At 47.3% G+C, this 69,659-nt stretch overlaps 2 protein-coding genes and 1 long non-coding RNA gene across 3 annotated transcripts; 2 read left to right on the top strand and 1 right to left on the bottom strand.

The window, feature by feature from the left end:
• The first annotated feature begins 5,373 nt into the window (after positions 1-5,373).
• LOC120695167 (protein GOS9-like) lies at positions 5,374-5,896 on the top strand. Its single transcript, XM_039978473.1, has 2 exons — positions 5,374-5,550; positions 5,654-5,896. Exons 1-2 carry the CDS (start codon positions 5,374-5,376, stop codon positions 5,894-5,896), a joined length of 420 nt encoding a protein of 139 aa, XP_039834407.1.
• Positions 5,897-8,238: 2,342 nt separating this feature from the next.
• LOC120695168 (dehydration-responsive element-binding protein 1A-like) lies at positions 8,239-25,459 on the bottom strand. The gene is made up of 2 exons (XM_039978474.1): positions 25,346-25,459; positions 8,239-8,760 (listed from the first exon to the last, which is right to left on the bottom strand). The coding sequence occupies exons 1-2, from the start codon at positions 25,457-25,459 to the stop codon at positions 8,239-8,241; spliced, it is 636 nt and encodes a 211-aa protein (XP_039834408.1).
• Positions 25,460-63,588: 38,129 nt separating this feature from the next.
• On the top strand, positions 63,589-65,163 carry LOC120669808. Its single transcript, XR_005672824.1, has 2 exons — positions 63,589-63,728; positions 64,961-65,163. It is a non-coding gene; the product is annotated as an uncharacterized LOC120669808 (long non-coding RNA).
• Positions 65,164-69,659: the final 4,496 nt, after the last annotated feature.

The following is a 69,659-nucleotide window of genomic DNA, read 5'->3' on the forward strand; positions in this document are numbered from 1 at the left end:
AAATGCCTGAAGAAAATCAACTCAATGGGGTATATGGTCTTCCTCAAAGATGGGCCTCACCATCAACTTATGAAGGTTGAGAAGAAATTCAAGAAGAACAAGCAAAAGAAGCAGAAGAATCCCAAGCATGAATCATTTGCCATATTTGGTGAATGAGTTAGCGGTGGTGAAGAATCAAGTTTAAGTGATGAATCAAACAAGAAATTCACCACTCGCATGGGATCATCATCCAACACTTGCTTTATAGCCAAAGGTATGGATAGCGATGTAAGTGATGATGACTCCGACTCTCCTTCAATTGATGAAATTATTGACCTTGTTCATGAGCACCAAAAAGTCATTAAGAAGCAATCAAAAGAAATTAAAAACCTTAATACTCTCAAAGATCTAAATGCTTCTCTTGCTACAAATTTTGAAGATTTGATGTGCAAATTCAAATTTCTTACCAAGGAGCATGAAGAGCTCAAATTAAAATTTGAGAGCATTAATGATACTAATGACTCTTTGGAAATAAAGCAAACTATCCCTTGTGTAATTTCTATCTCTAGGGTAGATGCTTCAACTTCTTGTATTGATTTAATTGATGATTCTTGCTCTAACCCTTGCAATGAGAAATGCTATGAGAATGTTGTTGTAGAATCATGTGATGATCTCATTATCAAGGAAAATGATGAGCTCAAGCAATAAGTGGAAAGGCTCATGAAGGACTTGTATAGATTGAAGGGCAAAGGCATAGAGAGCAATGTCTAACCTTCTCAAGATAACCGTGAAGACATGGTGAAGAAGCTTGAAAAGGGGTCCACCATGACTTGCTCAAAGTGCCACAAAGAAGGCCACAAGTCCAACAAGTGTCCTCAACCAAGGAAGAAGCTTCCGGATGAGAAGAACAAAAAGAAGCTCACAATCAAGAGTTCTCTCATCTACACCAAGCCTAACCGGAGGAACAAAAGCAATAGCACCTCCTATGTAATAAAAAAGAAGGCAAATGGCAAGGTGGTTGCTCAAAAGGTTGGGAAGAAGGAAAGGAGCTGGAACCACTCCATTTGGGTGCCCAAGGACATCGTCACCAATATGAAGGGGCCTCAAACGGCGTGGGTTCCAAAGGAGACTTAAAGCCAAGAACGGATTCGGGGGATTTGGAGGCTTAGCTTACAAGTTGAAGTGAAGGTTCAAGCCAAAATAAGCTAAGCTCACAACTTGGACATTTGTTGCCTAAGTCCCCCATTAGGTAATGATAGCTGGATTTAAATTCAAGCATCATGTAGCTCCATTGCTCTTGCTAGGATGTTTGCATGTTTTGCATCTCCTAGTGTTATATATGGTAGGTTGCTTGTGTCATGATTCTAACCCATGAGCAATCTACATGGTTTGATAAGTGTGTAGAAAGCTACACAAGGTTATCCTTCATGGTACATGGACTTCATGAGGTATGTGTTTCATATATGTACCATGAACACAATCTATAGGGTAAACTTACCAATTGTGTCAAAATCAATGTGCATACATTTGCTTGGTGATTCAAACACTAAATGCACATATTTAGAGGGAGTTCATCCTATAGGTTGTGATTTTGAGACTAACATATTTGCAAGTTTATCTTTTGTTGTCTCACGATGGAGTTAACACTCTAAGAGAATGTTATTCACGCTCAATGTGAACAAACAACTTAGAGTGATTAGATAAATTATGCTTCATGCATATTGAGCCATGCTCCTTAGAACTTAAATGCTCATATCTAAGTTCTCAGGCTATGTGCTCATACATTTGCTTAACTTTGGTGTACCAAGTGCTCTTTGTTTAAAGACTTTCAATTGATTGCAAGTCACTTTCAATTGGTACATGCAAGGTAAACAAAGTAACCCCCGGAGGTATGCAAGGTTCTAAACTCATTCAATTGGTATAATTGTCAATTTCTTATTTTTTTAGAGCTACCTCCGTGCATGATATGATCTAAGCTTTCTTGTTGAATCTTTTAGTTGTACACTTGATTTTCACATTATCATGTTGTGTACACACTTGTAGAAAGCTTAGCTCATGTCATGCTAGTTTCGTGATTTGGTGATCCATCATAGTAAATTTTCAATTGGTATCTTCATTGATATCATACAATTGTATCATAAGTCATGGAACTAACTCCCTAGGCTACTAATCTTCTGTTGAGCTATATTGTCTTGCAAGACCTTTTAGGTGCAAGACCTTTTAGGTAATTTGATTCCAAAAGGGGAGAAATATGGATCAAAGCAAGGCATGTTTCCAACAAAGGGGGAGAGATGTTCCCAAGAAGGAAAAATATTTTCCAAAGGGGGAAAATGCCGACTGGATCAAGTCAACATATGAGAGAAGAGTAGAAAATAGGGGGAGGAATAAAGGGGGATCATGGTTTTAGGGGGAGGCCAAACCGTCATTGGATGATGATAAGCATCCAAGCAAGTGTAAGTGGTTAAATTTATCAATTCTTGCAAATTTTATGCTTGCTTTGATTGTGTTGTCATCAATCACCAAAAAGGGGAGATTGTAACGAACATGGCACCATTTTATGCCATTTCGAGTGATTTTGGTGATCATATGACAACGCAATCAATGTGACTAATGGTTTTGTTAAGTGAACATTTCTAGATCCCAGGTATGAAGTAAAAAGGTCATACAAAGCAATAAACGAAGAAAGAACTCAAAGAAACGTTGAATTGGATGAGTTCTGCAGAAAACAGGAGCACCGGAAGAACCGATGCATGTAGCATCGATGCATCCGATGGTTGTCAGAAGTTCCGACGCCCTGGCATCGGTGCAAATCTGAGCACCAAATGGAGATCAAGCGAAGACCAAGTCAAGATAGCCAAGTCACCGGTTGAACCGATGGCGTCAAGCTAGGCATCAGTGCATTGGATGTACTATGTTCCAGAGACGATGTCAAGCACGCAGGAGCCAAGTCTTCAGCACCGGTTGAACCGGTGGTCCATCGGAGCATAGCACCGGTGTAATGACGTCAGCAGGAGAGAAAGAGGCCAACGACTAGTTGAGTGCTGTGAGCCTGTGAGTGACCGGTTTAACTGACACACAGTCATCGGTTAAACTGGTGGTGTCACAGACAGTGCGTCAGAAGCTCAACGGCTACTTCAGGTCTGAGAGTGACCGGATGAACTGACGCCGCCCCATACAGAGGCATCGGTTCATCCAATGGTATGCTGTTTTCTGCTGACTGTTAGAGCAACGGCTACAAGACTTGGTGGCCTATATATACGCCTCACCACGGCCATTTGAAGTTTGCTGGAGTCCCAAGACATCTCATACACATCCAAGAACACCTCCAAACCATACAAGAGCTTATTGATCATATCCTTAGGTTTTAGCACTAGCTTTGTAAAGTGTGAGTGATAGATTAGCTCTTGAGTGAGTGAACAAACAAGGTTGAGATCCTTTTGGCTGATTCTAGAGTGAACCACACTTGTATTACGGTGTGCCGGCCCCTTGGAGCAATTGGCCCCTCTAGAGTGAACTCTTTTTGGATGAGGATTACACACTAAGGTGAACCGTAGTTTCACATCTAATTAGCTTGTTTTAGTTTAAGTTTTGTGCAAACTAGTTGGAGCCATAGGTTAAGGGTTTAATAGTGCCTAATTCATCCCCTCCCCCTCTTAGGCTAGAGCACCCGATCACTTTCAAGCAATAAAAGAGTACACCTCTAGTGTTAGCATTCTCCATCGCAGATTTTAGACCTATCTCTCTTCCTATTTGCTCTATGAAACTTATCATAAAACTGCTAGCAAATCGATTGCGGAGAGTAATCAGGAATTTGATTCACAGCAATCAATATGATTTTATTAAAACAAGAACTATAAAGGATTGTTTAGCATGGTCTATAGAATATCTTCGTCTCTGTTGGCAGTCAAAACAAGAAATTGTGATCTTAAAATTGGACTTTGAAAATGTGTTTGACGGAATGGAACATGAAGCAATGCTACAACTTATGAAAGTCAGAGGATTTGGCAACACATGGTAGAATTGGATGAATTCAATTTTCAAATATGGTACATCTTCAGTTTTTACTATATGGGGTACCTGGAAAACCTTTCATTGTAAAAGGGGAGTAAGGCAAGGTGATCATCTTTCACCACTCCTTTTTGTGCTTGCAGCAGACTTCCATCAGACTTTGGTGAACAAAGCCTCAGCGCAAGGTGATCTAAATCTACCAGTTCGAGGTACTTCAGACAGCGCCTTTCCTATTATATAATATGCGGATGATAGGCTCGTCATCATGGCAGGATGTGAGAGGCAACTGGGTATACTAAAGGATATCCTCAACACTTTCAGTTCAGCAACTCGGCTAAAGGTGAATTACAACAAATCCATGATGGTACACCTGAATATGTCTTAGAAAAAATTGGACATTTTGGCTGCCAGTTTCAATTGTGCAAAGGGTACACCTGGTTATCGTTGGGGATTACAAAGCCCAAAGTTGAAGAATTTTTTACCTTTGGTTTCCAAGTGTGAAAGACAAAAAAAAAGACAGCTGCAAGTCACCTCTGGTTTTCTATCTCAGGCAGGGAGGTTACAGATGACAAATGCAGTTTTCACTGCCATACAATTGTTTCATATGGGCACTAATCTTCTCCCAAAAACCATCATCAAACAGATAGACAAGTATAGAAAACACTGTCTATGGAGAGGGTCCAATATTAATGCCAAAATCCCTCCTAAAGCTGCCTGGTCAATAGTTTGTTTGCCCAAAACAGAAGGAGGGCTAGGAGTAATCAATCTGAAAACACATAATGAAACTTTGTTACTCAAGAATCTACACAATTTTTTTAACAAAGTGGATGCACCTTGGGTCAATGTGGTTTGGGAAAAACATTATCAGAATGGCAAGCTACCAAGTTACATAAAAAAGGGATCCTTTTGGTGGCGGGATAATCTTAAACTCTTGGACAGTTATAAAGGAATGGCTTCAGTAAGCTTACAAGATGGCATCTCCTGTTACTTTTGGACCGATCTATGGGGACGACAAGGTAACTCCCACAGTTATCCAGAGCTTTTCTCCTTTGTCAAAAATAAGCTATTAAACCCCTTAGCCCGCTATTTAGAACCATGGTTTGGTGGTGTGATTATTAGTCAAAGACTTATCCTAACAAAATAAATATGGTTTGAAAAATGAAAAGAAGGTTCATTTTACTACTGGTAGTAAATCGGACTTTTAGAAAAATGGAAGGACTATTTCGTTATTATTTCATTGGTAGATATAGTACATGATTATTGTTGTCTCCTGATTATATACAAATCTTTCATTTCATTTGGTTCTTTGTAATTTCTGCAGTTCCCCTCCATGAATGTGGCATTCTGTTGTGCTCAAGTTGCTGATGGGATCGACAAGATCGGGCCATGCGGTGGAGGAGGAGGGGGCACTGCGACGTCATCAAGATCCCCCACTGCCTAGAGAGCATAACAGTCAGGACCGGCTTGATCGTTGACTCCATTCAATGTTCCTACCTAGATCAGGAGGGGACTCTTCACACTACAGATCGATGGGGCGGTCCAGGTGGATTCGAGCATGTTACGGTGATCTATACTTTTCAGACTTTTCACACAACCATGCACAAGTATCTTCTTTATTTTTTTTATCATTTCTGTTGCCACTGATCCTTGTCATCTTTGTTTTCAGATTAAACTGGGAGCTGGTACATCTCTCAAGAGAATGTCAGGAACGTACGCTCCATTTAGTGACGACGAAACAGTCGTCATAACGTCACTTACTTTTGGCACCAGTGATAACGTCAAATATGGACCTTTGGGAGCAGGAGGCGGCGTGACCTTCGATATTCATCTGAACGAGGCTAGCATTGTTGGCTTCTTCGTGCGTGCAGGGTGGTTCATAGATGCAATTGGTGTCTATGTTCGTAGGTAGCCCTAAGATGAAGGAAGAAGCTTGTTTTCTCTGCATTTGTTTTGTGCTGATCTGAATTCTTAACTCGCGAACAAACTCAAAAATTACGCTACATTGCAATGCTCATTCTGCGGCTGGATTTGAGAAACATGTTTTCCACTACTTGAGAGCATTGCACCCACATGTTTGCCACATACTTGCAGCTAAACAAACATGATCCATATCCTCTCTCTCTCTCTCTCTCTCTCTCTCTCTCTCTCTCTCTCTCTCTCTCTCTCTCTCTCTCTCCCTCTGAAAAAAAATAAGTTCTCTATCAGGATAGCCAGATCTGAAGGTTCAGCAGCTGCAACAGGAGGTCAGGTGGATCCGAATTGAGCTATGCTTTTGGGGAGGAGTTAGCAACATCGTAATGGTCCCAGCGTCCCTGTTCCGCTGTTGTCAGAGTATCTACAAGAGCTCTTGTATCTATGAAAAGCTAAAATACTGATATAACTATTATGTAAAACGAAATAGCTTGCGAAAAAAGGATAAAATCCAATCGTTTCTCCAAAATCCAAAAAGGGATGGCTAGCGCTGAGCGCTAGGCAAAGATGCACAGCGGCACCTGTGGATAGAAAACGAGGTAGATAGAATTTCTGTTGGATGTGATTTTTTGTCTTCTTTTTCTTTTTTTTAGCTAACTCACTCAAGATATAAGAGCTCTTGGAGATGCTCTCAGCCACTGACTAATCTAATGTAATCCACCTCATGTTCTTCTGGCTAGAAGCAGTAGCAAGTGATGAAAGTGTGGTTTGATCAGAGCTCAGAAGGTTCCATTCTTTATTGTTTAATAAAGCATCAGACTGTGATCACAGTGCGATTTAATCTTACATAATGATGGTTTTTATTTATAATCTCGGCCAGTGTGAGGCTCTCAATGATTGGAATATTAGGCTTCGATGTCCAGCTTGTGGAGAAAGAAAATCCAAATCTAGTGGTTTTCTTTGACGCCGTCACAAATTCTGCCATGTAACTGAATTCGACGTTACGAAAATGAAGGGAAGAATTTACCGTCAGCTGTGACAATTTGCCATTGGAGGTGTGTCCTCGCACCTTTTTGCCGTGTTCCAAGGACATCTCAAGGTCACAGCTGGTGTGGATACAAGCTTCACTGTGACATCAAAGGATGGTGACGATGAAGAGTTCTCAGAGCTATATACTTTCAAGTGGACAACCTTACTGATACCTCCCACCACTCTGCTCTTGCCGAACTTCATTGGTGTGGTTGCTGATGTTTCAAATGCTATCAGCAAAGGATATGAATCATGGGGCCCTCTGTTCGGGAAGCTCTTGTTTGCATTCAGGGCGATTGTCCATCTGTATCCGTTCCTGAAAGGTTTGGTTGGAAGGCAAAACAGGACACCAAAAATGGTGGCCCGCTTCTTGAGGAGTGTGGTTTGGATTGTAATTAGGCGGTCAGCATATCAGCTCCCCCAGCACCAAATGCCTGAAAAAAAGATTGACAATGTCCCCTCTGTAGATAAAGGCAGCATTACTATTACTTGGGCGCAAAATCCATCAGGTAAGAGCCGAAGAGCAAGGTGTCTGATTCTACGCTGCTCCCGTAGTACAAACTTGGTTCTGAATAACAGCAGGGCTCATGAGCATCTTATCGACTCGGAGTAGCGCCTGCACCCGGAGGATCGAGCATTTGCTTCTCCCGGCGATTCCTCCGGCAGCGCTCGCCGACCCCTCGTCCATCTCCTGCAGCTGCAGTCGCCGGCGGCAGGCTTTCCGGCGCCGTGACCGCTACTTCTTCCTCTTTCCTCTTAGAGCAACTCCAGTAGGCCTACTAAATTTGGGTGAGGAAAAGCCAATTTAAAAGCCCACTTCTAAATTTTACTCATCCAAATGTGAGCCTCCACTCCAGTAGACTAAATAAATTGGGCTTTCATTTTTCTAACTGACAACTAGACCCACCTGTCATTCCCTCATCACCCCCCCACCTCTCCCACTCGCCCGTGCCCTACGCCCCTACCCCGCGCCGCCTGCGCCTCCGCCTCGTCCGGGTCCACCACGGCGCGCAGCCATCCGGCGGTGGCTGCTTTTAATCCGGAGAGGAACCACGGAGAGGACGACGCCGAGTCAGAGGCCATGGCGGAGGTGGCCGATGTGCTGCGCCGCCCCCACCTTGCTCGTCGTGGAGCCCTGCTCTCCGCCCTTCCTTGCCCCCAACAGAGCCCAGGAACGGGATCCCCACCTCGCACCGAAGCTCCCCGACCCGAGCCCGCCGCCCAGGGGTCGCCGGAGTAGCGCCGCCGCCGCCCAGACCCACCGCCGCCCCTTGCTGCTGCCGGCGAGCCCATCTCCGGCCGGCCTCTGACCTAATAGCTCCAGAGAGGCACATCGGCCATGCCCTCATCGTAGTAGACCGCGACGGTGGACGGTGGCTCCATGAGCATCGCCTGCGCCAAGCTCGTGTAGTACAAGTTCGAGCTCAGGTCACCGAACAGGTCCAGTTCGAATGGCGAGTCATCGGCGGCAGGCGAGGACTCCTCCCCGTCGGTCGAGGCCTCGTCTTCGACGCTGCCGGGGGAGGACGGCGTCGACGACGTACGTGGCTGATCGCGCATCCTCCTCCTCCGGAGCGACTCGCGGCGCCGGAACTCCTCCACGGCCTTGGCGACGGGGCGGCGCACCTCGACGAGGCTGGTGTACGAGGCTGGGACCGCGAGCAGCCACGCGGAGTCCGCGAAGTTGAGGCAGACGCCAAGGCCCACGACGCCGAGCGTGGCGGCGTCGTGCGCGCGCGCCGCGGCCTTGGCGGAGTCGAAGGTGCCAAGCCAGAGCTTGCAGCCGCAGTGGCCCGGCACGCGCACCTTGCACACCCACCGCCCGGCATTGCCCTGGCGCCACACGGCGTGGAACACGTCGCGGCGAGGCGGAGGGCGGGGCAGGGCGGGGGCGGCGGCAGCAGGGCGGGGGCGGGGCCGAAGGCGATGGGGAAAGGAAAAAAAAAGAGAAACCGGTGGGCCCACAGTCGACAGCGCAAATAGAGGGCCATCAAATTAGGAGGGGGTTGGGGAGAGAAATTTGGAAGGCCTACTAAAATAACAGCCTATTTGCCCTCTCTGTTGGAGATTGATTTTTGATGTCTACCAACTAAATCTTCATATAGAAGCTCAATTACTCTCCCTGCTGGAGTTGCTCTTACGGCCTTATCCTACACGAGCAATGTTGCGCTGTGCGTATGTTGGGCCGAAACTGATACCTCGGCCCGTTTTGTTGCGCTCAGTTGTGTGCGAGCGCAGGCTGGCAAAAAATATGCCCCAGTTCAATGCTTTTATGAGCCCGCGAGTGACGCGCCGCCGCCCGCCGGCCCACTCGCTGCCGTTTCTGGGGGCCAAGCCGAATTGCTTTCGCAAACGTTTTTTTTTTGACGGGTATTGCTTTCGCAAACGTTGACAGTACCATATCGTGAAGTCTACGGTTGTTAGCTAGCTTGATCACCGGCGGAGATACTATAAAAAAAAGATCACCGGCGGAGGCTAGTGCAAGACATTAGCACTTGGCTTTTTTTCCTTTACATTTTATATGTTTTTTGTATGCCCCCACACGCGCATCGGTACATGCAACGCACGCGGTAGGAGGAGGAGGGCTCGCACCATCAATCAACTAGTGTTTTGCGCGCGCTCATGCAAAGACCAGTGCTTCAAAAGTGGTTACGATAGAAAAGGGGAAATAAGATTTATAGTGTGAGGTTATATTACATCATAGGTTAAAGTCACAGCAACAAAACAGTCATTAGTCGCATGTATTACATAGGGCTTTAAGACCGCAAGTGCTACACTTTAAAGTATTCGTTGTTCGGTAGGCTGAAGTCATGTGGTGCATGTCTTAATTTGATATTGTGCTCCATCGATGGAAGATATACATATGGAAATGAGACCTTGTGTTTTGTTTAACTTATTGTTTATTAGGAAGGATATTGGAAATATATGGTCCACTTACGGTTGCAGCGTGATACTCGTCCGCAGGCGTGCTCTCCCCGTCAGTGGCACGTTCCTAATAGCCGGGGTTCGTGACCCTTTCTTGACCAGAAGAGAAAGCTTCTTCATGTCAAACTCAAACATCAGGTTGGTCACCCGGGTCGAGTTTTTACTTGAATATAATAGTAATTTTGCAATGGAATTAGTAGGTTTCAGTAGAATAAGTATAGTTTTGCATACAGTTACCTATTCAACAATTATATTTCCTTTCTCAAGGCTCGTGGCCGGAATCCGTCAATTTATAAATCCAGTGAACATTGTTTTTCAAAGTATAATCTTTATGGTAGCATGGATAAAGAGAGACAATCTTGTTAGGAAGAAGGTGGATAAAATTTCTCGATTTTTGTGCAACGTGTATGTTACCTAATGAAATCGAAGTGAGGTAGAAAAACATCAAAACAATTCGTGTAAACGAAGCTAAGCAAAGATATGCACAGGAAATAACTAACAAAATATATAATTCTCAGCATAGAACCTAGCACGGAGGAAGACAGAAGTAAGTAATGGTAGTAGGCTATTGGCAGGAGAGGCAAAAAAACGGTTTCAAAGTAACAACGCTCCCTTTAGAATCTATTATCTTATTATTTGATCAACAAATAGAGCCTTCACGTTCCCTCTCAAGACCTAAAAATTCCCACGTTAATCGGAGAAAATAGAAGAAATTAAAATTACCCACCACTGTCATTATGATAAAAAAATCGATCCAAAATACCCCTGTGTCTAACTAAATATAGCCCACCACACCATTATAAAGAAATTAATCTAATCACTGTCATCGGAGGAAACGGCGATAGCGGCTTCCGGGGTGGCCGGGTGGACACGCTCGGCCGGGGCATGCACAGCAGGATGTCATTAACCATGTAATTCTTTCTTGATTGATGATGGAGGTCATGGTAAATTAAGAGAGATGCTAATTGACCCCGTCCACTCTCTCTCTCTTCGTGATGTATAAGAAGGATTAAGAGGACACGAGAAATTGGCCGGCCTCAATTCGGATGCCATGGTGATCGGATTGGTGTTGGATTCTGTTTCCGCTTCAAGGGACGAGCAACATGGCTGGCATTGGTGTCAACGTGTGCGACTGTAATGCCGTGAAAAAGTAAGGTTAAAATTCCTTTAATAAAGGATGTGAGGAATTAGAAATTAAGCACATATGTGTTAGATTTAGTTTTCTAGGATGGTACGTCTCATATCGTATTTGATTGGGGCGGGTGGATCCGTGATGGTGTGGGTACACGCGGGGTGGGTGAGAAAAAAAATATTTTTTTGGCAGAAACACTCTCGAACATGCGATTTAATGGGTATACCTTTTGTCCCACCTCCCTCAAACCTGAAAAGCGAGTCCAGCGTGAGGGGTTATTTGACCAACAAACGGAGTCTCCATATTTGCTCTCAAGACCTAAAAATTCCTACGGAGAAAATAAAAGAAATTAAAATTACCCATCACTGCTATTATGATAAAAATCGACCCAAAATACCTCTGTGTCTGACTTAATATAGCCCACCACGTCATTATAAAGAAATTAATTCAATCACTGTCATTATGATAAAAATTGACCCAAAATATCCCTGTGTCTAACTAAATATAGCCCACCACGTCTAGGAGATTCTTAAAAATTACAATCATGATTTTAAATTCATTTTTTCTACAGATATAAACATTGATAAAAAAATTTAGACAAGCTTTAGAAAATATTTGCACACCATAACACCACGCAGGAAAAGGTAGAAAAGTTGTAACCTCACATTGCACTGAGATATCTTATTATTTGGCCAACCAACAGAGCCTCCACGTTCGATCTTAAGGTCTAAAAATTCTTACGTTAATTGAAAAAAATAAGATAAATTAAAATTACCCACCACTGCCATTACGATAAAAATTAGCCCAAAATACCACAGTGTTTGACTAAATATAGCTCATCATGCCATTATAAAAAAACTAATCCAATACTCCCTCTGTCTCACAATAAGTGTATTTCTTTGACTTGCACACGTCGTGTTTGACTATTCGTCTTATTTAAAAATTTTATGTAAATTATCAAATAAATAATTTATTATTAAAGTATCTTTAGTGTTGTAATAAATCATAACAAAATAGATAATATTTATATTAAATTTTTGAATAAAATGAATGGTCAAACACGATGTGTGCAAGTCAAATAAATGTACTTATTGTGGGACGGAGGAAGTATGTAACATAGTAATAAGACTCCTAACAATTAGCATTGGGTAAGCTAGGAGATTCTTAAAAATTACTATCATAATTTTTAATTCATTTTTTCTACAGGCATAATATTGATAAAAAAATTCCAGACAAACTTTAGAAAAATATTTGCACACCGCAGCATCACGCTGAAAAAAGTAGAAAGTTGTAGCCTCACAGTTTATTGAGAAATACTATCATTTTGGTTGAATAATTGTAATATTATTTTTAGCATACAATCGAAACATGTACAAACAAAGTTAATATGTGTTCTATTTACTAACATTTCAGTCAAAAGTCATGTTGAAATTAATAAATGGCGCTGAAAAACCAGAAACAACATTATGTCAACCATTGTTTATCTCACTCTTAGTCAAATCAGTTGTAGCATATTTGAATTGATTAAATGAGTACCTAAGGCTAAGAGAGTAACAAAATAGGTGCACTAAATTCATATTCCATTGGAAACGATAAGGGGTGAGAAAAGATAAGAAAAAAGGAAAAAGAAAATGAGATAAAGAAATGGCCATAAGCCAGCGCGGATACGGAGTGGACAATGAAGAAATGAATGATTGGGGTGAATAGGATTCACACACTCTATCGATTCTACGAATTAAGCTGGGAATTAGAGAGTAAACCTCTCTTTTTTGTCTCTCCCCTTGAGCAACCAAGATAACAGTAAACAAGAAGCAGCAGCACCAACAGGTGACTACCAGGAAGATGCCAAGAAGTTGCCGCAGATCATTGACTTAGAATTCAAATTAAACAAATAAAAACATTACGCTGCAACATTAACTGTAACACATAAATCTAGAAAAATACCCAAAAAATTTCTTATATAAAAAATAATACTACCTCCAAATGAATAATAATTTGTTTGCCATTGATACGATCCTCAAAACATAACTTTGAGTACTATTAAAAAATTTACACATTAGTAAAACTAAATATTTTTTAATCAACGTATACAACAACAAACTTAGAACTATCTCAAAATGGTATCCAATTCAAACCTAGGAGTATGAAATAAAATCAAATTATTGATCCTCAAAATAGCTTTAATAGATCTTGATTTTTGTCAACAAAAAATTTCTTAAAAAAAGCCAATTATAAAAGTGTAACCTTAAATATACTTACACCTAGCCGCACAAATAATAAATATAAATAATTAAATAATTTAAAATGTAACATTAGAGATGGTACCATCTAACCGCGCAAGAGGAACGCAACGACAATAAAAGGACAAAGGAAGCACCGAAGCTCAGATTGAATGACCAAATGGAGAAGAATAGACTATTAGCTGAAAGTTGTAATGCCCGCATATTATCTGCAACATGCAAAAGACTCGTGTTGTTATTCAATTTTTCGACATGTAGATTTCCGACGTGTCATTTGTGCACAGGAGTTCAAGGTTCGTGGCCCCATTCCCCCACTGTTACCGTACCGCAGCTTGAGCAAGAAATTAAAAGGAAAAACAAGGACCAAATTTGTTTACACTACAAGGAGTTTTTTTTTTGCGAAAAGGAAAAACATCATATTAAAAGAGCCAAGTAATAAGTACAAGTGCTTCCCTTCTTTACGAAAGGGCACCTACATAATTCTAGAATTACACTGAGATCCTTCATCTTCTTCCCTAGGCCTGCGTGCCTCACTACCTTAACTGCCTATGGATGAAGAAAATGGATGAAAACGGACGGAAAAAACTCTTACCCATTTTTGTTGCTGTATTGTTTTCACCGGAAACGAGAGCAGGAGCATGATAGCCGGAAACGGGATGGAGAAACCGAGATATACGAGTATATGGAAAAGAATAAATATGTGCGGAAAATAAATCGGAAATGGATGGAAATGGGAAGCTTGTATCGGGGGGATGATATATTTGAAGGCACAACATACACACGCATAAACACACTACTACATTAGAACAGAATTGTTAAAAAAAAAGTTATAGAACTGAGCATTTATCATTACATGATTTCGTCCGGTTTCCAATGTAACAACTTTTTGACATATTGTTTTTCAAACTCAGCTAACTTGGGTCTAAGTGTTGACTGCCACAGAGTAGGATATTTAATTTGTGACGATTTGTATTTGCACTCTATGACGTTTCCTAGAGTTCCTCACTGAAATCAGGCCCGATTGGACCTCTCGTTGATCCGTGATGAAATATCATAAGCGTCGCAGATCTTGTCCTATGTGTGACATTATTTCTTATGAAGATCACTCAAAATTCGTCATATATATTAAATGGTTTGTTGTAGTACTGTTAATAAGGGGGCGCACAAGGAAGTAGGGAACTCGAGCGGCCTACTTTGGGGCCTAATTAAAGACGGATAGGGAATATCAAATGGTATTAATTGCTCAAAGAGCGATAGAATAATGATGGCCCGATTCTGATTAATATCGCGAATACTAACGAGATAGATTCAAAGCCATAGAAATTGTAGCAGCATGAATTCAATTAACCCAATTTCATAGGATGGTGTCATATATAATAAACTACCTCACGAAGCACCTAATCAAGCAATTGATGACTACTCAACCAAACACTACTAGGTAGTGAGGCCAAGATGGCTCGTGGACTCATGGGTGTGGTAGCTAGGTAGCGGTGGTGAGGCAGTTGGCATTTTTGAGGGACCGAAACTGGCGACCAGAGGGGGTGAATGGGAGTCGATCAAAATTTCTTTGAAATTTGAAACGTCAGGCTATGTTTCAAAATCACCGCAAGCCCTCGAACTTAGATCAGCGAGAATAGATATGGACAAGCTATCTCGAAACAGAAGACCCAGGTCGCAGCACGGAAGCAAAGGCGAGAGAAACTTCTCAAACCGCAGCGCAGCACACACAGACCGGTCTGACCGGTCGGGCAATTCAAACCTAGACTGACCGGTCTTGCCCACCAGTCTAACCGGTGTCGTCCAGAAAACCAGCAAACAAACCTTCAAACCACGAATCTCAAGCTAACGAAGTCCAAATACAACCAAACTTGGAGGAATACTTCGTAACTACCCCGTGAACATATCCCCAAAAGATCTCATCCAAAAGATTCACGGATCAAGAGAAATCGAGGAAAGATCAAAGAGAATTGGGATTTTCTCAAGAACACAAAATCGCCAATTCGTGAGAACCCATGATTCCAGGGGGTTTGGCACTAGGCTATATGCATAGGAATTGTTCCAAAGAGTTCATCAAACCACGAAATCAAGGGTTAGTCTCCTCCAAACAAGAAACACACCAAAAGAGGAGAATTGAACCCACAACGCAAGAGAGAAGGGGAGGACGAGATGCTCAGCACACACAAGTGAATCTCACACAAATTTCATCCATTAATCTCAGAGAAAATCTCCTATACAAAGACTAGAGCCATCCGCCCATCATCCACCCTCTAGATTGGAGAGAAAAGCTATAATCTAAACTCTCTTTGCGTTGGAGACCTTGGCCCTAACCTGAGCAAGGGGAAGGGGGAAGGAAAAAACCGAAAAGGATTCAAGAGACTCGAAGCCCTCCGCCTGGAGAAGGGGGGGCTTTTATACCCGGCTGCTGCGGCCAGACCGGTCAGACCGGTCGGGTCTGCAGCAGCCCGCTGTACAGACTCGATCGACGGCGGAGCTCCTTTCTTCGACTCGAAGTCTTTGATGCGATGCCGCCACATCGATGAAGTACCACTCCGCGGTTTTGGAGGGTCCGCGAAACCCGGGTAGGTGGCCGGTTTTGAGAAAACCGCAAAAACTCCACGCGCGGGAAGATTCCCGCCTCCACGCCGTGGCCCTAGACGCCGTTCCCGCCTCGGCCTTCTGATGGCCCTAGACGCCGCCCGACGCCCGTCACCTCCTCACCAGCAGCGAGGCCCTAGTCGCCGTCGACGCCCATCACCTCCGTCAGTCCCGAGACCGACGCCCGTGCCTCCACGACTTGGCGTCTTCAACCGCCGTCCGTCTTCTTGGTTTTGTGGCGCAAACCAAGAAACCCGCCTTCCGTCGCCGCTTGCGCCCTCGATCCAGGAGTGGACGCCACAGCTTCCGCCCGGTTCGAGCTCCGGTCCCGGCTGCCCTTCACCGCCGTCCACCGCACGGTCCATCGGCCACAGCACCTCCACGGCAGCTCCCCGTCGACACTCGACGCCCGTGTACCTGCAATCCAAAGACCAAGCGCACGATCACACCGCACGGTTGACAATTCACTCATCACAGGCAGGATAGAGTACTCACATTCCTCAATCTCCCCCTTGATGAGTGCATTGTCAACACACCACAAACGAACCAAGAGAAGTGAAACCAGAGAAGAACAAAGAAGCACGAAAGAGAAGAACTCAAGCAAGTGACGAAAAGCTCAGAAAAGGCAAGAACAATCACTTACTCAAGCAAAATCGATCCCCTAAGACAAGGGCAATGGCTTGACGCAATCGATCAAAAGCCAAAACATGACTCCTCAAAGACAGAGGTAACGCTCGACGCAGTCATGCTGAAAGTGGAGAGAAAACTAGGAGCCAACCAAAGCAGAAACTCCCAAACCAAAGTTTTTCCCTCTCACAGGTGCAACTCTCCCAAAATGATGCACTCTCAAAGCCCTGTGCACAACAAGTTTTTCAAAAATCAAACAGGTCTCCCCCTTGTTCGATCACTTCTCCTAAAATTATCCCCCTTGTTGGCACATGCACACATCAAGCCTAAAAAGACCTAAAACTCCCTCTGAAGCTGAGACTCCCCCTGAACAGATGCTATGCAATGAATGCAATGCAGGAGGTGTAAGTGAAAGCATTCAGGGATACAAAGATATGAACGACATCTAGTCACAAGCACGTGTGCATCCATAAACAAGACCTGTATCTAGCTCAACAGGGTATATCAAATCAGTCTAGAGCTAGGCAAGATCAGTTTAGGAGAAATAAAAGCATCACCCATGATCTAGCTCTAACAAGTAGGGAATGGAAAGCAGTGCTAATCATAATCATATATGTGATCAAAACTCAGCCAAAACAAGTTGCCATCATTCATTTTTCAATCAAATTTATAGCAATCAATTCTTAATGTCAGGGGTTGAAAGCTTGTCATGCTTTACTTAGCAACGAGGCCAAGCCTATGTCAAAGACAATCAGAAGCTTAAGGCACTCGTTGCAGTCATGCACAGCCTTGCCCGGGTTCTCAAAAGTGCAAAGTGAGCCGTCCCGAAAGCTCGATCAGTGCGACAAGCAATCCCACCTGGATCTTTTCAATCCATTTCAAGAACAGTTCAAGCAATTTTATCAAATTTAGATCATTTCAAGTAAGAATTGCTGAATGAAAGGCTACACTAGCATGAATAAGATAGCGAAGCATATCAACACGCCCTAACATGCTAGTAGCCAAGACAGGGTGATCATGTTTTCAGATTTTCAAATCAAAATAGCTTAACTCAGATGATGTCATATACACAGTGGAGCAAGCTATACATGATCAAATTTATCAACTCACACTAGCAGGTACTAGAAGATCATAGCAATGTATACAAGAATGCTAGTGCAAGTGAGACAATACAAAATGCAAATATGTACAATGCATATGCACAATGCAACTACTAAAACTAGAAACCAAAGAGAAGGACAAGTAAAACCTACAAAGCTAACCAAAAAAAGTCATCGATCAAAAGGGGTAACAAACCCCAAGCTCCCCTTGCAAGCGAGCAAAGGTGTCCTGCTCTAACGGTTTGGTGAGGATATCTGCGGTTTGCCTCTCTGAAGGGACATGGATCAGGTCTATGTGTCCTCTCTCATGGTTGTCTCGCAGGAAATGGAATCGAATGTCTATGTGCTTGGTTCTGGAGTGTAGGACAGGGTTCTTTGCAATGCTAATGGCTGACATGTTGTCTACAAAGATGGGAACCCTACCGAAACTCAAGCCATAATCCTGCAAGGTTTGTTTCATCCAAAGTATCTGGGAGCAGCAGCTAGCAGCGGCAACATACTCAGCTTCAGTAGAAGAAAACGCTACGCTAGCCTTCTTGCGAGAGGACCAAGACACCAAAGATGTACCGAGAAATTGACAAGTGCCGGAAGTCGACTTGCGATCCAACCGACACCCACCGAAATCGGCATCAGAAAAGCCCACCAAGACCAGAGAAGAATCCGCAGAATACCAAAGACCAAATTCAGGGGTGAATTTCAAATACCTGAAGATGTGTTTCACCACTTGCCTGTGGGAGGTGCGCGGCGAAGCCTGATACCGCTCGCAGAGGCAGACACCGAACTGGATGTTCGGTCGCATCGCCGTCAGGTACATGAGAGAGCCGATCATGCTCCTATACTCCTTCTGGTCCACCGCCTCGCCGTCCAAGTCCTCATCAAGCGCCGTAGATGTGCTGATCAGAGTCGGCTGAGGAGATAAGTCACTCATGTCGAACTTCCGCAGCAAGTCTCTAGTGTACTTGGCTTGATGGACAAAAGTGCCCTGAGGAGTTTGCTTGATCTGCAGCCCGAGGAAGAACTGCAACTCACCCATCATGCTCATCTCGAACTCCCTGGACATCTTGGACCTGGTGACTCGCTCGTTGAGATCACCTATCATCTGTTGAGGTGGATGACGACACTGAATATGTCGAGGTGCTTCCCGCGTCGAAGTCGCCTCCTCCTCAACCAAGTCAGGTGTCTCCTCAGGTGCAGCTGGTGAAGCCTGAGTCACCTCCTCGATCAGCCCCCGTGAAGTAGACGTAGTCGGATCGGGGCCGTCATCATCGTCCGAGCTCGTGGCGGAGGCAACTGGGTCCACAACATTTGTGGTAGCCTCAGCCTCGCCCTCCGCAGCTTCTTCCTCCTCAACTTCAAAGATGGAGGTGCCGAGCTCATCATCTCCTGCAACTTCAAAGACAGACGAATTGTACGGTGCAGTCTTGTCGAAAGTGACTTCACAAGTCTCTCTGACGATGTTAGTATCAATAATCAGCACACGGTACGCTCTAGAGTGAGAAGCATAACTGAGAAAAATGCCGTCAGACGAGCGAGACTCAAATTTATCAAGATTTCCATCTTTCAGCACAAAGCACCGGCAACCGAAAACTCTGAGATGGTCAACACGGGGCTGGCGTCCAAACCGCAACTCATAAGAAGTCCTGTGCATGAAAGCACGCAAGAAAATGCGGTTGGACACGTAACAAGCGATGTTAACCGCCTCAGCCCAGTATTTGCGAGGAGTCCTATGCTCATCGAGCATCGTCCTCGCCATCTCAACCAGCGTCCGATTCTTTCTCTCTACAACTCCATTCTGCTGTGGAGTGTAAGGAGAAGAATACTGGTGTTCAGGTCCTTGATCACTGCAAAAGGCGTCAAAACGAGCGTTTTTGAATTCTGAGCCATTATCACTGCGAATCGCTCTCATGGCCTGTGGTAGCTCGTTTTTCAACCTCAAGATCAAGTCTCGAACAAACACGAAAGCCTCATCCTTGGTTCTCATGAAAAAGACCCAAGAATAGCGAGAAAAATCGTCCACGATCACAAGAACGTACCACTTCCCACCAACAGACATCACCTAGAAGGTCCAACTGTGTCCATGTGTAGCAACTCTCCATGGTTAGCGGTCAACACCTGATTAACAGGTGGATATGAAGTAGCAATCATCTTCCCGTGGCGACAAGGATGGCAAACAAGGTCCTTTTCAAACTTCAATTTGGGCAATCCTCGGATTAGGCCAAGTGAGCTAAGTTTCGACAACAAATCAAAGCTCAAATGTCCAAGTCTCCTATGCCACTTCCACAAATCAGAAGAAGGACCAGCCAACAAGCAACGAGAAGGGCCAAGAGGGGTTCCAGAGAAGTCAACTAAGAAAACCCGATCGCGAGGTATAATCCGGCAAACCAAATCTCCACTGGAATCCAAAACACGCGAACAGCCCTCCTTGAAACAAACCTCAAACCCCTCATCAAAAAGTTGCGAAACAGAGAGCAAATTAAAGCCAAGATTCGAAACCAAAGCAACTTCTCTCAGGGTAAAACGATCAGAAACACGAACAGCACCAAGTCCACATACCTTTCCTCTTCCATTATCCCCGAACACAATGTACTCCTTTGAGCGCATCGGGGTGAGGCTGGAGAACCATCTGTCATTCCCGGTCATATGGCGCGAACAACCGGAGTCCATGATCCACCTGTTCTCCAAGCCTCCGACCTGCACATCATTAGTGAGACAAAGGGTGAGCAAATGTCTCAACACTGGCGTTAGCAAAGTGAGAAGCAAACCAGTGTCGAGCCATTTGCTCTACAGAAGGATAGCAAAATCAGGCAAAGCGTATCCCCCATCCCGTCTACCGCGTGACTAACGAACACCACCGCGAGGAAAGCATGGAGCCTCAAAACCTCCTCCAAAGCCTCGGTCCCGTGGTCCATAGCCGTACTGAAAACGACCAGGAGCACGACCGGCAAAGCGACCACCTGCTGGAGCACGGTAACCACCACCGTCTCCCTGACCTCCACCCACACGGCGCGCCCTAGCATCTTGCCTACCACCACGCTGAGAAGGACCATGCACCCGAGCAGAGTACATGTCCACATTCCGTCTCTCCTGCTCTCGCCTCACAGTCCGCTTCCTCCTGAAGCAAAACTCCTCCAGGTGACCTTCCCTGTCACAAAACTCGCAGTGGTATCTCACCTCACGCTTGGGAGGTGGAGGCCTAGCCTGCGGATGGGGAGGAGCAGTCCCCTTCTTCTGGGCAACCTGGGCTGCAGCAACAGGGAGCGTGTCGAGGGAATTCCTCAGCTCATTGGGCTTTGGAACCCAAACCTGCTTCTGCGGAGGTGCTTTCGGTGGTTCTTTAAGCACACCATCCGCAGGGTCAACAAGCGTAGGCTGCGTGCTCGTGCTAGCAGTGTTTCCAGCAGCCTTGCCAATCTTACCATACAACCTGTCAAAGTCTGACTTTGTGTATGAGTAACCCACCCCAAACCCATCACCACGCTTGAACTGCTTAATCATCATGCCCAACTGCGGCTCACTGCTAGAAACCCAACTCAGAATCGCCCTAAGATAGGTATTCTCATTTTCTAAGTTGGTTTTCTCTACCGCAAGACTATCTAGATCAGCAATCAAACCAGGGCAAACAGAGCAGTCAATATGTGGGCTAGACTCTATGACCTTAGTCTTCCCAAAAGACTTGATCAAAGCGTTCTTCTCATCTAGCTCCGACCTAAGCGTGGGACAAAGCTTACAAGCACCAAGCAAAACTGACCTAGACTTCATCTCCTCTAGCTCGCACACAGTAGTAGCAAACTTGGACTGCAACGAAGCTAGATCGGACTTAAAGATAGGACACTCATCACATTCAAGCACATCGCTAACAATAGGAGCATCCTTAACCAGTTCTAGTTCATGCTTGGCCTTAGCGAGCTCATGAGACACGTCAGAAAGCGAAGTCTTAGCAACATCTAAGTTCGCGACGTTCTCATCATGCTGGGCACGGAGAGCAATAAGATCATTCATGTGAGATATGCAGCCAGCGCACTCATCCTCACTAGATTTCTCCCTAGCACAAGCCAGCTCAGCCCTAAGCTTTCTACGCTCTCTACCTGTTTCCTTAAGTAGCCTTCTCTGGTTGTCGAGAGCGACGTACAACTCCCTAACCTCTGTATCTTGCAGGTCGATCATGGAGTTTACCTCTGAATCACTCTCGGATCCAGGAGAAGAGTCGGTGTGCGTCGGTGTAGCATGTCCACCTAAAGACGCTCGTGCACCATCGGCTTCGCTCGTCATGGTGCAGAAACTCTTGTGCCGACCGGCCGCCAAGCAAAGACCGATGAAGCCGGTGGCTTCCTTGTCCCGCTTCTTCTTCTTCTTGTCATCGTCGTCGGAAGTGGGTGAAGAAGAGCGGTCGGTGTCGGAGCTCTTGTCGAGGTCGCTGAGCTGCGCCAGGAAGGCCTTCTCCCGCTTCTTGGCCTTGTACTGGAAGCGCTTCTTGAGCGACTCCTTGTCGAAGCGCCCTCCCCGATCATGACTACGGTGCTTGTGGCGCCGATACTCCTTGTTGGAGCCTCCCTCGTCGCGGTGGCGGTGGCGGTAGTAGTCGAAGTGGTTGTTCTGGCCACCGCCGGACTTCTTGGGGCAATCGGCGATGAAGTGGTTCAAATCGCTGCAGTTGTAGCACCCGGGGTTCTTCTTCCCCTGCCTGTTGTGGTAGACGCGCTGGAACTTGCTGATGAGGAGGCACAAGTCGTCGTCGCCCAGCGTCTCCAGCTGTTCATCTGAAACAGAAGGCAAAGAGGTAAGAGAAAAGCCAAGAGCAGAGTTAGCGTTAGAGCTCGATCCACCTGGTCCAGTCACAAGAGCGATGCTCTTGGAAGGAGGGGCACCATTGAGCTTGGCTCGTGTCTGGTTATCCACCTCTATGGCCTTGAGCTTGCTGAAAAGCTCGTTCACCGTCAGAGTCTCATAGCCAGCAGACTCAATGATGGTGTTCACCTTGAGATCCCACACAGAGCGGTCAAGTGCGTAGAGCAACTTGAGAGCCTTCTCGTGCTCTGTGTACTCAAGGGCATTATCAGATCTGTTCGCATTAACTTTGTTCACAATCGACTGAAAACGACTGAACATCAAGTCAATGCTCTCACCCGGCTCCTGTGTGAAGTTCTCGTACTCACGCCGGTGAGTCTCGAACAGTCTAGCCTTTACCTGAGGTGTGCCCTCGTGGTAGTTCTCAAGGCACGTCCAAATCTTGTGGGCTTCCTGAAAACCCTGGACGTATGAGAACTCTGTACGAGAAACGCCAGCGAACAAGACATTGACAGCCTTGGCGTTAGCCTCGTGCTCAGTCACTTGAAGAGGAGTGACCCGAGCGACAAGCACCACGTAAGCCTGATTCTTGGTAATATCCCAGACCTCGGCTCCCACGCTCTGCAAGAATGCTCTCATACGAACCTTCTAGTAGGCATAGTCCTCGTCGGAAAACACCGGGGTCTTCCCAAGACTTGCCATGGTCGCCAAGTGGTTTTTGAACCGGTTAAGGTACTGAAAACCTCAACCAAGCTCTGATACCAATTGAGGGACCAAAACTGTCGACCAGAAGTGGGGTGAATGGGAGCCGATCAAAATTTCTTTGAAATTTGAAACGTCGGCCTATGTCCTAAAATCACCGCAAGCCTTCAAACATAGGTCAGCGAGAATAGCTATGGACAAGCTATCTCGAAGCAGAAGACCCAGATCGCAGCGCAGAAGCAAAGGCGAGAGAAACTTCTCAAACCGCAGCGCAGCACACACAGACCGGTCTGACCGGTGCACTAGACCGGTCTGACCGGTCGGACAGTTCAAACCCAGACTGACCGGTCTTGCCCACCGGTCTGACCGGTGTCGTCCAGAAAACCCACAAACAAACCTTCAGACCACGAATCTCAAGCTAACAAAGTCCAAATCCAACCAAACTTGGAGGAAAGCTTCGTAACTACCCCGTGAACATATCCCCAAAAGATCTCATCCAAAAGATTCACGGATCAAGAGAAATCGAGGAAAGATCAAAGAGGATTGGGGTTTTCTCAAGAACACAAAATCGCCAATTCGTGAGAACCCATGATTCCAGGGGGTTTGGAACTAGGCTATATGCATAGAAATCGTTTCAAAGAGTTCATCAAACCACGAAATCAAGGGTTGATCTCCTCCAAATAAGAAACACACCAAAAGAGGAGAATTGAACCCAAAACGCAAGAGAGAAGGGGAAGACGAGATGCTCAGCACACACAAGTGAATCTCACACAAATTTCATCTATTAATCTCAGAGGAATTCACCTATACAAAGGCTAGAGCCATCCACCCATCATCCACCCTCTAGATTGGAGAGAAAAGCTATAATCTAAACTCTCTTTGCGTTGGAGACCTTGACCCTAACCTGAGCAGGGGGAAGGGGGAAGAAAAAAATCGAAAAGGACTCAAGAGACTCGAAGCCCTCCACCTGGAGAAGGGGGGGGCTTTTATACCCGGCTACTGCGGCCAGACCGGTCAGACCGGTCCAGGGGACCGGTCGGGTCTACAGCAGCCCGTTGTACAGACTCGATCGACGGCGGAGCTCCTTTCTTCGACTCGAAGTCTTTGATGCGATGCCGCCACATCGACGAAGTACCGGTCCGCGGTTTTGGAGGGTCCGCGAAACCCGGGTAGGTGGCCGGTTTTGAGAAAACCACCAAAACTCCACGCGCGGGAAGATTCCCGCCTCCACGCTGTGGCCCTAGACGTCGTTCCCGCGTCGGCCTTTTGACGGCCCTAGACGCCGCCCGACGCCCGTCACCTCCTCACTCGCAGCGAGGCCCTAGACGCCGTCGACGCCCGTCACCTCCGTCAGTCCCGAGACCGACGCCCGTGCATCCACGACTTGGCGTCTTCAACCACCGTCTGTCTTCTTGGTTTTGTGGCGCAAACCAAGAAACCCGTCTTCCGTCGCCGCTTGCGCCCTCGATCCAGGAGTGGACGCCACAGCTTCCGCCCGGTCCGAGCTGCGGTCCCGGCTGCCCTTCACCGCCGTCCACCGCACGGTCCATCGGCCACAGCACCTCCACGGTAGCTCCCCGTCGACACTCGACGCCCGTGTACCTGTAATCCAAAGACCAAGCGCACGATCACACCGCACGGTTGACAATTCACTCATCACAGGCAGGATAGAGTACTCACATTCCTCAATTTCTGGCTACTGCAGAGAGAATTTCTGGGTCCAAATAAATAAGAAATCGTGAGCTTCCCTTCCACTATGGTTATAAAGTGGACGGTTTCACATATAAAGGTAAACAATTGAAGTTGACTTTTATCTTGTGATATACATAGCCAAGTGGTTTCCATCGACGTCGCTGCACACGCTTGCAAAGAGAATTTCTGAGCCTCAAATATCTAAAGTATAGTACTCTTCTAACAAAAACCAACATTTTTTATTGCTCATGAAGAACCGGTCCATTCAGTTTCTCAGTCTGGATAAGATGTTGTTAAACTCGGCACACAATTTCTGCATTAGGATTCGGTGAGAAGTTATATAGATAACGTATCTTCCCACATCACATTACATTATGCCGTACAGTTTCCACCCTTGACCGTTAACCTTTTAGATTTGTAACAAAAACTGAGATCATTCTTCATTTAAAAATCATCATATATTATCATTATATTCCCTCTTAGTTAGGGTCTGCGGTAATGATTCCTCATAGTTACCGACTGCTTATTGTCATCCTTCCTACTACTATTCCTTCCTATATAATCCAACTTCCATGTCCCTCGCAGCCACCTTATTAGAAACGCAAGAGGAAATTAAGCACATCAGGATGGATGCCGCTGATGATGATGAACTCCTGGAGGCGCTGGCCATCATGTTCACAGTGATCACTTTTGGGCTTTTGGTCATCACGGCAGTTTTCAGAACCCCGCGCCATATCTCGGCTCTTCCGAGCGTTTTTGCGGCATTTGGGGCATGGGGTTTGATCCGGGTGAAGATGCTGAACTTCTGGCTCCAGCGCACGGGCCGCTTCGACCAAATGTTTTCTCTGACGCAAATACACCTGTTCGAGGTTGCATCGTTTCTGATGCTGCTTCTGATACTGCTGTTTTCTATCAGACCTGATCACCGACCAAACTATTGGCAAGGTGCGTATGATATCCATGAATCATTCCTTTCCTCAGTGTCAAGCATGTTCCATGTATGAATGATCGCACTGAACTGAACACTGTGTCGTGGTATTGATTGCAAGGTGCGTACTGGTCGGTGACGGCGCCCGAATGGTTTCGCCACCTCGCAAGTTCATCTGTGCTGCTATTCGTGGCCGGACTGGCCATCACGGGATACGGCATGGCCGCATGGGCATGTTCTTCGCCGGGGCCGCGCCGACTGTCTTCTTCCATGGTGGTGGCTCGGGTGTCCACTTCATTGCCCTTGGCTTGGTAGTGGTCGTCGCCGGCGTCTGGTTACTCCGTGGCCGCGCGGGGCACCTGGCTCTGGCTGGTGTTGCTCTCATCGTTTACATTTTGATGCTCCTGGGTGCCACCTATGCTGCAGGCGACTGGTAGTAGTGAATAGTGATTCCCAGTACGTGGTGATCACTTTTCACAGCAAATGTACGTCGTCCAAATTTATGGTTGCAGGTCCGCATGCATGCTCACAATTGTTTCATCTGAACTTCAGTAGTTATCAATATACTGTACAGTTAGAGCTTTATCAAAAGAATTTAATCCCATTTGATCCGATGATTACGCCCTGTATGACTCCTATACTGTGTTAGAAATTGAGTTATGATGGTGATAGAATACTGTATGACTCTATTTTGGCTGGACTGCTGGCTGATTGACAAACCACTGTATACGGTATATCCCACCTTATTTGAGCTATGTGAGGATAAATGGATAACTGTGAAGAAATTCCTTGATCTTAGAGGGGCTATATCTTTTAGAAGATGACTCCCCTCCATTCTACAAGACCAATGGGATGAGGTGAACAGGAAAGTATTATCTTTTCCTTTCCCCATGAGTCCGGACAAGGTTACTTGGAAGTGGTCACCTAAAGGGGTGTTCACAGTTAAAAGTACATATGACAGGCTGTTTACCAACTCTGTTGGTGAGCCTTTCAACAGAATTTGGAAAGCCAAACTGCCCTACAAAATCAAGATCTTTCTGTGGCTGATTGAGAATGGTGCTTTATTAACCAAGGACAATATGGTTAAAAGAAATTGGCAAGGAGACCCCACTTGTCGTTTCTGTGAAAACATTGAATCTATCCAACATCTTTTCTTTGAATGCCCACTGGCCAGAGTTGTTTGGAGTATTGTAGCCATCTCACTGAATGCCAACAATATTCCCACTTCTTTGAGACAATATTGGAATTGGTGTCGGGATTGGACTCACACCAGCCCCCAAATTCATGCTTTCGTGCTGGCATCAATCTGCTGGGCCATTTGGAAAGCCAGAAATAAAGCTTGCTTTGAATTTAAATGGCTGAAACATCCAGCTGAAATTGTTTGTCATGCTTGTTCCTTCTTGAAATTTTGGACAGGTCTACACAAGGAAGAGTTCCAAGAGCAAGTCAGAGACGGCGTGAATGTCCTTCTATCGGTGGCTTGTCAGATGATTGCCAACCAACGTCAGGACCCTCCACGGTTGCTCCCTCCACCCGCTGGCGATCAAGATGCAGATGACCAAGACACAGAGTAACAGGGGTGCGCTGCTTGAAGACGTCGCCTACTCTACCATCGACGAAAGTCTCATGCTTTTGTAATAAGTGATAGTTATTCGAGTGGGATGTATCAGTTCACCAGCTCTGTTTGTATCTTTCTCTTAAACTTGTCCGGATCTTGGTGCCGAGGTCTTATCTAGGTTACGGTCCTGAATCAGGTCTGGGGCCTGGGTAGCTAGTGGTCTGCTCTCCTAGCTCTTCCCCTTCACTGTATCTCCTGAACTACTTGAATTTCCATTTTTACAATGGAAATGGGGTTTGCCCTCGATTCAAAAAAAAAATGTTCAGTGGGCGAAAGTGAGGAACACCATTCAGTTTCTATGCTCATCCCTGATTGTGAAAGGAGCATTTTTTTTCCTTGTTCATGATTTATGGACCATGAAGGTACTGTCTTATGCGAAAAATCGAAAGATTTGTGGTGGTGTTACTAGTTTGCTATCCTTCTGAAAGACTACTGGGCCCTGCAGTGTCATGCAATCTTCCATGCCTCTGCTTTCCTCTGTTTCCCTGTCTCCTCTCTGTTTTCCTGCCTCTTCTCTATTTGCGGCAAAATACCAAATCCAAGTCCAAAAATTCTCCATTTATTATTGCTGAAAACACAAGTGCAGATCTGAGGAAGGCAAATAGAGAAACTTAGCTAGCCTTTCTATATATAGGCTTGACAACAAAACCGAGAATGGCCCATGTGGCCAGGATGGAGAATGGCTTGACAACTCACTATTTCCACTTGGACCACACTGGTTACTAATGCATGAAAATATGAAATTGAGTTTTTGCATCTTTTAATCAACAAACTGCGGTGTACCTGATATTCCATCAACAAATATTTGTGATGTTCGTTTGCTTGCTTGCTTGCTTTTGCTCAAGTTACTAATGCATGAGCATGTCTTTCTCAAGGAGCTTGGCTGCTATTTTTTCTAACAGTAAAACAGTTACACAATTTATTGCCATAATTATAAAACAAAAATAAACACCCGCTCATGTAGGACACTGAAGCAAAAGGTATAGTTTTCAGGAGGCTGGGAGTGCAACAAAGAAATGTAAGCCTTCTAATCAGTTAACTAGATAGCATCACAGCAAGTCTTTACCAATTCAGTAACATAATTCCGAGAGTCTCTGACGGCACATGTGTTGTGCGTTGATCCATATCAGGTCTAATTTGCATGAGCACGAGCTACACTATAAGCCTTGATCGGACCAATGGATCACACTCGTTCAACCGTATATGCAGATGTTTCTTCCTCCTGCTTTCCTCTACCATCCTCCTGATGTACCTCAGGTTTATTCTGCTCTGTCTCGACTTTTGCGCTTTCCACCGGGTTCACCAAGCTACATGGTTGATGGTTCGATCTTAGTCTCCTTGCTTTTAGCCCACAACACACTGTAAAGTCCTCCAATAAGAAGGATTCCGCCCAAAATGCTGGAGAAAAGTAAAAGGACAACTAGAAGATTATCCACAGTTCTAGATGCAGTCATTATTGATAGAAATATATCCTCTATTAGGGGTATTTTCCTTCCTTTGGTGTTTAGCGCCAGGTTGAGTCCTAGCCGGACTCCTTGCTAGTCACGTTCATATAGATAGGATGAGATCGGCACCCACCTGATTCTGTTGCTATAAGTCAGGGTGGTTGTTGCCTTGATCTCATCTCTATATATTGTACCCCTGATTATCTAGGGAGGTTAAGCAATCTAATACAACGTGATTACCTCGCTATCATGGTATCAAGAGACCGTCACATTCTGTGACCTATCGCTTCCGCACCCATGGCTGCCGCCGCCGCCAAGGCCACCATCGGCACCTCCGGCTCGCTGCCCTCCTCTCCCGTTGACACGGCACCTGATGCCATTGCCCAGGAGAAGGAGAAGGAGCGCCAGGCCCTTGTCGATGCCGCCGCCGCCGCCAAGGCTGCCGCCGATGCCCAAGAGCGCGTTCGCACCGCGCTCGACGTCCTGGAGAAGGAACGCCGCGCCGCCGCAGATCTGGCTCGCGAGCCTGAGGCCGCTCGCGCCTGAGCCAATCCTCCCGCCTTCCCCGACGCCCACGCCGACTCTTCCTTCCACGACTCCGGCGCGTATGAAGTCGACGTCGTGGCCAATCTCCACACGCAGGCCGCCGGTGTCCAGAACATCCGGACCCTGGTGCCTATTGTCCTCGACCCCGTCTCGGCGCACTACGACCGCTGGCGGGATCTCCTCCTCCTCCTCGTCCTCGAGCATTATGCGCTCTCCTCCCACGTCCTCTCCGACGCAGAGCACCTCGACGTCCCCGCTTGGCGCCGCATGGATGCCGTCGTCCTCTCATGGATCTTCGGTGCTGTCACCACGGAACTCATGGAGACCGTGCGCACCCGCGGCGGCACGGCGCGCACGGCCTGGCTCGGCATCGAGGCGCAATTCCTCGGCAACCGCGAGTTTCGCGCTCTCTAGCTCGACGCCAGATTCTGCGTCTTCACCCAGGGAGACCTCTCCATCGGCGATTACTGCGCCAAGATGAAATCTATGGCGGATCTCCTCGGCGACCTCGGTGAAGTGGTCCACGACCGCACCCTCATCCTCAATGTCCTTCGGGGCTTGAACGAGCGCTATGCGCACATGCGCGTCCACTTCCACTGCTCCAACCCGTTCCCCTGCTTCCCCGACATCCGCAACGACCTCCTCCTCGAGGAGCTCTCCATCGACGCGCCGCCACCAGCACCCACCACCGCCCTCGTCGCCTCCAAGCAGAAGAGCACCTCCCCCGGCGGGATTCCTAGCGGGTCTGCGCCAACCCCCTCGGCCGGTGGGCGCCCTTCCTCCAGCGGCCCGCCTGGTGCCTCCGGCGGCGCCAACACCTCCACAGGTGGCAGCGGCGGGGGCAATGGCGGCCGGCGCAAGCGCCGCAAGGGGCAGGGCCAAGCGCTGTGGCCCTGCATCTACAACCCGTGGACGGGCCAGATTACCATGTGGCCCGGCACGTCCATGGGCCAGCAGCAGCAGCGCGGGCCGGTCCAACAGCAGCAGCAACGCAATGGGCCGCAGCAGCAGGCCACCTTCCAGCAGGCGATGCTCGCTGCCCTTCAGCCGCAACACCCTGGCATTCTTCAGCGGCAAGCCCTACAGCAGCAAGCCCTACAGCAGCAGCATATGGCCCAGCAGCAATAGCTGGCCTTGCAGCAGCACCTCACCCTCCAGCAGCAGCAGCAGCATGCACAACTGCAGCCGGCGCCGGGCCAACTCGCGCAGCCATCGCCCTGGACTCCTTGGTCTGGCCATTGGGATTAGCAGTCGTTGGCTAACAGCTTCAGCACCATGACGCTGAACCCGCCTGCCTCCACAGACTAGGTTGTCAACACTGGCGCCTCCTCTCACATGACCCCGGACTCTGGTAATATCTCCCTGTTCCGTCCACCATGTTCTTCATATCCTTCATCGATTATTGTCGGCAATGGGTCTACTCTTCCTGTCGTAGCTTGTGGTCGTTCAGTTCTACCTGGCCCCTTTTATCTTAATAATGTTCTTGTTGCACCTTCCATTATTTAAGAATCTTCTTTCTGTCCGCCAATTTACATCTGATAACCACTGCTCCATCGAGTTTGACCCTCTTGGCCTCTCTTTGAAGGACCTTCGTTCCAGGAACGTGATCGCCAGGTTCAATAGTCCGGGGCCGCTCTACACTCTACAGCTTCCAGCACCCACGCCGCCATAATGTGCTCTTGCTGCTGCTCTTGCTGTTGTGTGGCACCGTCGCCTTGGTCACCCCGGACTCAAGCCTCTGTCTAAGCTTGTCAGCACCTCCGCCATATCTTGTACTAAAGGCATGGATGCCTCCATTTGCCATGCATGCCAGTTAGGTCGTCACATACATTTACCTTTTCCCACTTCATCCTCTCGGGCTCTCAAGAATTTCGACTTAATTCACTATGATTTGTGGACATCTCCCGTTGTGAGTGTGTCGGGTTATAAGTATTATTTAGTCATTCTTGATGATTGCTCTCACTTTTTGTGGACGTTTCCACTTCGCCTAAAGTCTGAAATGTTTTCCATTTTGTCCCACTTCTTTTCTTATGTGACGACCCAGTTTGGTTGTGCTGTCAAGCATGTTCAAAGCGACAATGGGCGTGAGTTCGACAACACCTCTGCCCGCTCCTTCTTCCTTGACCATGGCGCTCTGCTCAGGATGTCCTGCCCCTACACATCCTCCCAGAATGGCAAGGCGGAACACATGATCCGCACCGTGAACAACGTCATCCGCTCCATGCATGTTACATGCCTCCCTTCCTGCTTCCTATTGGGTTGAAGGCCTCCAGACTGCGACCTACCTTCTAAATCGCCTCCCCACCAAAACTCTTGCCCATGGCACTCCCTACTTCTTGCTCCTTGGGAAACCTCCATCATACGATCACCTTCGAGTCTTCGGGTGCGCCTGCTACCCCAATCTCTCTGCTACTGCTCCCCACAAGCTCTCGCCTCGCTCCACCCTTTGTGTGTTCCTCGGCTATTCATCCAATCACAAAGGCTATAGGTGTCTGGATCTTTCGACTAATCGAATTATCATCTCTAGACATGTCGTCTTTGATGAGGCTTCGTTTCCCGTCTCCAGCACACCCCGTCCTACTAATGAGCTTGATTTTCTATAGACTAACCATGAGGTTTCGGTCTTCCCTATTGGACCTCAGCATTCTGGTTCCTCCAGTGCGTCACCTGCAGGTCTCCCTGGCGATGCTGTTGTGTTGAGCTCCCCCGTGGTGCCCACGCTGCCCCTGGTGCCACTGCGGCCCGTACCCAGGGTGGTTCCGTCGCTCGCGCCACGTGCGGCACCAGCCACACCGACCACGTCGCTCGTGATGCGCGGCACCTGCTACGACGACCGCGCCACCCGCGGCCCCGACGACCGCGCCACGCGCGGCCACAGCTTCATCAGCATCCGCGACGCCCGTGCCACGCACGGCCACACCATAATCCCTGGCCGCGCCGCCCGCCCTTAAGGTCTACACGCATCGACCTCGGCCGGCGGCTCCACCTCCTCCCTCAGAGAGCGCTGCGCCGTCTCCACCGGCAGGAGTTGTGCCGATTCCACCGGTGGTGAATCAGCACCCGATGACTACACGTGGGAAGCATGGTTTTCACCAGCCTACTGCGTTCCACGCCTCTATGCCCCTCTTGCCGGTTCCGAATATGGTCCGCTCCGCTCTTGCCGACCCCAATTGGCGCCATGCCATGGAGGAGGAGTTTGATGCCCTCATGGCTAATGACACGTGGACCCTAGTTCCACGTCCTGCTGGTACAAACTTGGTGACCGGGAAATGGATCTATCATCACAAGTTTCATGCAGATGGCCCACTGGATTGGTACAAGGCTAGATGGGTTCTTCGGGGGTTCACACAGCGACCTGGTATTGATTATGATGAGACATTCAACCCTGTTGTCTAGCCCGCCACAGTTCGCACTGTCTTGTCTTTGGCTCTCTCCCAGGACTGGCCCATTCATCAGCTCGATGTGAAGAATGCCTTCCTTCATGGGACACTATCCGAGACAGTCTACTGCAGTCAGCCCACAGGTTTTGTTGACTCCGCCCACCCTTCCTATGTCTGTAAGCTCAACAAGTCGCTTTATGGTTTGAAGCAGGCTCCTCGTGCTTGGTATATCTGCCTTGCCAGTCACTTGCTCGTGCTTGGATTTGTTGAGGCTAAGTCCGACACCTCATTGTTCATCCAACGTCGTGGCACTGACACGGTGTACTTTCTACTTTATGTTGATGACATTGTCCTTATTGCTTCTAGCCCGGGGCTTCTTCGTAGCATCATCGCTGCCCTCCAGAGTGAATTCACCATGAAAGATCTGGGACCCCTGCATCACTTCTTGGGCATTGCTGTTCATCGCCGCTCCGATGGTTTGTTTCTCTCCCAGCATCAGTACCTGTTGGATGTCCTGGACACCTGTTGATACTCATGCCAAGATGTCAGCCACGGATGGTGATCTTCTCAGTGATGCGACTCACTATCGCAGCCTGACTGGTGCCTTGCAGTATCTCACTTTCACTCGCCTGGATATTTCTTATGTCGTGCAGCAAGTCTGCCTCCATATGCATGCTCCTCGGGATTCTCATCTCTCAGCAGTCAAGCGGATATTGCGGTATCTCCGGGGCACTTCACATCACGGCCTTCTTCTTCGTCCGTCATCGTCCTCTGAGCTGGTGGCCTATACGGATGCTGACTGGGCTGGATGTCTGGACACGCGGAAATCCACATCTGGATATGCTGTCTTCTTGGGTGGTAACCTGATCTCCTGGTTGTCTAAGCGTCAGACGACTGTATCTCGTTCCAGTGCTGAGGAAGAGTACATGGCTGTAGCTAATGGAGTTGCAGAGACTGCCTGGCTTCGTCAGTTGCTTCAGGAGCTTCATCACCCCCTAACCAAGTCGACTTTGGTCTACTATGACAATGTCAGTGCTATTTACCTCTCCACCAATCCGGTTCAACATCAGCGCACCAAGCATGTCGAGATTGATCTCCACTTCGTACGAGAACGAGTTGCTATTGTTGACGTTCGCGTGCTTCACATTCCGACGACGTTCCAGTTTGCTGATATCTTCACCAAAGGTCTTCCGACATCAGTGTTCACTGAGTTTCGGTCCAATCTGAACATCAGCAGCTTCGACATTCCGACTGTGGGGGGATGATAGAAATATATCCTCTATTAGGGGTATTTTCCTTCCTTTGGTGTTTAGCGCCAGGTTGAGTCCTAGCCGGATTCCTTGCTAGTCACGTTCATATAGATAGGATGAGATCGGCACCCACCTGATTCTGTTGCTATAAGTCAGGGTGGTTGTTGCCTTGATCTCATCTCTATATATTGTACCCCTGATTATCCAGGGAGGTTAAGCAATCTAATACAATGTGATTACCTCGCTATCAATTATGAACAATTGATGCAATTCTTCTCCTCTGTTAGTAATAATATTTCCTAGGTTACCTTCCAAGGTGAACCATTTCCCCTAGGAAGAATGAGGAGCAGAGTATTGTCAAGACGAAGCAGAGGGGAAACCACATAGCGAGAAAGACCGGGCCTTTCATCTCCATGAACCATACTTGGAGGTAGTTGCATATGCCAGCAACTACAAATCCCTGAACCATCGATCCACCCAAGATGCAAGAAGAACAGACCGTTAGTTTCCTTATTTATTTCAAGTTACCATCAAAGATTAACACAATGAACTATTTTAGTAAGAACAATTGAAGGAAAAGCCGGTCCTTATTACGTTGTATAAAACGGCGAGCAAGCAGAAGTCTAGCCCAAGCTTCCACCTTGAGATGTCCCTCTCAGCCACGGCTGCCACGACGAACAACTGCAGTGTGCTGAAAACGGATTGTGTTACAGTCACGAGCATCTTGTTCGAGTACTCCTTCATCCGGGCAGCCTGAAGATACGGTGGATGCATACATCATTATTCATTAATTAAGTTTGTAATGCAGAATAACTTGGTTGCTTGCAATTGCATCAACCACCAATAATCTAATGCATGGACTGACGACCATGAACAGACCTGCAAGGTGATCCACAGAGACCATATCATGTCACCACAGAGAAAGGAGGGAGGTATATATGTGGGAATCAAGCAAGAGAGGATGAGGAAGGTGAATAAAGCGGAGAGAGAGAGTAGCCAGCAGTGCTGGAGATCATCGATGCTGGTTGTTACGTGGATAGGCCTGCTAATGGGGATGTACCCGCCCCTACCCACAGCATTTTAATTAATTTTTGTCAACCCGCCCCAACCCAAATGTTTAATTAATCAACCCACCCCAACCCGCCCCACCAATGGTGGGTTATGCATGGGTTGCTGCGCACGATAGGAAGCGCTGGAGCATTACAGAATGTGTGCTATACTCCTCTTTGTACAAACGGGCATCACTGCCATAATGTAATATGCAACTACTATACAATTATTGTACAACACCGTCAGATCATATCGGAACATTCTGTTAGAGTGATTGCAGAACTCGTTGCTGTCGCAAATTCTTAACACTGAAGAACACGACCAGGAGCATTCAGTAGTGGCACCTCGCTGTCAGCCAGTCAGGCGATTGTCTGCTTTCTCTTTCGAGACCCTCTGTGATCTGTTGGTGCAGATGAATCCGGGTCAGCGGCGGCTTGGCCGTCGGCGCGGTCGGCGGCAGCTTGGCGTACCCTTGGTTGTATTGATTTAAAACAGAACTGTAACAAAATAAAAGGAATGTTGTTCAAATATAGGTTCAGAGATACTGCTTGTATAGAAAAGATAAGCTACATTGGCCGGACGAACAACTTCCCAGCAAAAATGCAAGTATTAGGTTTCTTATGCGGTTCCCAGCAAAATGCAACTACATGCAGTAATAGAACAACCTATCTCTGCTGCTTCAGCAGTAATAGAAAATGCATTGTTCAAAATTACATGCAGGCATAATATCTTCAGTGTTTTCTTATCTCTATTTTTGAAGCATATGTTCAGTGTTCTATTCAGAAAAAGTTAAATGAATCAAATGGACTATAGATGGATTTATATTGTGAGAGCATTTGATAAGCTGTTCTCGAAGAAAGATACTACAATTTGCCAGGTTGAGAAGACACTACCTGACCCAGAGCTTGCAGGCTTAGAGCTGCTGGTTGAGTCTTTAGTTTCCAGAATATTGTGAGCCTAAGTAGTAATAGTAATTAGTACTGGCGCACTGCTTGATTTTAGATGGGTACCAAACTGCACCATCTAATGTTTGCAGAGCTGTATGCTATTCTTTTTGGACTAACATGCTTCCAGTTATACAACTAATTGCCAGGTCATTCAATTAGTCTCACAGCTAGCAGCAAGCAAATGTGGTTGACTTATGATTACTCCATGGCAAGCACTACCTCTGTTCTTACAGTATTTATGAATGAAATAATTCTGACCTCTTGCCCCCACTTTTAAGTTGGATCTTAATACTAGAGAGCAAGCAACAAGCATGCATCTCCTATCTGCATGTCGAAGGAGGATGCAGAGAGAGAGCAAGGCAAGAAGCAGTGGACTGGACTCACCCGGCCTTGCAGTGGAGGAGACCTTGTTGACGTAGGAGTAGGAGCTACCCCCTAAGCAGTTCCCCATGGGAAAAACTCATTATCCCTTCCGATCTCTATCACCACCTTCACCTCCTCTTTCTTCCCCAGGCGATCCGCTGGTCGTCTCTCTCTGGCCGGCCCGGCTAAGAGCAGCAGCAGCAGCGAAACAGGGAGAGACAGAGCACGCCGAGCGGCCGAGAAAGAAGACGGTGGCCGGCCTCTCAGTTCCCCAGATCCGGTGGCAGCCTGGAAGAAGGCGAAGCCGGCGGCCACAGATCCGGCGATCCCGTCGTGCCTACAACACCTCCCCCACAGATCTTGGCATCTTGCAAGAAGAGGAGGAAGGGAGCCAGTGAGCCGTTGAGGAAGAGGAAGGGGTGATGCGGAGGAGATGGAGATGCAAGGTGGAAGAGGAGTACCTCGATCTGTGGACGTCGGAGGAGGAGAGGTGCGGCGGCGACGGTGGCCGGTAGCGGCGACGGCGACGGCGGCGGCGGCGGTGTCGCCTTCTTGCGGGAGCAGGACCGCACCCACCCCGCCCCAACCCGCAAATGAAGCCCACCCCGCCCCAACCCGTTAGTCTATAAACCCGTTACTACCCTACAAACAGATCCCCATTCAAAAACCCGCCCCAAAATCCGCATCTGAGCCCGCCCCGCTAGCAGGCCTATACGTGGAACAGGAGCTACTGCAGAAATAGGGAACTTAATCAGGGCAGTGAGATGCTGTTAGTGTGCAAGAAAAAACTCTAGGACTTAAGTTTTTGTACACTAGCACATGTATACACACAAACACTTAAAACAAACAAACACACGCGCACGCTAGTAAACATATATGAAGGAGTGATGCAGGTGAAATTTGTGGACAGTAGATCACAATTCGGTAATTCCCAATACATCCGGCTGGTGAGTTAGTTACGTATCTTTCTTGAATAATGCACAAAAGTTGAAAGGCAATAGCAGATTGGAGTCAACTCTGTACTGATCGAATCATCATCAGGATCTCAAAAATGTATTCTATTCTGAACTGATGGTGTGCCCACGTTAATCAAGTTTCCACCACCGCCCCGGCCATTCAGAAATGCTCCCTGGAAGTTTTTTATTGTTTATAGAAAATTGACATTTTAAGTTGTGTTGTGTTCATTTCAAATTTTAGGTTATGTATTATACTAGAGCTCTATTATGTATTATACTTTAGTCCAGGTTCTTCTAGGTACTTTCTACCTTGATCACCATACAATTCTATCAGATGACGGCTCTCAATTTTTTCAATCATTGCAAAAATTCTCATTAGACTAATGTATTAAGCTTGTTGGGTACAAATATGATGCCGGTAGACTTAATTTTGCAAGAATAGAAATGGACTTATTTTAAGTAGTTTCGCATAGTAAATATTTTTATCATGTTTGTGTGTTCTAACACCAGGTCGATATCCAAAATTTCACTTATTCGTGATCGGAGAGGTGTATATATTTTACTTATGAATAAGAAGTTGGATGGTGAACTTGGGCCAGGAAACGTATGCATCTCTCCGTGAGCGTAGTTTATCTAACGTTACTGCAAACATATACTTTTATATTTATTTGTTGTTTTGATGAGGAACGAAAAACGAGAGAGATGCCTTAGTACGTTGAGCAGTAAACGAAAAACTATTCCCATGAAGTGCAAGAAAGAAACCTCAGCCCTCTGTTTTTAACTAGTACTAACAGAGAAGCATGTACATTGATCCTGATCATAGTCTTGATCAACTCATATATGATTGATTAAGATGTTTACTCATGTGCTTCCTCAAGTCCCAAGATATTCCTAATTGAGTTGTCGATTACGCCACATTGTCGACGGACACATCGCCTACCAATCGAGCTATTGCAAGTTTGGTTGGGCTCGATTTGCTCTTTGCCGCAGCCACTATTATTGCCTCCGGAGAGTCCATCTGAGGAATGTTGAGTACTCTATCCTGCTTGTGATAAGTGAATTATCAACTGTGCGGTGTGATCGTGCGCTTGATCTTTGGATTGCAAGTACACGGGTGTCGAGTGTCGACGGGGAGCTGCCGTGGAGGTGCTGTGGCCGATGGACCGTGCGGTGGATGGCGGTGAAGGGCAGCCGGGACCGGAGCTCGGACCGGGCGGCAGCTGTGGCGTCCACTCCTGGATCGAGGGCGCAAGCGGCGACGGAAGGCGGGTTTCTTGGTTTGCGCCACAAAACCAAGGAGGCGGACGGCGGTTGAAGACGCCAAGTCGTGGAGGCACGGGCGTCGGTCTCGGGATTGACGGAGGCGACGGGCGTCGACGACGTCTAGGGCCTCGTTGAGGGCGAGGAGGTGACGGGCGTCGGGCGGCGTCTAGGGCCGTCAGAAGGCCGAGGCGGGAACGGCGTCTAGGGCCACGGCGTGGAGTTGGGAATCTTCCCGCGCGTGAGGTTTTGGCGGTTTTCTCAAAACCGGCCACTTACCATGATTTCGCGGACCCTCCAAAACCGCAGACTGGATCTTCATCAAGACGGCGGCATCGTGGAGAAGACTTCATTCCGAAGAAAGAACCTCGGCTGTCGGATGAGATCGTGTACAGGGGGTGCTGCAGGCCAACCGGTCTGACCGGTCCAGCGTACCAGTCTGACCGGTCCCGCGGGTATAAATACCCCTTCACTTGTGTTAGGTCAAGGGCGGCTTTTGTAATTGTGTCCGTGAATTGTCTCTACTCCTAGGCCGCCGCCTCTGTGTTCCTCTCCCCCTGTTCATCTCTTTAGGGTGGATTTGAATGTTGTTTGTGTGAGAATTCATGTGGATTTGATTGGGAAAGGAGGCCCTAACCTCCTCGTGCCCTCTGGGCAGTTTGAATCAATACATCTCCTCGTTTTGTGACTTGTTTGATGAAATTTCGATTTCGTTTTTGGTGCACTTGATTGCGAGGAGTCCACGAGTTCTTTGCCGTGATTCTCATGCCTCTATTTTGTTCTTGAACCCTCTAGAATCACTAGCTCGTCCAAATTCGATTTCTTGGAGACTAGAGAAAACCCCACCCCCTTTGATCTCATCCCGAAATTCTAGTGCTATGGATATCTTTAGGGTGAGATTTCTTGGGGATACACTCTTGGGGTAGGAACGAAACTATCCTCCAAGTTTCATCCAATTTGGACGTGTTTTGCTATCGATTCACGGTTTGGAACTAAATTTTCGGGGTTTTCTGGACGCCACCGGTCAGACCGGTTGGCGAGACCGGTCTGCCTGTTTTTGAACTGCTTGACTGGTCAAACCGGTCTTCTATACCGGTCAGACCGGTCTGTACCTGAGCAGACTCGATTTGAGTTGGTTCTCTCGCTTTTGCTTCCACGTTTTGATCTGAGTTTTCAGAGTTGAGATAGCTTGTCCATAGCTATTCTCACTGTTCTCAGTTTGAGGGTTTGCGGTGATTTTGGGACATAAGCCGACGATTCGAATTTTGAAGAAATTTTGATCGGCTCCCATTCACCCCCCTCTGGTCGCCGGCTTCGGTCCTTCAATTGGTATCAGAGCATGGTTGAGGTTTTCAGTACCTTAACCGGTTCGAAAACCACTCGGCGACCATGGCGAGTCTTGGTAAGATCCCGGTGTTTTCCGATGAGGACTATGCCAACTGGAAGGTTTGCATGAGAGCCTTCCTGCAGAGCATGGGAGCCGATGTCTGGGAGATTACCACAAACCAGCTTTACGAGCTGCTTGCTGTTCGGGCCACGCCTCTTCAGGTGACCCAGCACGAGGCTAACGCCAAGGCCGTCAATGCCTTGTTCGCTGGCGTTTCTCGTGCCGAGTTCTCACGCGTCTAGGGTTTTCAGGAAGCCCACAAAATTTGGACGTGTCTTGAGAACTACCATGAGGGTACACCTCAGGTGAAGGCCAGACTGTTCGAGACTCACCGGCATGAGTACGAGAACTTCACACAGGAGCCGGGTGAGAGCATTGACTTGATGTTCAGTCGTTTTCAGTCGATTGTGAACAAAGTCAATGCGAACAGATCTGCTGGTGCTCTTGAGTACACAGAGCACAAGAAGGCCCTTAAGTTACTTTACGCACTTGATCGCTCTGTGTGGGATCTCAAGGTGAACACCATCATTGAGTCTGCTGGCTATGAGACTCTGACGGTGAACGAGCTTTTCAGCAAGCTCAAGGCCACGGAGGTGGATAACCAGACACGAGCCAAGCTCAATGGTGCCCCTCCTTACAAGAGTGTCGCTCTTGTGACTGGCCCAGGTGGATCGAGCTCTAACGCTAACTCCGCTCTTGGCTTTTCTCTTGCCTCTTTGCCTTCTATTTCAGATGAGCAGCTGGAGACGCTGGGCGACGACGACTTGTGCCTCCTGATCAGCAAGTTCCAGCGCGTCTACCACAACAGGCAGAGGAAGAAGAACCCCAGGTGCTACAACTGCGGCGATCTGAACCACTTCGTCGCCGATTGTCCCAAGAAGTCCGGCGGTGGCCAGAACAACTCCTTCGACTACTACCGCCACCGTGACCGCGACGAGGGAGGCTCCAACAAGGAGCGTCGGCGCCACAAGCACCGCAGTCATGACCGGGGAGGACACTTCGACAAGGAGTCGCTCAAGAAGCGCTTCCAGTACAAGGCCAAGAAGCGGGAGAAGGCCTTCCTGGCGCAGCTCAGCGACCTCGACAAGAGCTCCGACACCGACCGCTCTTCTTCACCGACCTCTGACGACGACAAGAAGAAGAAGAAGTGGGACAAGGAAGCCACCGGCTTCATCGGCCTTTGCTTGGCGGCCGGTCGGCGCAAGAGCTTCTGCACCATGGCGGGCGAAGCCAATGGTGCTCGTGCGTCTTCGGGTGGACATGCTACACCGATGCACTCCGGCTCTTCTCCTGGATCTGAGAGCGATTCAGAGGTAAACTCCATGATCGACCTGCTTGATACAGAGGTTAGGGAGTTGTACGCCGCTCTCGACAACCAGAAGAGGCTGCTTAAGGAAGCAGCCAGAGAGCGTAGAAAGCTTAGGGCTGAGCTAGCTTATGCTAGGGAGAAATCTAGTGAGGATGAGTGCGCTGGCTGCATATCTCACATGAATCATCTTATTGCTCTCCGTGCCAAGCATGATGAGAACGTCGCGAACTTAGATGTTGCTAGGACTTCGCTTTCTGACGTGTCTCACGAGCTAGCCAAGGTCAAGCATGAGCTTGAACTTATCAAGGACGCTCCCATTGTTAGTGATGTGCTTGAATGCGATGAGTGTCCTATCTTCAAGTCTGATCTAGTTTCTTTGCAGTCCAAGTTTGCTACTGTTGTTTGCGAACTAGAGGAGCTTAGATCTAGGCCTGCTTTGCTTGGCGCTTGTAAGCTTTGTCCCACGCTTAGGTTGGAGCTAGAGGAGAAGAACGCTTTGATCAAGTCTTTTGGAAAGACTAAGATCGTAGAGTCTAGCCCACCTATTGACTGCTCTGTTTCCCCTGATTTGATCTCTGATTTGGATAATCTTACGGTAGAGAAAGCCAACTTGGAGAATGAGAACATATACCTTAGGGCGATTCTGAGTTGGGTTTCTAGCAGTGAGCCGCAGTTGGGCATGATGATTAAGCAGTTCAAGCGTGGTGATGGGTTTGGGGTCGGTTACACATACACGAAGTCAGACTTTGACAGGTTGTATGGTAAGATTAGCAAGGCAGCTGGAAACACTGCTAGCACAAGCACGCAGCCTTCGCTTATTGACCCCGTGGATGGTGTGCTTAAAGAACCACCGAAAGCACCTCCGCAGAAGCAGGTTTGGGTTCCAAAGCCCAATGCGCTGAGGAACCCCCTCGACACGCTCCCTGCTGCCACAGCCCAGGTTGCCCAGAAGAAGAGGGCCGCTCCTCCCCGTCCGCAGGCTAGGCCTCCACCTCCCAAGCGTGAGGTGAGGTACCACTGCGAGTTCTGTGATAGGGAAGGTCACCTGGAGGAGTTTTGCTTCAGGAGGAAGCGGGCTGTGAGGAGAGAGCAGGAGAGACGAAACGCGGACATGTACTCTGCTCGGGTGCATGGTCCTTCTCGGCATGGAGATAGGTGAGATGCTAGGGCGCGCCGTGTAGGTAGAGGTCAGGGAGATGGTAGTGGTTACCGTGCTCCAGCGGGTGGTCGCTTTGCCGGTCGTGCTCTTGGTCATTTTCAGTACGGCTATGGACCACGGGACCGAGGCTTTGGAGGAGGTTTTGAGGCTCCATGCTTTCCTCGAGGTAGTGTTCGTCAGTCACGCGGTAGACGGGACGAGGGATACGCTTTGTCTGGTTTTGCTAACCCTTCTGTAGAGCAAATGGCTCGACACTAGTTTGCTTCTCACTATGCTAACCCCAGTGTTGAGACATTTGCTCACCCCTTGTCTCACTACTGATGTGCAGGTCAGAGGCTTGGAGAACAGGTGGATCATGGACTCCGGTTGTGTTGTCGGTCGAAACCCACCGGCGAGCAACGACAGGCAACACGAAGAGCCGGGAGGTCGCCGGGGCGCTGGCAGGCACTGCTCCCTCGTCGACGGCCCGCAATTCCGTCACGCGCCCGAAGAATGTATGAAAAGCCGGGCATGCCACCTGACCTATACCCGATCAGGAGGGTGTGAACGTGCTCCAAACAGTTTCCTGCATAAAAAGACACTTGTAAACATAAGTCCGAGCCGTGGTCGGCTCCCCGGGACGACTCTTGCATCGGCTTTAAAGAGCTGATCGAGTCCCGGTGTCAGATGGGATCTGTTTGCATCCGGGGATTGATGATTAAAGCGAATAACTGTAAAGCTGCTTCAATTAAATCTAATTGATCTAAACCACAACGGATTGGGCCTAATAAACGTAACAGATAACTAAACCATAACCAAAACAGAGGCCTAAGAACTAGCAAGAGCCGATTCCCGGATCAATTCCCTGTTAAGACTAAAGCAGAGCATCTAACACGCCACCGGATCGTCCAATTCGTTTGCAAGGCCTAACCTAGCAGATATTACGCCAACTCTCAAGAATAAGAGCAAACCGTAACAGATCAGATCTACTAAACATAAAGGAAGCAGGGTGTTGCCTTTACGCAGCTAACTCTATGCAACAAGATCTAGTATAAGATGATAACATGATCGCGTAAAGACAACATGATATTCGTAGACAATAAGCAACAAAGCACGACAGATCCACTAAAAACCATGCTACGAACATCAGGATAACTAGTACTACTCGCCATAAAAAACGCTTCAGTACGAGTAATACCAAGGTAAAAGCAAGAACAATACTGCCCTGATCACGCGAAGCGATCAGGGCAGCTTGGCGCTTACTTGGATGAAACCCTAGAATTAGGGGTGGCGGTGCGCCGAGGTTTGTTGTGGTGTAGACACCCGCCGTGTGTAAACGAATGCCGTCATCTTTATTCAATAGCATATGGGTACATATTTATAGTCCGGAGACTTCTTGCCGTGCAAGGCAACCTCTAAACTCTTTCCTAAACGAAGACTAGAGATAGATTACAACTCAATAAAGACTCGAAGATTAGATAACATGATCTGGACTCTTCCCTCCACCAGTCCAGATCTTCATGAAGCTTCCAAATATCAGCCGAAACATGCCGTATAATTGTGGCAGATTCTGGTCGTCCTACTGTTTCGGCAGTTCCCATCAACTCCGAGCGAATCTGGACGTGATTCCAGTTGTATTAGAAAGCTTATCTCCTTAGCTTTCCATGCATATCTAGAACATCCAAAACGGAGTCCATATGTGGCCTGGGCGTCCATTTTTGCGCAGCCTCTTCCTGCAGTCCGAACCAGCCTCGCGAATAGACTGGGCTTCAACATGGATTAGGCCCGTAACTCCATCTCAGCTTGAGCCTTGAGTGCACAGTTATCATCATATTTGGCCAAACTTATGATATAAGCCTGGCTAAGTGGACTCCTTTACCGTGGGCTTCTTCTGACATTTGGCCTACCAATCCCGGTCAAATTCTGGCAATAACACATGCCCCCCAAGTTTGGCCAAATATGACAGAATCTTCTAGGCGCCAGTCGTAAACCAAATAAGAACATCATCTCCTCAAATTGTCTTCTCATGCCACTGATGGTCTTGCCCCCCGAGCCAATAGATCGGCTATTAGCCAACTGACTTTGTGACCGATTGCTTGAACCGGCCTCACGCCTTCCTCGACCAATCTCAATGTTGTTGCAGACCGGTCCTAGTTTTCATATTCCATGGATGGCGCTGACTTACGGGATCATCTTCAAGCTTCATCAGATCAGCATCAACATACTTGGCCTCTTCTTGATGATCGTTGATCGCCTGGAGTTGGTGAAGACATAGATATTCAATAGGTAGTCGACTCTCCATCGAATAAATAATAATGTGGGCTACATGGATTACCTGCAAAACAATCACTTGCCGGACCGGCTCTACAAAGATCATTGTGAATCGGCTAAAAGCCGATGGATCATATTTAGTTAGGCAAAAGTCATGCAAGCCAACCCAACATCAAAAAATCTCTTCCCCCACAAAAATATGCTATGTCATGCAAAGGGTGAGTGTGAGCTTCCAGGTATGTCTCAAAGCATTTACAAGTGCTAGCATGTATATACAGTGAGGGTATAGCATAAAGACACCGCATAGAAAAGCTCAAAAGAATATATCTATATTAGAACATGAGCAGGCAATTTTTAAGATTTTCAAAATAAAAAGCATCACCACTTAGCCCAACCAACTAGTACATTAAAGCATGACAAGCAAAAACCAGCAAGTACCTACACCAGTGAGCTTTTTCCAATACAAGGATCTTTTAACAAGCTTGATTACTCATGCCCTCAGGTCTTGCAGGTTAAAACATATTGCATTTGAAACTCAAACAAGCCTTTTGTTCTGTGCCAGGGGTTTTTTGCTTATCAGGCCACTTCTTACCAACCAATGCTAAGTCTAGGTCCATTGAACCATTAGAAGCTTAAAGCAATGTTTTGGTCATTCACAGCCTAGTCCAAGTTCATGCTAAAGTGCAATAGCAAGCAGTCCCGAACTAGATCAGTGAGACAAAACAAATCCACCTGGATCTTTTTATTATAGCATAGTATGGACATCATTCAGATTTTAATGTAATTTAGCACAAGATTATCATATAAGCATTGAGACTCGAGTTGCATAAATGATTCCAAGAAAAGGATATAGCTACCAGGCATGTACAAGATAGTAAAAGCAAAGTCAGCCTACACATACTAGTAGCCAAGTAAAGCGGTGACCATATTTCAGATTTTCAAAAGAATAAAAGCCATGCTCGGTATCAGATATTCAACATATTCAAATGAGCCTAACCACACATGGTCAACAGCATCCACACCTCAAAATATATACACGAAACACAAGTAGAAGCTACTAAGCATACAAGGAAGCTAGTGCAAGTGATAAACGCATATACTGTATGATGATGCAATGGTGGGGTTTGAATATTACCAATTAAATTGGCTGTTGACGAGCCGATGGTTAAAATCCCGCCTGGTCCGTACTTGCCATAATGCATTCTCATCACAACTATCGGCTGTTAGAAAGCCGAACATCTGTAGCCTAAAGTCCAATTAGCACATCTGTTGTCGTAGAGAGCTCTTCAAATGCTTTGTCGACGTGGATGAAGTAACCGATGTTGATCGCATCGAAGGAGCACAAAAGCTGAATCAGCCGGCTGATGTGACGAATGCCCTGACCCCGTAGGAGCTGAATACACCGATGTCGATGGTATCGCAGGAACGGGAATAGCCGATGATGATGACGATGCAGAAGTACTATTGGCCGGATCGATCGGCTAATGTGTCAGACACTCCCACGCCCACATGGGAGCAGAAGTCGCCGATGTCGATGGCCGGAACAGCGATGGAGCGGAAGTGGCCGATGGCGAAGAAGTTGTAGGAGCATCGACGGTAGTTCTTCATCCGGACGAAAATTTTTGTATGGGTCTCCATATTTCATCACCAAATCTCCGCTTATGTGCCAGAATGTGTTTATTCTATGAGGCCAGTGGATAAGACCAGCCTCAATCCATTTTTTGTCGCTTCGATCCGGTCACAGTCTTCCAGCGCGATCCCTGAGATCGGCTCTTGCCCTTCCGCGTCCCAGGCGTTCATGTCTGCGAGCGAAACCTCGCTGGAGTCATCTGCACGGACCACCTCCACTTCGTCTCCATTCCATTGGACCAGACACTGGTGCATTGTGGAAGGAACACAACAATTGGCGTGAATCCAATCCCTCCCAAGCAGCACTGTGTACATACTCTTGCTGTTGACGATGAAGAACGAGGTCAGGACAGTCTTGCAGTCAACTGTCAGCTCCACATTGAGGACTCCCTGTGCCTCCGACGGCTGACCGTTGAAATCATTGGGCATGACATTGGTCTTGATGAGATCAGCAGTAGAACAACCCAATCGGCGCAGCACTGAGTACGGCATCAGGTTGACTGCGGTGCCAGTGTCGACCAACATCCTGTTCACAGGCTTGCCATCGATGAGGCCCTTGAGATACAATCCCTTCAGGTGTTTGTAGCTTTTCTCCTCGGGCTTCTCGAAGATGATCGGCTGTGGGCCGAGATCCAGCTGCACGATGGCTAATTCCTCCGATTGAGGCGCCCGAAACTCCGATGGGAGCACGAACACCTTGTTCACATCAGCCGATGGCTTCTCATTGGCTCTTGGCTGCTTGGGGCGCCACTCCCTCCTTGAAGAGCGCCTTTCCACCCTTTGCGGGCGCCTGACTTGCTCTGCGAGATCCGGACCTGCTTTCCTTAGCACGTCATGGTACTTTGCTTCTGCCTCTTCGAGATTGCGTAGGCGCTGCACTCTGCGCTTCTGTGATCGGCTGAGCCCGTCAGGACACCACCGTGGACGATGATACTTGTCTTCCTCTTCTGGCTTGAGATCATCCCTGGATGGCCGCCTCACACGGTCATCGCGACGTGTTCTGGGCCCTAAGCGCTGGAACACCGATGTCTCGCCTTGCTGGCGTCCCCGCAGCCTACACTCCAAGCAATCATCTATAGTAGGCAATCGGCTCATGCCGGAGTTCCAACAGTACCTGAAGAACGGGCAATGCCAGTGGTCGCGTATAGCCTGGCGCCTCCCCAGCGTCCTCCCTGTGCGGTGCTCATACTCCTCCTCCTCCGATTCATATCGGCGGCACAACTTGTACTGATACTGGTACTTTTCCAGAAGCCGATCGGAAGCTGGGAGCTGATTGCGGATGTGACGCACTTGTTCTTCAGTAACATGTTGCTGCTCCGGCTCGTTTTCATTCTGGGGCCGTTTGCCAGAAGTGGCCTCTTTCCTCTGCTCGTCACGGCGGCGCATGGGTCCCGCCATGTTGATCTGGAACGCCAAGTTCTGGCCGTCGGGTCCGAAATCTGACAACTCCACCACGTTAGCTTGTGGAAACGGTTGACTGTCCACCTTCATCGTGTGTTGGGCCAGGATTAATCGGCCTTGCTCGATAGCCAATTGGATCTGCCGACGTAGCTCCTTGCAGTCATTCGTGGCATGGGTGAACGAGTGGTGCCACTTGCAGTACAGCCTCCCCTGCAGCTCTTGTGCGGTCGGCAGCTTGTGACTCTCTGAGATCTTCAACTGTTTCTCCTTGAGCAGTAGGTCGAATATCTGCTCTGCCTTGGCCACATCAAAGTCAAAGCCCTTCACAAGCCCTTCTATTTGACCCACTTGCACGGGACGGGGTTTGCCCCCCCCCCCCCGTGTCCACTCTGCCACAGCCACTTCTTGTTCCTCGCCAGAATCATCAGAATCACCTGCTTGGGCCATGTTGACATGGCGCTTGAACTTATCCTGGTACAGCTCAGGATGGCAAAGCTCGTACGCCGTCAGCTTCTGCACCAGGTGCGCGAGAGATGCGAACTCCAACTGGAAAGCCATATCCTTGATCGGCTTAGCGAGTCCCAGAACTGCCAGATCTACTGCCTCCTTCTCCGTGATGCGTGATGAGCAGCATCGATTCTTGACCTCTCTGAAGCGCTGTATGTATTCTGACACAGTCTCTCCTCGCTTCTGCCTGACTTGGGCGAGGTCGGCAATCCCAGCTTCAGCAGCCTCTGAGTGATACTGGTTATGGAACTGATCTTCCAGCTGCCTCCAAGTTCGAATTGAATCTGGAGCCAATGACGCGTACCATCCAAAAGCTGGGCCTGTAAGAGATTGGCCGAAGAAACGGACCCTCAGCGGATCCGATACCGAAATCATCCCAAGCTGCGTTAAGTATCGGCTTACATGCTCGATGGAGCTAGCTCCTTCTGACCCATTGAACTTGGTGAACTCAGGGAGCCGATACTTGGGTGGCAATGGGATCAAGTCGTAGTCACTCGGATACGGCTTGGAATAGCCGATCGCTTTTCTCTTGGGCAGGATGCCAAAGTGGTCTCTCAGTATTGCACTGACCTGCTCCACACTAAGAACTGCTAGGGCCGACGGCTCAGCAGTCAGCCCAGTAGCGTACTTTGCCAGCCACACTTGTTTCTCCGCATCTGCTCCAGAAGCTCCTGGGTTCACCAACTGCACGGAGCGTGTTGGATTGACACTGTCTGGGATGTATGCGCACGTGTAGCCGTGCGGGATCTCCTTGGGTGGCTCGGTGAGGAACTGGCCTTCTCCAGGATCGCCGCCGATCTTGTGGACGACGTAGATCGGTGAATTTTGTGGTTTTGGAGCCGCAAATGAGAACGGCAATACCGGTCTAGAATGCAATGCAGCTTCCTCTGTGTGACTCCCCAGGGTTGGGCCCGATGGAGAATACTGGTTCTTGATTATCTCTTGGATGACGCGATGCGCCATGCGCTCGAGTTCGTTCATCAGGCTCTGAGAGTGCCGATGAAGCGCATGGGCCACCATGTAGTTCATCTCCTGACGCAAGGCTTTGGTGCGCTCTTCTGATGGCACAGAAAGATCTACATTGTCGAGAGCGCCTTCTGATGAGAACCCCTTCCACCTGATGCCATGGTTGCGGGTCCTCTCAAAAGAGCCGATGAGATCGGCTTCCAGCAGAGCTTTGATCTCATCATACTTCTTCTTCTGTTCAGGAGAGAGCTCTTCATACGTGACGGGCTTGGGAGCGGGTTCTTGATCTTGAGCTCCAGTCATTGTTGCAGTGGACGTTGTTACCGAGAAGTGTCCCACCGAGCGTGCCAGAATGTGTTGTCGGTCGAAACCCACCGACGAGAAATGACAGGCAACACGAAGAGCCGGGAGGTCGTCGGGGCGCTGGCAGGCACTGCTCCCTTGTCGACGGCCCGCAATTCCGTCACGCGCCCGGAGAATGTATGAAAAGCCGGGCGTGCCACCTGACCTATACCCGATCAGGAGGGTGTGAACGTGCTCCAAACAGTTTCCTGCATAAAAAGACACGTGTAAACATAAGTCCGAGCCATGGTCGGCTCCCTGGGACGACTCTTGCATCGGCTTTAAAGAGCCGATCGAGTCCCGGTGTCAGATGAGATCTGTTTGCATCCGGATATTGATGATTAAAGCGAATAACTGTAAAGCTGCTTCAATTAAATCTAATTGATCTAAACCACAACGGTAAAAGCTTCACTGCTAGATCGGAACATTCTACACATGATTGGGCCTAATAAACGTAACAGATAACTAAACCATAACCAAAACAGAGGCCTAAGAACTAGCAAGAGCCGATTCCCGGATCATTTCCCTGTTAAGACTAAAGCAGAGCATCTAACACACCACCGGATCGTCCAACCCGTTTGCAAGGCCTAACCTAGCAGATATTACGCCAACTCTCAAGAATAAGAGCAAACCGTAACAGATCATATCTACTAAACATAAAGGAAGCAGGGTGTTGCCTTTACACAGCTAACTCTATGCAACAAGAGCTAGTATAAGATGATAACATGATCGCGTAAAGACAACATGATATTCGTAGACAATAAGCAACAAAGCACGACAGATCCACTAAAAACCATGCTACGAACATCAGGATAACTAGTACTACTCGCCATCAAAAACGCTTCAGTACGAGTAATACCAAGGTAAAAGCAAGAACAATGCTGCCCTGATCACGCGAAGCGATCAGGGCAGCATGGCGCTTACTTGGATGAAACACTAGAATTAGGGGTGGCGGTGCGCCGAGGTTTGTTGTGGTGGAGACACCCGCCATGTGTAAACGAATGCCGTCATCTTTATTCAATAGCATATGGGTACATATTTATAGTCCGGAGACTTCTTGCCGTGCAAGGCAACCTCTAAACTCTTTCCTAAACGAAGACTAGAGATAGGTTACAACTCAATAAAGACTCGAAGATTAGATAACATGATCTGGACTCTTCCCTCCACCAGTCCAGATCTTCATGAAGCTTCCAAATATCAGCCGAAACATGCCGTATAATTGTGGCAGATTCTGGTCGTCCTACTGTTTCGGCAGTTCCCATTAACTCCGAGCGAATCTGTACGTGATTCCAGTTGTATTGGAAAGCTTATCTCCTTAGCTTTCCATGCATATCTAGAACATCTAAAACGGAGTCCATATGTGGCCTGGGCGTCCATTTTTGCGCAGCCTCTTCCTGCAGTCCGAACCAGCCTCGCGAATAGACTGGGCTTCAACATGGATTAGGCCCGTAACTCCATCTCGGCTTGAGCCTTGAGTGCACAGTTATCATCATATTTTGCCAAACTTATGATATAAGCCAGGCTAAGTGGACTCCTTTACCGTGGGCTTCTTCTGACATTTGGCCTACCAATCCCGGTCAAATTCTGGCAATAACACATGCCCCCCAAGTTTGGCCAAATATGACAGAATCTTCTAGGCACCAGTCGTAAACCAAATAAGAACATCATCTCCTCAAATTGTCTTCTCATGCCACTAATGGTCTTGCCCCCCGAGCCAATAGATCGGCTATTAGCCAACTGACTTTGTGACCGATTGCTTGAACCGGCCTCACGCCTTCCTCGACCAATCTCAATGTTGTTGCAGACCGGTCCTAGTTTTCATATTCCATGGATGGCGCTGACTTACGGGATCATCTTCAAGCTTCATCAGATCAGCATTAACATACTTGGCCTCTTCTTGATGATCGTTGATCGCCAGGAGTTGGTGAAGACATAGATATTCAATAGGTAGTCGACTCTCCATCGAATAAATAATAATGTGGGCTACATGGATTACCTGCAAAACAATCACTTGCCGGACCGGCTCTACAAAGATCATTGTGAATCGGCTAAAAGCCGATGGATCATATTTAGTTAGGCAAAAGTCATGCAAGCCGACCCAACATCAAAAAATCTCTTCCCCCACAAAAATATGCTATGTCATGCAAAGGGTGAGTGTGAGCTTCCAGGTATGTCTCAAAGCATTTACAAGTGCTAGCATGTATATACAGTGAGGGTATAGCATAAAGACACCGCATAGAAAAGCTCAAAAGAATATATCTATATTAGAACATGAGCAGGCAATTTTTAAGATTTTCAAAATAAAAAGCATCACCACTTAGCCCAACCAACTAGTACATTAAAGCATGACAAGCAAAAACCAGCAAGTACCTACACCAGTGAGCTTTTTCCAATACAAGGATCTTTTAACAAGCTTGATTACTCATGCCCTCAGGTCTTGCAGGTTAAAACATATTGCATTTGAAACTCAAACAAGCCTTTTGTTCTGTGCCAGGGGTTTTTTGCTTATCAGGCCACTTCTTACCAACCAATGCTAAGTCTAGGTCCATTGAACCATTAGAAGCTTAAAGCAAGGTTTTGGTCATTCACAGCCTAGTCCAAGTTCATGCTAAAGTGCAATAGCAAGCAGTCCCGAACTAGATCAGTGAGACAAAACAAATCCACCTGGATCTTTTTATTATAGCATAGTATGGACATCATTCAGATTTTAATGTAATTTAGCACAAGATTATCATATAAGCATTGAGACTCGAGCTGCATAAATGATTCCAAGAAAAGGATATAGCTACCAGGCATGTACAAGATAGTAAAAGCAAAGTCAGCCTACACATACTAGTAGCCAAGTAAAGCGGTGACCATATTTCAGATTTTCAAAAGAATAAAAGCCATGCTCGGTATCAGATATTCAACATATTCAAATGAGCCTAACCACACATGGTCAACAGCATCCACACCTCAAAATATATACATGAAACACAAGTAGAAGCTACTAAGCATACAAGGAAGCTAGTGCAAGTGATAAACGCATATACTGTATGATGATGCAATGGTGGGTTTGAATATTACCAATTAAATTGGCTGTTGACGAGCCGATGGTTAAAATCCCGCCTGGTCCGTACTTGCCATAATGCATTCTCATCACAACTATCGGCTGTTAGAAAGCCGAACATCTGTAGCCTAAAGTCCAATCAGCACATCTGTTGTCATAGAGAGCTCTTCAAATGCTTTGTCGACGTGGATGAAGTAACCGATGCTGATCGCATCGAAGGAGCACAAAAGCTGAATCAGCCGGCTGATGTGACGAATGCCCTGACCCCGTAGGAGCTGAATACACCGATGTCGATGGTATCGCAGGAACGGGAATAGCCGATGACGATGACGATGCAGAAGTACTGTTGGCCGGATCGATCGGCTAATGTATCAGACACTCCCATGCCCACATGGGAGCAGAAGTAACCGATGTCGATGGCCGGAACTGCGATGGAGCGGAAGTGGCCGATGGCGAAGAAGTTGTAGGAGCACCGGCGGTAGTTCTTCATCCGGACGAAATTTTTTGTATGGGTCTCCATATTTCATCACCAAATCTCCGCTTATGTGCCAGAATGTGTTTATTCTGTGAGGCCAGTGGATAAGACCAGCCTCAATCCGTTTTTTGTCGCTTCGATCCGGTCACAGTCTTCCAGCGCGATCCCTGAGATCGGCTCTTGCCCTTCCGCATCCCAGGCGTTCATGTCTGCGAGCGAAACCTAGCATCCGGGTATTGATGATTAAAGCGAATAACTGTAAAGCTGCTTCAATTAAATCTAATTGATCTAAACCACAATGGATTGGGCCTAATAAACGTAACAGATAACTAAACCATAACCAAAACAGAGGCCTAAGAACTAGCAAGAGCCGATTCCCGGATCAATTCCCTGTTAAGACTAAAGCAGAGCATCTAACACGCCACCGGATCGTCCAACCCGTTTGCAAGGCCTAACCTAGCAGATATTACGCCAACTCTCAAGAATAAGAGCAAACCGTAACAGATCAGATCTACTAAACATAAAGGAAGCAGGGTGTTGCCTTTACGCAGCTAACTCTATGCAACAAGAGCTAGTATAAGATGATAACATGATCGCGTAAAGACAACATGATATTCGTAGACAATAAGCAACAAAGCATGACAGATCCACTAAAAACCATGCTACGAACATCAGGATAACTAGTACTACTCGCCATCAAAAACGCTTCAGTACGAGTAATACCAAGGTAAAAGCAAGAACAATACTGCCCTGATCACGCGAAGCGATCAGGGCAGCATGACGCTTACTTGGATGAAACCCTAGAATTAGGGGTGGCGGTGCGTCGAGGTTTGTTGTGGTGGAGACACCCGCCGTGTGTAAACGAATGCCGTCATCTTTATTCAATAGCATATGGGTACATATTTATAGTCCGGAGACTTCTTGCCGTGCAAGGCAACCTCTAAACTCTTTCCTAAACGAAGACTAGAGATAGATTACAACTCAATAAAGACTCGAAGATTAGATAACATGATCTGGACTCTTCCCTCCACCAGTCCAGATCTTCATGAAGCTTCCAAATATCAGCCGAAACATGCCGTATAATTGTGGCAGATTCTGGTCGTCCTACTGTTTCGGCAGTTCCCGTCAACTCCGAGCGAATCTGGACGTGATTCCAGTTGTATTGGAAAGCTTATCTCCTTAGCTTTCCATGCATATCTAGAACATCCAAAACGGAGTCCATATGTGGCTTGGGTGTCCATTTTTGCGTAGCCTCTTCCTGCAGTCCGAACCAGCCTCGCGAATAGACTGGGCTTCAACATGGATTAGGCCCGTAACTCCATCTCGGCTTGAGCCTTGAGTGCACAGTTATCATCATATTTGGCCAAACTTATGATATAAGCCTAGCTAAGTGGACTCCTTTACCGTGGGCTTCTTCTGACATTTGGCCTACCAATCCCGGTCAAATTCTGGCGATAACAGGTTGTTCGCACCACATGACCGGAAATGACAAATGGTTCTCCAGCCTCACCCCGATGCGCTCAAAGGAGTACATTGTGTTCGGGGATAATGGAAGAGGAAAGGTACGTGGACTTGGCGCTGTTCGAGTTTCTTATCGCTTTACCCTGAGAGAAGTTGTTTTGGTTTCGAATCTTGGCTTTAATTTGCTCTCTGTTTCGCAATTTCTTGATGAGGGGTTTGAGGTTCGCTTCAAGGAGGGTTGCTCGCGTGTTTTGGATTCCAGGGGAGATTTGGTTTGCCGGATCACACCTCGCGATCGAGTTTTCTTGGTTGACTTCTCTGGAACCCCTTTTGGCCCTTCTCATTACTTGATGGCTGGTCCTTCTTCTGATCTGTGGAAGTGGCATAGGAGACTTGGACATTTGAGCTTTGACTTGTTGTCGAGACTGAGCTCACATGGCCTGATCCGAGGATTGCCCAAATTGAAGTTTGAAAATGACCTTGTTTGCCATCCGTGTCACCACGGGAAGATGATTGCCACTTCACATCCGCCTGTTAATCAGGTGATGACCTCTCACCCTGGAGAGTTGCTACAAATGGACACTGTTGGTCCTTCTCGGGTGATGTCTGTTGGTGGGAAGTGGTACGTTCTTGTGATTGTGGACGACTTTTCTCGCTATTCTTGGGTCTTTTTCAAGAGAACTAAGGATGAGGCTTTCGAGTTTGTTCAAGACTTGATCTTGAGGTTGAAAAACAAGTTACCCCAGGCCATGAGAGCGATCCGCAGTGACAATGGCACAGAATTCAAAAACACTCATTTTGACGCCGTTCGTAGTGATCAAGGGCGCGAACACTAGTATTCTTCTCCCTACACTCCACAGCAGAATGGAGTTGTAGAGCGGAAGAATCGGACGCTGGTTGAGATGGCGAGGACGATGCTCGATGAGCATAGGACTCCTCGCAAATACTGGGTTGAGGCGGTTAACACCGCTTGTTACGTGTCCAACCGCATTTTCTTGCGTGCTTTCATGCACAGGACTTCTTATGAGTTGCGGTTTGGACGCCAGCTCCGTGTTGACCATCTCAGAGTTTTCGATTGCTGGTGCTTTGTGCTGAAAGATGGAAATCTTGATAAGTTTGAGTCTCGCTCGTCTGACGGTATTTTTCTCGGTTATGCTTCTCACTCTAGAGCGTACCGTGTGCTGATTATTGATACTAACATCATCAGGGAGACTTGTGAAGTCACTTTCGACGAGACTGCACCGTGCAATTATTCTGTCTTTGAAGTTGCAGGAGATGATGAGCTCAGCACCTCCATCTTTGAAGATGAGGAGGAAGAAGCTGCAGATGGCGATGCTGAGGCTACCACGCGTGCTGTAGACCCAGCTATCTCTGCTACGAGCTCAGACGATGACGACGGCCCCGATCCGACTACGTCTACTTCACGGGGGCTGTTCGAGGAGGTGACTCAGGCTTCACCAGCTGCACCTGAGGAGGCACCAGCTTTGGTTGAGGAGGAGGCGACTTCGACACGGGAAGCAGCGCGACACATTCAGCGCCGCCATCCACCTCAACAGATGCTAGGTGATCTCAACGAGCGAGTCACCAGGTCTAAGGTAACAAGTATCGCTGGCTTTGCTCATTCAGCGTTTGTTGCCTCTTTTGAGCCCAAGGACATTGGACACGCACTTTCTGATTCTAATTGGGTCAATGCCATGCATTAGGAACTTGAAAATTTTGAAAGAAACTAAGTTTGGGTTTTAGTCGAGCCTCCACCTGCTTGTAATCCCATCGGAACGAAGTGGGTTTTCAAAAACAAGCATGGTGAGGATGGTTTGGTTGTTCGGAACAAGGCTCGTCTTGTTGCCCAGGGGTTTTGCCAAAAAGAGGGTATTGATTTTGAGGAAACTTTTGCCCCTATTCCTCGATTGGAAGATATTCGAATCTTTCTTGCATTTGCTGCTTTCTAGGGTTTTATGGTTTTCCAAATGGATGTTAAATCTGCCTTCTTGAATGGTTTTATTGAAGAAGTTTATGTGAAGCAACCCCCTGGTTTCGAAAATCCTAAGTTTCCAAACCGAGTTTATAAACTTCAGAAAGCTCTTTACTGTTTGAAACAGACACCTAGAGCTTGGTATGATAGATTGAAAACCTTTTTGCTGACTCATGGCTTTAAAATGGGATGTGTTGATAAAACTTTGTTCCTCATGCGATCTGACACTGATTTTCTTTTAGTTCAGATATATGTGGATGATATTATCTTTGGTGGCTCTTCTCATGCTCTTGTCTCCAAGTTTTCTGAGCAGATGTCCAGGGAGTTCGAGATGAGCATGATGGGTGAGCTGCAGTTCTTCCTCGGGCTGCAGATCAAGCAAACTCCTCAGGGCAGTTTTGTCCATCAAGCCAAGTACACTAGAGACTTGCTGTGGAAGTTCGACATGAGTGACTTGTCTCCTCAGCCGACTCCGATCAGCACATTTACGGCCCTTGACGAGGACTTGGACGGCGAGGCGGTGAACCAGAAGGAGTACAGGAGCATGATCGGCTCTCTCCTGTACCTGACGGCAACGCGACCGGACATTCAGTTCGGCGTCTGCCTCTGCGCGCGGTATCAGGCTTCGCCACGCTCCCACAGGCAGGTGGTGAAACGCATCTTCAGGTATCTGAAATTCACCCCTGAATTTGGTCTTTGGTACTCTGCGGATTCTTCTCTGGTTTTGGTGGGCTTTTCTGATGCCGATTTCGGTGGGTGTCGGTTGGATCGCAAGTCGACATCCGGCACTTGTCAATTTCTCGGAACATCTTTGGTGTCTTGGTCCTCTCGCAAGCAGGCTAGTGTAGCGCTTTCTTCCACAAAAGCTGAGTATGTTGCCGCTGCTAGCTGCTGCTCCCAGATACTTTGGATGAAACAAACCTTGTAGGATTATGGCTTAAGTTTCGGTAGGGTTCCCATCTTTGTAGACAACATGTCAGCCATTAGCATTGCAAAGAACCCTGTCCTACACTCCAAAACCAAGCATATAGACATCTGATTCCATTTTTTGCGAGACAACCATGAGAGAGGACACATAGACCTGATCCATGTCCCTTCGGAGAGGCAAACCGCAGATATCCTCACCAAACCGCTAGAGCAGGACACATTTGCTCTCTTGCGAGGGGAGCTTGGGGTTTGTTACCCCTTTTGATCACTGACTTTTCTTTGGTTAGCTTTGTAGATTTTATTTGCTTCTCTTTGTTTTCTAGTTTTGGTAGTTGCATTGTGCAAATACATTGTACATATTTGCATTTTGCATTGTCTCACTTGCACTAGCATTCTTGTATACACTGCTATGATCTTCTAGTACCTGCTAGTGTGAGTTGATAAATTTGATCATGTATAGCTTGCTCCACTGTGTATATGACATCATCTGAGTTAAGCTATTTTGATTTGAAAAACTGAAAACATGATCACCCTGTCTTGGCTACTAGCATGTTAGGGCGTGTTGATATGCTTTGCCATCTTATTCATGCTAGTGTGACCTTTCGTTCAGCAATTCATATTTGAAATGATCTAAATCTGACAAAATTGCTTGAACTGTTCTGGAAATGGATGGAAAAGATCCAGGTGGGATTGCTTGTCGCACTGATCGAGCTTTTGGGACGGCTCACTTTGCACTTGTGAGAACCCGGGCAAGGCTGTGCATGACTGAAACGAGTGCTTTAAGCTTCTGATTGTCTTTTGGCATAGGCTTGGCCTCGTTGCTAAGTAAAGCATGACAAGCTTTCAACCCCTGGCACTTAGAATTGCTTGATATAAAAATTGATTGAAAAATGAATGTTGGCAACTTGTTTTGGCTGATTTGGCTCACCTGTATGAGTATGAGTAGCACTGCTTTTCATTCCCTACTTGTTAGTGCTAGATCATGGGTGCTGCTTTTATTTCTCATAAACTGAACTTGCCTAGCTCTAGACTGATATGATATACCCTGTTGAGCTAGATGTAGGTCTTGTTTATGGATGCGCACGTGCTTGTGACTAGATATTGCTCATATCTTTGTATCCCTGAATGCTTTCACTTACACCTCCTCAATTGCATTTATTGCATAGCATCTGTTCAGGGGGAGTTTCAGCTTCAGGGGGGAGCTTTAGGTCTTTTTAGGCTTGATGTGTGCATGTGCCAACAAGGGGGAGAATTTTGAGAGAAGTGATCGAACAAGGGGGAGACTTGTTTGATTTTTGAAAAACTTGTTGTGCACAGGGCTTTGAGAGTGCATCATTTTGGGAGAGTTGCACTTGTGAGAGGGAAAAACTTTGCTTGGGGAGTTTCTGCTTTGTTCTTGGCTCCTGGTTTTCCTCGTTTTCCCTCTGCTTCCTGCATGACTGCGTTGAGCGTTACCTCTGTCTTTGAGGAGTCATGTTTTGGCTTTTGATCGATTGCGTCGAGCCGTTGCCCTTGTCTTAGGGGATCGATTTTGCTTTGCTTGAGTAAGTGACTATTCCTGCATTTCTGAGCCTTTTGTCACTTGCTTATGCTTCTTTGTTCTTTTCTGGTTTCACTTTTCTTGGTTCGTTTGTGGTGTGTTGACAATGCACTCATCAAGGGGGAGATTAAGGAATGTTGAGTACTCTATCCTGCTTGTGATGAGTGAATTATCAACCGTGCGGTGTGATCGTGCGCTTGGTCTTTGGATTGCAGGTACACGGGCGTCGAGTGTCGACGGGGAGCTGCCGTGGAGGTGCTGTGGCCAATGGACCGTGCGGTGGACGGCGGTGAAGGGCAGCCGGGACCGGAGCTCGGACCGGGCGGCAGCTGTGGCGTCCACTCCTGGATCGAGGGCTCAAGCGGCGACGGAAGGCGGGTTTCTTGGTTTGCGCCACAAAACCAAGGAGGCGGATCGCGGTAGAAGACGCCAAGTCGTGGAGGCACGGGCGTCGGTCTCGGGACTGACGAAGGCGACGGGCGTCGACGGCATCTAGGGCCTCGCTACGGGCGAGGAGGTGACGGGCGTCGGGCGGCGTCTAGGACCGTCAGAAGGCCGAGGCGGGGACGGCGTCCAGGGCCACGGCGTGGAGGCGGGAATCTTCCCGCGCGTGAGGTTTTGGCGGTTTTCTCAAAACCGGCCACTTACCCGGGTTTCGCGGACCCTCGAAAACCGCGGACTGGATCTTCATCAAGACGGCGGCATCGTGGAGAAGACTTCGTTCCGAAGAAAGAACCTCGGCCGTCGGATGAGATCGTGTACAGGGGGTGTTGCAGGCCAACCGGTCTGACCGGTCCCTGGCACCAGTCTAACCAACCGGTCCCGCGGGTATAAATACCCCTTCACTTGTGTTAGGTCAAGGGCGGCTTTTGTAATTGTGTCCGTGAATTGTCTCTACTCCTAGGCCGCCGCCTCTGTGTTCCTCTCCCCCTGTTCATCTCTTTAGGGTAGATTTGAATGTTGTTTGCGTGAGAATTCATGTGGATTTGATTGGGAAAGGAGGCCCTAACCTCCTCGTGCCCTCTGGGCGGTTTGAATCAATCCATCTCCTCGTTTTGTGCCTTGTTTGATGAAATTTCGATTTCGTTTTTGGTGCACTTGATTGCGAGGAGTCCACGAGTTCTTTGCCGTGATTCCCATGCCTCTATTTTGTTCTTGAACCCTCTGGAATCACTAGCTCGTCCAAATTCGATTTCTTGGAGACTAGAGAAAACCCCACCCCTTTGATCTCATCCCGAAATTCTAGTGCTATGGATATCTTTAGGGTGAGATTTCTTGGGGATACACTCTTGGGGTAGGAACGAAACATCCTCCAAGTTTCATCCAATTTGGACGCGTTTTGCTATCGATTCACGGTTTGGAACTAAATTTTCGGGGTTTTCTGGACGCCACCGGTCAGACCGGTTGGCGAGACCGGTCTGCCTGTTTTTGAACTGCTTGACCGGACAGACCGGTCTTCTATACCGGTCAGACCGGTCTATACCTGAGCAGACTCGATTTGAGTTGGTTCTCTCGCTTTTGCTTCCACGTTTTGATCTGAATTTTCAGAGTTGAGATAGCTTGTCCATAGGTATTCTCACTGTTCTCAGTTTGAGGGTTTGCGATGATTTTGGGACGTAGGCCGACGATTCGAATTTCGAAGAAATTTTGATCAGCTCTCATTCACCCCCATCTGGTCGCCGGCTTCGGTCCTTCACCATCATTCAGTGGGGGAGTAGTGTCATCAAGCCGGAGAGCTTAGCTCATCACCTAACAACCGTTTTGATCATCATATCTCTTCCTGATATTATCCTGAGGCCACTGTTGACCCGTTGACTCTCATGATCAGAGAGCTTGCATCTCCACGCGATCGGCTGGTTCGGTCACAACTGCCGTGATTGATCTGTTGCCTGGCATGCGTTTCCTGGTTCATAGGGATGCGCGCAGGCAGTTTCGTCAACCTACATGATCTTCCCTTCATTAAAAAATGGATCGAGGATTCATGGCTTCAAGGACAAAACAAAACGGAATCGGCAGTCTTATTTGACCAAAAGAAAAAAAAACTATCACGCGACACTGCCACCAGCAACATACCAGTAGTTTGCGTGTCTGTATTTGTAGGGGCGGGTGTGCGTGTGTTTTAAGCGTCTGATTTTGAATCGGTATCTTTCAAGGAGGGGGGACCTCCTACTTAGACCGTCCACAGTGGAAGGAGCAAATGCAGGAGCAAATACACTGTTTGACACTGTAGATGTACTATTTGGCACTGTAGACAGAGAAGACGTGGGAAACGAGAAAAGAGCAAATTTGCTCTTACTCTCTCTGCTGTGGTCAGCCTTACCGAACGTCCTACTGGGAGCCAAAACTCGGACAACCCAGGAAGCCCACCGGCACACATTCGGCCCGTCCACCTCATGCAGCCCAATCTGCTCATCTGTCCACTCGGCGCTTCCTTTTTCGCGCCCACCCGCCCGCCCGCCTGCGAGCTTTCGCCAGTCCTCCCACACAAGGCACAAGCACACGTTGGTTTCTTTTTTCTTTTTCAATTTTTCGTTAGGCAGTGGGTATAGGGTCGCACGGGGTGGGATTAATATGTAAAAATGAACTTACAAAATGTAAAATTACAGAAAAAACAAAATCAAATATTTTGAAATATTTTTTACAAAAATCAAATCAAGAATATTTTTTTCGAAACAAAATCAAATATTCTCGAACATTTTTCTGGAATGGAATCAAATGTTCTGGAACATTTTTTTTTGAACAAAATCAAATGTTCTAGAACATTTTTTGGAATATTTTTCCAAAGCAAAATCAAATGTTTCGGAACATTTTTCTGTAATGAAATCAAATGTTCCGGAAACATTTTTCCAGGACAAAATCAAATGTTCCAGAGTATTTTTCTAGAATATTCTTCCAAAAAAAATCAAATATTCCTTAGCATTTTTCGAAAATGAAATTAAATGTTCCGAAACATTTTTCCGGGAAAAAATTAAATGTTCGAAAACATTTTTCAGAACAAAATCAAATGTTCCAAAGTATTTTTTGGAACAAAATCAAATGTTCCGGAGTATTTTTCAGAACAAATCAAGTGTTTCATAACGTTTTTCTGAAATATTTTTCGAAAAAAAATAAAAACATCAAGAAAAAATATTCCGAAATATTTTTCTAGGGAATTTTTAAAACAAATTAAATGTTACAGAATTTTTTAACAAAAAATATTAAAGAATGAATAAAAACTAAAAACTAAAAATAATGACCGGGGAGCAAAACATGAAGAAAGAACCCAAACAAATGCTGAATTGGACGAGTTATGCAAAAATCAGTAGCACCGGTTCTTCCTATGAACCTGCACCGGACCTTCCGACAAACATCGGTTTAACCGACACTCAAAACTTATTCAAATGAGATGGACTTTAGCATAATCTTGTAGAGAATTTCACAAGCTTTCTAAAGAGTACATGATCATCGAAATCGGAGTTCGGAGTAAAAAGTTATGGTCAAAACACGGAGAAGCTGATTTCTGTGTGGCACCGGTTGAACCGATGGCTATCACCGGTTTTTCCGATGCTCAAAATTTGGTCAAATGAGATGTATTTTAGCAGAATCTTGTAGAGAATCCAAAGAGTACAAGATCATCCAAATCGGAGTTCGGAGTAAAAAGTTATGGCCAAAATACGAAGCACCTTGAAGCTGAATTCTATAAGCACCGGAAATTCCGATGCTAAAAAAAGGTATCGGTGCAATGTCCGTACTATTGTCTAGAGAGCATGTTTTTGACCCCAGAAAGTTCCTTTAGCACCGGAAGTTCCAATGTTACCACCGGATATTCCGATGGTACCATTTTTCAGCTGCAGAACTCGTTAGAAAGGCGCAACAGCTAGTTCAAACTATTAGTGACCGGAAGAACCGATGCCCTAGCACCGGAAGTTCCGATGCCTACGCAAAAATGTGCCCAACGGCTCTAAATGGCTAGTTCAAGTTGGAGGCCTATATATATGTGTTCCCCCGGCCATTTGAAGTTTGCTGGAGTCCCAAAACATCACACACATATCCAAGAGCACCTCCAAACCATCCAAGAGCATAGAGATCAAATCCTTAGTCCTTAGCACAAACCTTGTGACTGTAAGTGCTAGGTTAGCTCTTGGGTGAGTGATCAAGCAAAGTTTAGATCCTTGTGCTGTGGTTCTAGAGTGAACCAAACTTGTATCTCGATGCGCCGGCCTCCTTGGAGCATTAGTGGCTCGCCGGCAAGTTAACGACCCTCTGGCTTGGTGTGGAGCGGCGTCGACAACATTGTGCGGGGGACGGAGACCCCTCCTTCGTGGGCAATCTCCCTTAGTGAAGATCGAGATCAAGGTGACCGTGATTGTGTTCACGAAAGAGACTTGATTGCCGGGAAGCGATACTCTTCGTGAGCGCTTCAACAACGTGGACGTAGGGGTGCCTTTGTGGCAATCCGAAGCACGGGATAAATCCTCGTGTCGAGAGTTCGCTTCCTCTCATCCCTCCCTTTAAGCTTCCGCATTTCATATTGTAATTTGCGTGCTTTTACTTTCTTAGTGTAGTATCTTGCTAGAATTGGCTATAGGTTGCAAAATTCTTTTGGGATGAGGGTTTCACACTAAGATGAACCGTAGTTGCACATCTAGATAGTTTGATCTAGTTTAAGTTTTGTGAAAATTAGTTGAAACCATAGGTTAAGATTTTAATAGTGACTAATTCACCTCTCCCCGTGTTAGGTTAGAGCACCGATCACTTTCACCCAATATATGCAGGTGCAGGCAGCGCCAGACGATTGAGCTTCCACGGCCAGCAACAGAGCTTTCAGTTCCCGACCTTTCTTCGCTACAGCGCATCTCACCGGAAACGCGGCGATCAGATCGGCGACCGGCTGCTTCGTCTCAAAGGTAAGTTTTCCTGGGCGCGCCATGTATACGCAGTGGAAGGGCATTCACCAGTAGGTATTTCGGCTTCCCCCTTTAGCAGAGCACTCAGTAGCACACATTTCTCCTCGCTCTTGTTTTTTCCTTTTATTTTTGGAGAACACTGCTCAAATCATTTCGTGCGTGCAAGTCGTAACAATAAAGATTTGGATCCATTAGCCTTAGCGCATGTTCGGAGGGATTGGAATCCTAACATACCTAAGATTCGTACTAAAATCCAGCCCATAAAATGTAAGGTCTTAGCAGGCACTTCAGTGTTCTCAGATTGATAAAAAAAATAACCGATCGAGAAGTTCATTGCTTGCATCTGCAGATGACTGAATACAGAAAACAGAGTTGTGAAGATAATACGGAAAACAGAGTGTTCATCCATATGTTATTGTTCTTCTGTTCCACACCAAGCAAACTAACAAACTATTGTGCTTGCGCATGGCCAAAAGATTAGATCGATGTTCTCCCTCTGTTCCTGGCTCACCGCTCTTCCCCCGATCCCTTTGTCATCATGCTCTCTCCTAATGCCCTCTATAGTTAAGCATAACTTTATCTTGCAGCGGCGCTTGCTGCTGCTATCCTCCTGTGCTGCCCTATGGTCTCCTACAGTTCCACTGAATCATCTCCCTGTGGCACGCATCGAACCATCTGTCTCAGAGATGTTTCAAGCTCACTGCTGCTTCTGAAATCACTGTCGCATGCTCTGCCTTCTTATTGAGGAAGACAGAGAAAACATATGCAAACATAAAGTCCAACGCGGAGAGGCCTCTTCTCCGAAGCCCAATCGAGATGGTCTTTGGTTCTAGAGTCCACCTGTCATAGATAGGGATCGATGCCAGAAAATTAGATGAGTGCACTCTTTCCACATACGATAGATGGCGATGCCGTTAGAACTCTTCTGCTCTTACTTTGGAATCTGTATCTATTTCTCCGCTGAAGTCCAGTCAAGGATATGCATTAATCAAAGGGGTTAATTTCCAACATCTCGAGGGCAAAAGGGCAGTGGAGAGTGGAGATAACGATGTATCTTTCTTGCTCAATTACCTTCTTGTTTTAGATCCGTTTTTTATGAATCTTGCGCTCACGCGATCGTTGCAACGAGTAGAATAGTTTAGTAATCTTGTTTTGTTCTGTTTATGTTGTTTGGTGTACTGTTTCTTATATTTTGCACTTGTTTGCTTGTATGTGCGTGTGCGATGCGATAGACGATCCGCAGTTCGAGGAGCAGCAGCAAGATCAAGACTTCGGAGGACCAGACCAGCAGCAGTTTGAGGAAGGCAAATGGACCCTTGATCATGTTTTTGACCCATGAAATCACCAAATCTATCACATTTACTTTTATGTACATGCATGTGTCTATAATATGATGGGAACCGAGTTAAGGACATGCCTAGTATTGTTTACCTTATTGCTTGATCAACTCGGGTTTATTTTTCATGTTGGGTAGCTATGCTAGTCGCTTTACCTTGGTTATGGGTGGATAAAGTTAATACAAATGCTATACTTGCTTTACTTCGTGTTCATGATGGCTTAATATTGTTAATCAAGATCATATGTATTAATTGGAACATGGAGAACCACCCAAGAAAACTGTACAACCACAATAATATATGGCTCTGGTCTTGGCTGATTAATTAGAGACTCTAACTTGTGACAGTCTTACCGAAAGGGCAAGAGGGGATGCATCGATGGGGTATAGCTCGGTCCTCTTGGGTCAATTGGTATTGTTTAATGGTCCTTTGGTAAGGTACCACCTCATTAGGACAGTGTTATGACCACTTTGACTGGAAACCTTAGCGGATTGTCATGGGTTAGGGAATCTTTGTAAAGGCCTCGTAGTGTCCCTATGCAGTCATACCTAAGGAAGTGTGATACGGTGCTTGGCCGCACTTGTATGGTTGGGTTTAAAGTTCTTCGGAGCTTTTACGCGATTTGTGGTGAAAGTGTACAACCTCTGCAGAGTGTAAACTGATATATCAGCCGTGCTCACGGTCATGAGCGGTTTGGACCCTCACATGATAATTGAATTTGAAGTTGATCTAAATCGACGCTTTTACTTATGGTTATGTTGCTTATCTTCATATATGCTTATCTTATGGGTTGAATGGTATATACTTATATCTAGTTAATGCTTGCTAATAAAATATGATCAACTAAAATTGCTGAGTGCAGTTTGCAGTGTCAGCTATTCCTTGAATTAGCCTTGCATATATTATAGTTGTTTCCCTACCACTTGTTGAATACCAACCATAAGTGTACTCACCCTTGCATACTTGCTGCTCAGACCATAATAACAACTGTCCGGAGTATCCAGAAGACTTCGAGGATTTCTAGGCGTATGTCTCCCAGTCATCTGCATGTGCTGAAGAAGATTCTGCTGCTATTCTATAGACGTTTACTTATTAGCTTAAGACATTCGGTTTTGTAATAAAGTCCTTAATACTCTCTTTCTGCTAGCACTCGTTGTGATATTCACTTTGTGGTTAATCATATGTGTGTAAACTGATCATGGTGCACATATGAGATGCATTCGGTTTGCTTTCATAAACCGGGTGTGACAGAAGTGGTATCAGAGCAGTGTTGACTGTAGGACGTTAGTCTAGATAGAAATGGTCGAAAATAAAGGTCCATCTTGCTTAGTAGCCATGCTCTTTCATGCTTATTTGCTTAATTCTTATTGATAGCTTTTGTTTCATCCTTGACTACATACTTGTTTTTCCTTCAAGTATGTTCTAAAACCTTTCTATCATGTTCTTCAGATGGCCAGAACCAAGCAGACTGCACGCAAGAGCACTGGAGGTCGTGTCTTCGCCCGTCGTACCGTTCCTGCACCCGCTGAGCCAGTACCCGCCCCAGCGCCAGCTCCAGTTCTAGCTCAGCCGGAGGAGGAGGTTGAGGAAGTGCCCGGGAGGGATTACTTCTTCGACGAAGACCAAGAAGGCAACATCCGGGAAGTCGATGCGGACGGAAACATACATCCATCTCTACCGTCGCCGACACCAGCACACGATCTAGGCCCACCACTGGCCTATTTCGAAGCTCAGGTTCCAGCGTCCGCCGTCGCTAGAGGAGGACAAGAGGAGGACAATGGTGGCATCCAGTATGAGGGCTACTATGGAGGAGGCATGTGGGAAGTCTCTGATGCAGAGGATGAGCCCCTGGAGATGTCAGAGGATGAAGCCCCAGCACCACCACCTGCACCTCCTACTCCAGCAGTTTCAGCACCTGCACCCGCTGGAGGAGACCCGGAAGACCCTGAGGATCCAGAGGACCCGGACGACGAGGATGATGATGAAGATGGCCAGGATGACGACCCGCCAGAAGAAAGGGCACCGTACTGCGTCTACACCTCATTCCACGAGGAGGGTCACTTCCCCCTACTGCTTCGGGACGTGTTGAACGAGCTTCACAACCCCGTGGCTCCCATGTATGAGACATGGCACTATGAAGACCCTGCGCTCGGCGACTACTACGTCACTCGGGTCCACATAAGGGTGGATAATGGGTCCCGAGGCATGATGACCGTCTCTGCACACGACTCCTCCACACCCATGGCGACCTACCGTGCCGCAGTCAGCCATGCCGCCAGGAGGGCTCTCTGGTCTCTCAACCACACCAACCACCAAGACTTAGAGGACACAGACTATCAGCACCTTCCTCGCCGTGCTCGTGGGACGGAGGATACAGAGTTGACACTTGGAGGGGACGAGGAGACCCGCGTCAATGTCACAGTGCGAGCTCTCGCCGGAGTCGACTCGGACCTAAGGAGCATCGTCAACCAGCTGGACGACACCCAAGACCGACTGAGAGAAGCTCACCACAGGATTCGCCAGCTAGAGGCCCAGCTTGCAGGAGAGGTGCCTCCACCTGTTCCAGAGGAGGAGCCTCCGCTTCCCGCCTTGTCACCCCCGCGCAAGAGGCTTCGATTCGGCGACCGTGGCTACCAGAACCGTTTCTATTAGATGATTGGCTTAAGAGTTTAGGTTGAGTCTTGTAAAGAGTCTTTTTGTAATCGCTAGTTCGTGAACGTTTGTTTAAGTGTGTTAGTTAATCAGTGTGTTTCAATGCTTGGTTTTGTGAACACTTGTGAGTTGGCTTTTTGTAATGATTGCGGTGTAATTATGGAGTGATGACCATGATTGCATCAAGTTTTTAATAAAGTTAGCTAGTTAGTAAAGCTTGGGGTTATCTATTTTATATTGTCTCTATCTCATCCTTGCGCCTATAATTTACCATGATTATTTCATGAGTCTTACTTGTCTAACCGGTCAGATGGTGAACACCAGGTCCGAATCAGGAGTTGATCAGCCACCAGTGCAGCGTCAGAGAAGAGGCAACAACCAGCAACCCAACAACATGAGTGGAGGCAACAACCAGAACAACGGGCCACCACCACCACCACCAGCAGGGATGGAGCAGTTCTTTGCTGCGCACACACAGCTGTTGACTCAAATGGCCAACGCCATGGCCAATCTACAGCTTAAGCAAACCAAGCTCCAGTACCACAGCCGCCACACAGGGATCGCCACCGTGACTTCATGAGTCACAGACCTCCTACTTTCTCTCACTCACCAGGTCCTCTTCACGCTGATGACTAGCTCAAGACCATTGAGAAGATGCTGAACATAGTTCAGTGTACAGACAGGGAGAAAGTACTGTATGCCTCAGGTAGATTGGAAGGAACTGCAGCAGACTGGTGGGATGCTTATACTACCGCCCATGCTGATCAGAACACCATCACCTGGCAAGAGATCATGACTCAATTCAAGGAGCACCACATACCTGAGGGTTTGATGAAGCTGAAGAGGCAGGAATTTCTAGCTCTGAAGCAAGGGGGAATGTCCGTAAGTGAGTATCGGGACAAGTTTATCCAGCTGTCCTGCTATGCCCCCACAGACGTGGCCACAGATGGGCAGAAGCAGGACTACTTCAGGCTAGGGTTGCTTGCACCCATCAGATATCAGTTGTTAGTGCACAGGTTTGATAGCTTCCAGAAACTGGTGGACAATGCCATCGCCGTGGAGAATGCTCGCAAGGAGATGGGCGAGCAAAAGCGGAAGTTCGAGTCACAAGGCCAGTCTAGCAATTCGCGCCCGCGCTTTGGACCCCCACAAGGAAACCAGTACCACACAGGAGGACAGAATGTCAACTTTGGGCAGAATCAGTATCAGTACCAGCGCCCAGCTCAGTAGTACCAGCAGAATCAGCAATCAGCTCAACGCGCCACTCCCCAGCAGAATCGACAGAACACTCCAGTCGGTACCCCTGCGAGGAACAACAACCCCGCATCTTTCGGAGGCAATGCTTGCTTCAAGTGTGGGGAACAAGGGCATTTTGCGCACGCTTGCCCCAAGAGGAATGTCCAGGGCACTCCGGGTCAGAACAATAATAGTGGGCAGAGACAGACCCCTCAACAGCAGCAGCAGCAGCCGAGGAACAACAACCAGACTCCCTAGGGCAACCGAGGACAGCAGAATTATGTTCAAGGGAGGGTGAACCATGTTGCTGCGGAGACTGCTCAGGAGGCCCAGGAAGTTGTATTTGGTATGTTTTTAGTCAACTCCGCCCCTGCATCGGTTTTATTTGATTCGGGAGAATCGCATTCTTTCATTTCTGCTCAGTTCGTAGCAAAATATGGTATTCCCGTGCATTCTATGTCCAAAACACATGCTAGTTAGTTCGCCCGGGGGAAACATGAAGGCCATGTATCAGTGTCTTGGTGTCGGATTCCAGATCATGGGTAGAGAATTCCGTGCCAACTTCGTAGTACTTGATTCTAGAGGAATCGATATCATTCTTGGAATGGGATGGTTGAGTAAGGTTGATGCAGTGATTCAGTGTGCCAAGAGATCAGTGCTCCTCACTAGCCCAGAAGGTGAGAGGTTTGAGTATGTTGCAACTCCT

Source organism: Panicum virgatum, chromosome 2K (genome assembly GCF_016808335.1).
Source record: "Panicum virgatum strain AP13 chromosome 2K, P.virgatum_v5, whole genome shotgun sequence".
NCBI classification, from domain to species: Eukaryota; Viridiplantae; Streptophyta; class Magnoliopsida; order Poales; family Poaceae; genus Panicum; species Panicum virgatum.

What these genes read in the sequence shown, in the direction of transcription:
- LOC120695167 (XM_039978473.1), top strand. Translation starts at nt 5,374, where the DNA reads ATGCGGTGGAGGAGGAGGGGGCACTGCGACGTCATCAAGATCCCCCAC. An exon ending in GTGGATTCGAGCATGTTACG is followed by an intron (nt 5,551 to 5,653) that starts GTGATCTATACT and finishes CTTTGTTTTCAG; the next exon opens with ATTAAACTGGGAGCTGGTAC.
- LOC120695168 (XM_039978474.1), bottom strand. Translation starts at nt 25,459, where the DNA reads ATGGCGCGGGGTTCTGAAAACTGCCGTGATGACCAAAAGCCCAAAAGT. An exon ending in TCAGCGGCATCCATCCTGAT is followed by an intron (nt 8,761 to 25,345) that starts GTGCTTAATTTC and finishes GTGTGGCGCCAG; the next exon opens with GGCAATGCCGGGCGGTGGGT.